The sequence below is a fragment of the Balaenoptera acutorostrata genome, chromosome 1, assembly GCF_949987535.1.
Source record: "Balaenoptera acutorostrata chromosome 1, mBalAcu1.1, whole genome shotgun sequence".
Classification (NCBI taxonomy): Eukaryota; Metazoa; Chordata; class Mammalia; order Artiodactyla; family Balaenopteridae; genus Balaenoptera; species Balaenoptera acutorostrata.
In genome coordinates, this window is record NC_080064.1 from 127,508,783 (window position 1) to 127,580,871 (window position 72,089).

Here is a 72,089-nt window from a genome sequence, read left to right on the forward strand (position 1 = left end):
CTTCTGGGGCCAAAAGTTCTAGGGGAAGAAGTAGAGGAAATGTGTCTTCAGATCTCAAAGGTACTTCCAAATCTTCATATATACCTCTGCTTATGCTGGGTTAGGGTCTTCAGGAATTTTTGACCTCTCCGGAAATAGGCCTGATTGCCAAGTTATAGTTCAGACAGTCTTTAAAATATTAAGACTCTGCATATGTGGTAATTCTCCTGTCACTAAAAAGCCTGAGTATTTAATGTCTTTACTGTCACCAAGTTGTTGTCTTGCCTCTTTTTTTTAAAAATAATTTAACCATTGAGGAATAATTTTCTATTAAAGTTTTATTTTTTCCATTATAAACGTAAGCATCAAGGGAGAATTTCCTATTAAAATTTTATGTTTCCATCATAAAAATAATATAATCACATTGTAAAATTTTTATGCATGTGAGAAAAATCTCACACATAATCTTACCACTCTAACTCAAAATTACTAGCATTTTGGTGTTTTTATTTCAGTCTTTTTTCTTACACATTTTTAACCTCGCCATAACCAAGGGATACATGGAGTTTTGCATTCTGCTTTTTTCTTAACATCATGTCTAAGCATTTTTTCACATGATCACATAACCCACTTAACCATTCCTTTAAATGACAGCATTATCATGACAGTTAATTTTATGTGTCAACTTGGAAATGCTATGGTGCCTAGTTGTTTGGTCGAACACTTGTCTAGAGTTGCTGTGAAGGTATTTTTTTTTTATTGTGATTAACATTTACAATTGGTGGATTTAAATAAAGAAGTTTACTTTCCATAATGTGGGTTGGTCTCACCCAATCAGTTGAAGGCCTTAAGAATAAAGACTGAGATTTCCCAAAAGGAAGAAATACTGCTTCAAGACTGCAAGATAGAAATCCTGTCTGAGTTTCCAGCCTACTGGCCTGCCCTATAGATTTTGAATTCAAGACTGCAGCATCATCAACTCTTACTTGAATTTCCAGCCTGCCCTACAGATTTCAGAGTTGCCAGCTGCCACAACTGCATTAGCCAATTCCTTAAATAAATTTCTCTCTCTTTCTCTCTCTCTCTATCCTCTCTCTATATCTTAAACAAGATATATATACTATAACTATCTCCTGTTTGTTCTTTTTATGTGGAGAATCCTGACTGAAACAATTGTATTCTACTGAGTTGTTAAATTTACTTAACTGTTATGCTATTTTGGATATTTTAGTTTTTTCCAAATTGTGCTACTATAAAAAACGTGTCAATAAACATATTTATGCACTTCTTCATATTTTGGATTACTCTATCTTAAAAAAGATTCCTAGAAGTTGAATTATGTATCTTAATAGTATGCTTACATACTTCTGCCAACAATATAATCTTCAACCCATTGATTATTACCTTTTTAAAAATGTGGGCCACTTCAGTGAGCACTCCAAACCCCTTACCATAGGTTACACATTCAGGGTTTACTACATGCAGGCTTTGTCTAGGTACAAGGAGCTTGCAAAAGTAAACAGAAAATTAAAAAGAAAGAAAATCTCCCCCACGCATGCCAGGCAGAGAGAACAGGAAGTGCAAGGCTAAGATCCTTCAGCAGAAATGAAGTTTGGCTTGATGAAAGAAGGCCTGTGAGGCTGGTGCAGAGTGAGCAATGGAGAGAGTGGCAGGAGATTGCCTGGACTGAAGGGTGTGAGGGTTATATCCCAGGGGTTTTACAAGCCATTGGAGAATTTCAAGCTTGCCATGCTGGCATGATCTGACTTATGTTTTTAAGGATGACTCTGGCTCCTAATTGAAGAAGCAAGAGTAGAAGCAGGTGGCCAGTTAGAATGCTATTTCAGTAGGCAGGTGAGGGATGATAGTGTTTTAACTGGAGAGGGAGAGATGAAGAAGGCAAAAAGTGTTTGGATTGGGAAACAAATTTGAAGGTAGAGCAGAAAGAACTGGCTGTTGGATTGTGTGGAAGTGATGGTGAAGGAAAGATAGGAGGTATAGTCTGTACATTTGTAACCTTTATCCACCACTGGACGCTAGAAAGCCTGTAAGACAATCAGCAAGAGAAGAATACCACCTCCCCACCCCCATACACACCCACTGGAGATAAGGACCAGCTTACATTTTCCTGAATCAAACACACACTTACGAGGCCCTGATGAAGTTTCAAACAGTTTTTTAATAAAGAGTTACCATAGTTGTTTCCAAGTTGTACAGAGGTGGAAAAAGGAAAGACCTTATATCCATTAGAGTGACTGCTCCTTTATTAAATGACCACTGCCAAGGTCATTTGCCTTGGATTCTGGTGAGTAATAAAGGCTGGGTTTCATGGTTATGCCTTTGTTCCCTGCCTCCTCATCCTTTCCTCCCTGCAGCTTTCTCTCTTTAGTACTTTCCTCCAACTTATGTTTTCCTCCAAGATCTGCTGCCCCTCATCCTAGAATCAATTCTCAACCTCAACAAGCCCTTCCTTACATCTTGATAATTTAACCATATTAGGCACAGACTAACTATTGATATCAGTGACTTTTCTTCTCTGCCCAATTACTGCTATTTCACAAAGGGAAGATGATTGTATTTGTGAGCTACTAATTTACGGATGAGTGAAGACTCAGTTTTGGTCCTTTGTATGAGACTAGACGGTGAACGTAGAAATGATGGTGGAGACTGTAGTGGTAGTGTGTTATTAAAGTGTGTGTTATTAAAGGCAGTTTTCTCCTAGAGGTTTCCAAAACACTTTTCACAAACCACAATGATGAATTTCCTTTTCACCTAATCTCATCTGACCCTTATAAGAGGTATGTATTCCCCTTATTAACATAACATTGAACCATTGTTTTAATGAACTAGTGACCTTGCCTTTTAATATTGAGAGTCTCTTTCCTTCTTATTTTGAGCTATATTGCTAAGCTTTCTGAATTAATTGACAGTGAATGGTACCATTCACTTCTTTTTTTTGTCTTCTTTCCAGTTACTTCTTTTTAATTAACAATTTTCTCCAAGCTAAGAGGAAAGGTGGACAATGAAAATTTTGGATATCTTACTGTGTATGGCCTAGAAATTCTCACCTCTGTGGAGATCACAAAATTCTGTCTGCATACTGCAAACAAGAGAAACACCATGAGGGTTATTTGGTGTTCCAAAGTTCTGCTTACTAAAGTGAGCAAAAGTTTGCATGGCATGCACCTAGAGAAAGAAGGAAACTGAATACAGCCTCCGCCTGTTCTTGGTGCAAGAGCCAAGCAAAGAGAAAGCCAGAACTTATGAGGAGTAACTTCTTGAACATCACAGAGAAGAAATGATGAGGAGACAAAGCTGGGACTTTCCAATTCCGGTTCTCTTCCCACTCCAACTCAGACGAAGGATCACTGAAGTGATTGTGTTTTTTTTTTTTTTAATGTATTCTTTATCCTTCTTTCTTGGTCTGTTTTGTAAGAATTCAGATATTCTCCCTTCAAAATCTTAGACAGGGACATCCTTGGTGACGCAGTGGTTAAGAATCTGCCTGCCAGTGCAGGGGACACGGGTTCGAGCCCTGGTCCGGTAAGATCCCACATGCTTCAGAACAACTAAGCCCATGCACCACAACTACTGAGCATGCGCTCTAGAGACCACAAACCACAACTACTGAGCCTGTGTGTTGCAACTACTGAAGCTCACGTGCCTAGAACCCATGCTCTGCAATAAGAGAAGCCACCACAGTGAGAAGCCTGCACACTGCAACCAAGAGTAGTCCCTGCTTGCTGCAACTAGACAAAGCTCACCCTCAGCAATGAAGACTCAATGCAGCCAAAAATAAATAAATAATAAATAAAAAGAAAAGAAAAAAACAGAAAAATCCACAAAATCCACCCCCTCAGACCAAAAGCTAGTTCTTTGAAAAGCACAATGAACTTGATAAACTCTAGACTGACAAAGAAAAAAAAAAAAAATCTTAGGCAGAAGACATGTCTACCTAATTATAATCCAATACTTGGTGTGGCAGAGATATGTAGTTATTAATCAAAATCCATTTACTGGTTCATCTTTCAATATTATTCCCAAGTTTTAGATGGGTAAATGATTACCTAACCAAAGATTCCATTTCCCAGCCTCCCTTGCAGCTAGATATAGCCATGAGATTAAGTTCTGTCCAATAGGATGTCAGTGAAAGTGATGGGTGTATCCTTCCTGGCTGTATCCTTAAAGAGAATGAGCAAATTGGCCTCAATTCCTCCCTTCTTACCAGCTGAGATGCAGATAAGTTTATGAGAGCTATACAAAATACCCTAGAGCCAAAGACGAAATCTGTGTGTTGAGGATGGTAGAGGTGCCCTACCATGGATTGCCTGCTTCTTCACTGTTGTATGAAAGAGATAAAATTCTACCTACTTAAGCCATCCTATTTTGGAGTCTCATTTTCAAAGCAGATTAAATTGAACTTTAATTAATATATAAGGTAGGCACTACAATTGCAAACACCTAAAATTTGAAGGCATTGTCTAGGTGATTGGGCAGGGAGCAGTGAAAACATAGATATTGTGGCTGAAAAGCATATGACCCTTATTATACAAATAAGAGCAAAATATTTGTTAGAAGTATCATCTATGATACCTTAGAAGGATGATCATGTTCGTACTCAGCCTTTAGTTCTAGAAAAAGTCATTGGAAAATATAGGAGTTTACTGGATATTTTTTGGCCTTTATGTTAAAAATTCTTCAACAGAGAACTCAGGCAAGAATTAGCTATTTTTCAAGCAAAGGGAAAAGATATACAGCTCTGTTAAGGGAGGCTCATTCTTCCTTGAACCAGAAATTTAAATACCCTGGGATGACAGCTTTGAAAAAAAAAATTTTTTCTCTCCCACCAACTTAGGGCAAAAGACTGTGTCTTTCTCAAGTGCCTCGTTCTAGTCTTCTCTGTAAGACAAAGGGAACCAGCCCAGGAGCAGTATCAAACTAAGGGTGTTGTCTTCCCACCCAAGCCTGTTGTTTCAGGTGACTTCAAGATAGGCACCACTGAACTCAGTGAAAGAGAGATGGGTAAGGCACAAAGACCAATGAATAAGAGGAGAGTCAACAGGTTTAAGAATGTTGTCTATGGAAGCACTTTGATTTTGGTTATTTATATTTTTCTGGACATAAAACAAGCCAGGAGCTAATAACCTAAAATCCTAGGAAGTCTTTGAAGAGATTATAACACTGAAGGAAACACAAACATTGTTTTCAAAGGTTTGTGACTATTCAACTCTAAAGCATCACCTGGGCTCCCAAACCTGTACCATCAGAAAGTGAGTTGAGAAATCTGAGAAGCCCCTACAGAAGGCATATTATTCCATGTCTACACCAGATGTAGCTGTGGAGTAAAGAAGAGAGCTCCACAGATTGTAGAAGCATGGTCTAAGCAAGACCCTTTTTCCAAAGCTCCATCTAACTCATTGTAGCAAAGAGGGTCTACTCCAGGTGCAAAAAGCCCAGGACACTGGAGCTCTGATTGTTTCCATTCCCAGCTCCTGCTTGTAGGGCAGAGTTTCCATGCCATAAGGGGAAATACCGAAAAATAGGGCTGCCACCCTCTTACATCTCCAATTGGTAGGGTGTGGTATTACTCTACAAAAGGTAGGTCACCCCATTACCCTTGTCTCCACCTCCAATGGAATATCACAGCATATGCCCAAGAGCTGGCATGCTGCAACTAAAAGATCCTTCATGCTGCAACTAAAGATCCCGCACGTGGCAATGAAGATCCTGAGTGCCGCAAGTAAGACTTGGTGCAGCCAAATAAATAAATAAATAATTTAAAATATATATATAAAAGAAGGGGAAAAAATCTGAGCAGTGACATCAGAGGTTACACACCACAGGGAAAATATACTTCACAGAATTTGTCCATGCAAGCCACCAAGCAAATAAACTAACAAAACCCCCCAGCAACATTAAAAAGCCCCGGAATGGGAGAGGGGAACTAATCAGAATCCAGACTTACTACAATAACTTAAATGTCAAGTTTTCAACAAGAAATCATGAGACATTTCGGGAAACAAGATAGTGTGATCTTTGTATGGGAAAAAAAAATAGCAGGCAATAAAACTACCTTTGAGGGGACCCAGATGTTAGACATAGCAGACAAAGACTTCAGTGCAGCAATGATAAATGCATTCAAAGAACTAAATGAAACCATATTTAAAGAATTAAAAGTAAGTATGATGACAATGACTCATCAAATAAAAAATATCATTGAGACAGAAATTATAAAAATGAACGAAATAATAATTCTGTAGTTGAAAGTACAATACCTGAAGTGAAAAATTCACTAGAGGGCTCAATAGTATATTTGGGCTGGCTGAATACAGAACTTGTGAACTTGAAGAGAGATCACTAGAAACTATATAACCTAAAGGACAGAATGAAAAAAATAAAGGAAAATAAACAAAGCCTCAGAGACCTCATTTAGTGCACCAACATATGTGTAATGAAAGTATCAAAAGGAATGGAGAATGAGAAGGGGACAGAAAAAATATTTTAATAAATGGTTGAAAACTTACCAAATATTGTGAAAACATATTAATCTACACTGCCACGAAGCTCAACAAATTCTAAGTAAGATAAACACAAAGAGGCCCATGCATAGACACATTATTATTAAAATGTTGAAAGTGAAAGCCAAAGAGAAAATGTTGAAAGCAGCAGAGGAAGACTGACTTATCGCAACAAGAGAACACCAATAAGATTACTAGCTTAGTTTTCATCAGAAATAATCAAGTGTGGAGGCAGTGAGATAATATATTCAAAGTGCTTAAATTAAAAAAAAACAAAAAACTGTCCACCAAGAATCCTATGTTCAGTAAAACTATGTTTCAGAAGAGAAGGTGAAATAAAGACATTCTCAAACAAGGGCTGAGAAAATTGCTAGCTGGAAAATCACCTTACAAGAAATACTAAAGGAATTTCTTCAAACTGAAAGGAAGGGACACCAGATAGTATTTTGAATCTACATGAAAAAACAAAGACTGCCTCTATAGGAAATTATGTAAAAATAATAAAAGACCATATATTTAAAAATTGGAGAGAATAACACTATAGTAGAGCAATGAAGTGACATCAATAATAACGTGAATCCACACAAAAAATAAAGAGAACTGGAAATGATAAATAAGAAAATCAATATAAAAACTTTATAAAGATATTTTTTCTTAGTTTCTTCAAAGACATATGATTATATAAAACAACAATTATAACATTGTATTGTTGGGTTTGGAATACATATAGACATACTATATATGACAGTAAGAACACAAAGAAGGAGACAAGGAATGGAGCTATAGTAGGACATATTTTCTATATCTCACTGGAATTAAGTAAGTATAAAATATGAAGTAGCCTCTAATAAGTTTTTTATTGTAAACTTATAGCACCCATTAAGGAAATAACTCAAAAATATAGTTAATAAACAAAAAATGAGTTCAAATGTGTATTAGAAAATATCCACTTACTAGGAAAGAAGTCAGTAAAGGAGGAACAGAGGAACATTAAATGAGACATATAGAAGACAAAAAGTAAAATGACAAACATAAAATCACCTATAGCAAAATAACATTAAATGTGTATGAATTAAAGAATTTGATCAAAAGAAAGAGGTTGTCAGAATTGATTTTAAAAAAAAACAAGATTCAACTATGTGCTGTCTATAAGAGGCACACTTTATATTAAAAAATACAATTGTCTAAAAGATGAAAAAATGTATAAGATATACCACGAAAATAACAACCATAAGAAAGCTAGAGTAGACATACTGATATCATATCAAACAAAATAGAATTTAAGATGAAAATGTTAATAGAGATAAAAGGGACTATTTTTAATGATAAAGGGGTCTATTTATCAGGATGATATAACAATTATAAATATATATGTATCTAACAACAGGTCCTCAAGATATATTAAGCAAAAACTGACAGAACTGAAGGGAGAACTAGAAAATTCAACAATAATAGTTGCAGACATCAATATACCATTTAGAATAGACTAGAGTAGAAAAGAATAGAGTAGAACAGAACAACTAGAGAGTAAATCAGCAAGGATATAGAAGACTTCAACAACACTATTAAGAAATCAGACATAACTGATACCTATAGAACCCTCCACTCAACAACAGAACATATAATCTCAAGAACACAAGGAATGTTCTTCAGTATAGACCATAAGCTGGCCATAAAAGAAGTCGCAACAGTTTTAAAATAATTGAAATCATTCAAAGTATGTTTTCAGACCACAATGTAATTAAATTAGAAATCAACAACAAACAGAAATTTGGGAAATTCATAAACATGTGGAAATTTAAAAACACATTCTTAAATAACCAATGGATCAAAGAAGAAATCAGAAAATATTTTGAGATGAATGAAATTGAAAATATAACATTCTAAAATGTTTGGGATATACATTGTGATAAACATTGGAAAAGCAATGTTTAAAGGAAAATTTATAGCCATAAAGTCCATGGTAGAAATAAAGAAATTAAATAATCTAACCTCCCAACTTAAGAAATTAGAAAAAGAAGGGCAAAGTAAACTCAAAGAAAGCAGAAGTATGGGAATAATAAAGATTAGAGTAGAAACAAATGTAATAGAAAATTTTTAAAAATAGAGAAAATCAACAAAGCCAAAAGTTGGTTTTTTGAAAAGATCAACATAATTAACATACCTTTAGGTAGACTTAGAAAAAACGAGCAAAGATTCAAATTAGTAAAATCAGGAATGAAAGAGGGAACATTACTACCAACCTCACAGGATTTTTAAAATATTTATAAAAGAATACTATAAGCAACTGTATACAAATTTGATAACTATATGAAACGGAAAAATTCCCAGAAAAAAATAAATTACCAAAATTGACTCAAGAAAAAATTGAAAATCTTAATAGAACTATAACACACAAAAAGATGAAATTAGCAATAAAAATCGTTCCATAAAGATAATCCCAGGCCCAGATGGCTTCACTGGCTAATACCAAACATTTAAAGAAGAATTAATAGTAATTATTAGCAAACTCTTGCAGAAAATAGGAAGACTTCTAATTCATTCACCATTCATTCACTACCCTAATATCAAAAACAAAGACATCATAATGAAACTACAGACTAATGTCTCTTATGAATATAGACAAAAATCCTCAACAAAATACTAGAAAATTGAATCCAACAACATATTTTTAAAAAATTATACATCTTGAGCAAGTGGAATTTTTCATAGGCATGAAAGTTTGTTTTAATTTCTCAAAATGAATGTAATCCATTGTATTAGTAGAATTATGGACAGAACTACATAATATTTATTGATGCAGAAAAATCATTTAACAAAATCCAACACCCCATGAGAAAACCTTATAAGACTATAAGTAAAATTCTTCAACCTGATAAAGGTCTTCTATGAAAAATCTACAATCAACATCATCATACTTAATGCAGAAAAACCGAATGTTTTTCCTCTAAGATAAGGAACAAGATAAGAATGTCTGCTCTCACCACTTACTCAACACTGTACTGGAGGATATAGTTGGGTCAATTAGACAAGAAAAATAAATAAAAGACATTAAAACTACTAGAATTAATTAAAAATTTGGTGAGATTGTAGAAAATAAGATCAACATACAAAGTTTAATTATATTTTTATACACTAGGAAAAAATATACTGAAAATGAGATTAAGAAAACAACTCTATTAACAATTGCATTAAGAAAAAGAAAATACTTAGGAACAAATTTAATGAAGGAAGTGCAAGACTTGTACATTGAAAACCATAAAGCATTGCTGAAAGAAATTAAAGAAGACATAAATAAATGAAAAACATCCCATGTTTGAATGAACTTAATTGGATTAGAAGACTTAATATTTTCAAGATAGCTATATTCCCTAAATTATTGTAAAGATTCAACATAATCCCAGTCAAAATCCCTGGTGGCTCTTTTGCAGAAATTGCTAAAATTCATATAGATAGGCAAGGGATCCAGAATTACCAAAACAATCTTGAAAAAGAAAAACGTTGGAGGACTTACACTTCCCAATTTCAAAGCTTACAACAAAGCTACAGTAATGAAGTCAGTATCAGTGTCTTGCTAGCATAGGTAAGAACATATAAATTGATGGAATAAAAATGAAAGTCTAGAAATAAGCCCTTACATTTATAGTCGACTGATTTTCAACAAAGTTGCCAAGATCATTCAATGAAAAAGAAATAGTCTTTTCAACAAAAAACTATGGGACAATTGGATACTCACATGCAAAAATATGAATTTCAGTCCCTACTTCATACCATACACAACAATTAATTCGAAATGCATCACAGACCTAAAATTACAACTCTTAAAAAAATATAGGAATGAATATTCATATCGTGAGTTGGGCAGTAATTTCTTAGATATAATACCAAAAGCACTTACAATAAAGGAAAAAATTAGTAAGTTAAACTTTGCATTTCAAAAGGCAAAGTCAAGAAAGTAAAAAGGAAATCTATACTGAGATGTATACTAATCAGGAATGAATGCTTATCCTCACTATAGGTATATATAAGCATAGTTATGCCATCATTATTCATAGAAGTTGCAAACTGGAAACTCCTCAAACAGTAGAATGTATAAACAAATTGTGGCATACTCATATATTGAAACACTATACAGAAGTGAAAAGGAATACACCATAGATTCATATCTCAACACATAATATTGAGTGAAAGAAGCCCCACATAAAATAATGCATATCATTTAATTTCATTTATTATTAGACCATAGTTGTAGAGACTAAGATATGGTCGTTGTTGGGGGAAAAGGTGGGTAGTGATTGAGAGGTCATGAAAGGAGCTTCTGCTATCTGGAAATATTTTATTCCTTGACCTAGATAGTGATTATACGGGTATTTGCTTTGGGATAATTCATTCTGCTGTAATATGTATACTTTCAGCACTCTTCTGTGTGGGTATTATTTCATTTAAAACAAAACTAATTTCAAAACGTATATTAGCAGAAATAAAGAACAAAAGAACAGGGAAATCATGGTACAGATGAATTAATAGCAAATAGTAAAACAATTCAAATGTTCCAGTCTTTTTTTTTTTTAAATTTTATTTATTTATTTATTTATTTATTTATTTATTTATTTATTTATTGGCTGTGTTGGGTCTTCGTTTCTGTGGGAGGGCTTCCTCTAGCAGCAGCAAGCGGGGGCCACTCCTCATCGCGGTGCGCGGGGCCTCTCACCATCGCGGCCTCTCCTGTTGCGGAGCACAGGTTCCAGATGCGGAGGCTCAGTAGTTGTGGCTCACGGGCCTAGTTGCTCTGCGGCATGTGGGATCTTCCCAGACCAGGGCTCGAACCCGTGTCCCCTGCATTGGCAGGCAGACTCTCAACCACTGCGCCACCAGGGAAGCCCCAAATGTTCCAGTCTTAATAATTGTTCTCAGTACAGTCCCCCAAAACATGAAAATGGCATTAAGAATTCTTTTATGCAGAATAATTCCTTTTCTAAAGGAATTATAATTTGTTTAAAAAACTAGTCCAAAAATTTTAAAACTCCAAACAAGTACTGGGAGAAGCAGGGGAAGGTTCAAAAAAGTGAAGTTATGCTGAATAGACTCATCCTGCCTAGTCGGGAAGGTCAATAAAGAATTATAGATTATATTTTATTTTGCTTTGCTTTTGAGGTTTTTAAAAACAATATACTTAAAAAAACATCTAGCTGTATATTGCTTACAAGAGATATACCATAATAAAATGACTCAGGAAAGGTATAAATAAAGACTTGGACAAAATATATGAACAAATATAAACAAAATGAATTTCATAGGAATGTAAATTGAGACAGCCACTATGGCGAACGGTATGGAGGTTCCTTAAAAAACTAAAGGTAGAACTACCATATGACTCAGCAATCCCACTACTAGGCATATATTCTGAGAAAACCATAATTCAAAAAGACACATGTACCCCAATGTTCACTGCAGCATTATTTACAATACCCAGGACATGGAAGCAAACTAAATGTCCATCAACAGAGGAATGGATAGAGAAGATGTGGTACATACATACACTGGAATATTACTCAGCCATAAAAAGGAACGAAATTGAGTCATTTGTAAAGATGTGGATGGACCTAGAGTCTTTCATACAGAGTGAAGTAAGTCAGAAAGAGAAAAACAAATATCGTATATTAATGCATATGTGTGGAATCTAGGAAAGCGATACAGATGAACCAATTTGCATGGCAGGAATAGAGATGCAGATGTAGAAAACAGATGTGAGGACACGGGGGGAAGAGGAGGTGGGATGAATTGGGAGATTAGGATTGACATATATACACTACCATGTGTCAAATAAGTAGCTCGTGAGAACATGCTGTATCGCACAGGGAGCTCAGCTCGGTGCTCTGTGGTGATCTAGATGGGTGGAATGGGAGGGAGGGAGTGGGAGGGAGGTCCAAGAGGGAGAGGATATATGTATACATATAGTTGATTCACTTCGTTGTACAGCAGAAGCTAACACAACATTGTAAAGCAACTATACCTCAATAAAAAAAAAGAATTTCAAAATAATAAGCAAAGTAAAATGCATGAAATAGTATAAAGGATTCACAAGTCATTTTATACACAATAATATATAAAAAGAGCTTGATCCACAATGGATATATATCAGAATTGTGTGCTAAATAACAGAATCAAAATATGTGAGGCAAAATCTCTGAATAAAAATATACTGATAACACTCCAATAATGATTTTATTTCTTAACAGATAATCAAGATAATTTAAATAAGGACACTAAAGATGATAAATTTATACTGAACTCCATACCCTAGAAAAAACTACCTTCTCTTCCAGAGCTTATAGGTACATAAAATGTATAATATGTTATGTATCAAAGAAAGTATCAATAAATATCTGTCAATTGTAATCATTTAGGCAATATTTTTCAACAATCGACAATCGCACAAGTACAATTTGAAATTAAGAGCAAAAGTACAACGTAAAATGAAACAAAATTTCAAAAAAGATCTGGCAAATAATTCAAGTTAAAGGAGAGAAATTTGACCATAATTATAGAACATTTTAGAAAATAATGAGCATAAGAATACTACATCTTAAAAACTTAAGAGGGGACATGGCCAAAATAGTAATTGAAGGAACATTTATAACCATACAGAAGATTAAAAGATAATAAAATACATAAATAAATAGGTAAATAAAAAAGAAGTCAGAAAACAAGAAATCAAACCTAAGGAAAGCATAAGAAAATAAATAAAAATAAAAGCATAAATTCATGAATTAATAAAGTAAAATCTGTAGACTTCATGGGTAAACTGAAAAACTGATTTTTTAAGGAGTGCAAAGTAAAATAAAATAAACAAGGCTCCAGCTCTAGCTCAGTGTGGTTGTATTCTCAAATTGACTGTAATTTATCTACTATGAGACAAGGGGTTTGTGCAAAAACGTAAATTGACTAAATCACTAAAGACACTGCTGATGCTAACTAACTTTTTGGTGTCATTGCTAGCTTCTCTTGAAGCTGTGCATTGATTTACATCCTGATACAAGCCTCTTATCTCACTGTGAACTGATTGGACAAGCTCTGCTATTAGTCCAAATAAAATTAAGATAATGCACAATATACAAAATTAATAAAGAACATAGAGACAGTTACAAATCAATAGAAATCTAAAAGTCATAAGATTATACATAATAGCAGATGAAACTTTTGAAACTCATATAAATGAATAATCTTCAATGAAAAGAGTAATTAACTGAACGGATACATGAAAAAATATAAAACCTATAAAATGAAGAGTTTAAAGAAGTAAAAGAAAATCACTGGGCTCATACAGTTACCCAGGAAAATGGGTATTAGCCTTCAATATATAGATGATTACCATACCATGTAAACTGTGCAAAGTATAAAGCAACTATGAAAGCTTTTTTGTAACCCTGGTAACAAAGATAACATAGCCTTGACAAAGACAGCACAAAAAAGTAGCAACAGACCAATCTTAGGTATAATTTTAAATGCAAAAACTCTTAACAAAGGTCTAAGAAATAGAATACAACATTTTTGAATACTAGTATATCAATACCAAGTAAGATTTAATGTAGAGATGAAAATATGAATCAAATGATGAAATCTATTAATATAATCCATTACAGCAACAGATGAAAATGAAAAAAACTATATGATTTTCAATAGATTCAGGTATACATTCAATAAAATCAATATTGTTTCCTGATCAGACACACATGGGTGCACACATGCACCCACAAACAGAGTTACCTAGAAAAAGAAAAAATATTTCCTTAATATGATATAGAGTATGTTCCTCAGACCAAGAGCCAGCATCATACTTAAGGGTGAAACACACAAGGGAACATATTCAGTAAGCACATTTGTTGGAAATTGTTCTGAAAATTCTAGACAACTCAGTAAATGAGAGGGAAAACATAGGGATACTTATCAGAAATGGAGAAAATAAATTATATTATTATTTTGATTCTTTGATTTTTTTTAATGTGGACTGACATGAGAATCTATGAAATACTTAGAATGAATGAGTTTGAAATAATTGAAATTATATGTCTGTGTATGAACTATTAAAAGATAACATAAGTATAGTTTTCTGTATAATATATAAGTAAATGATATATGTATATAACTATTAACTAATATGCCAGCAGTAAGTTTAAAAAATACAATGGAAAAATTAACATTGCCAATAATAATCAGATATGCAACTAGAAATCAACAACAAAATTTGTGAGCCCATGTAAAAAAATGTTTACAATAGGATACAAAAAATGTGAATAAACAGAGAAGTTCCATGTTATAAAGATGTCAATTATCCCATAATTAGCTGATAAATTTAATAAAATTTTTCTGTTGGAGCTATGAAAAATTAATCCAAGTTTCACTGAGAAAAATAAACAATAGAAAAGTCAAGGAAATATCGAAGAAGAGTAACAATCGGAGACTGCACAGGGCAATATCATAAATCCTTTAAAGCAACAATAGCTAGTGTGGTTTTGATATCTGAATGTAAAGAAGCATTCGTAGGGCAGGAAATAAAGATTTACAATAAAACCAAAAGTATAAATATTGAATATATTATAAAGTTGTCATTTCCAGTATGGTAGGGAAAGGATGATTTGTTCAATGAAATGGTCAGAGGCACCCGAAGAACTATTGAAAAACAGGATCAAGTTGAAGTATTGACTTACACCATATGTCAAAACTGAACTCTAGAAATACCAAAGAGTTAAATAAAAACATAAAACCATAAGAAGAAAACTAATATACATGAATAATTTCACAATCTTGAGATAGAGAAGACTACAAGTATGATACAATAGCCATTAACTATAAAGGAAAAAATATATATCACTTGATCAAAATGGAAGAAAAATCTGTAATTTTTAAAAACTAATGACAAAATGAGAGAAAATATTTGAAAAATGTATGAGAGGAAAAATGGTATCTATTAATAACATTAAAAGATTCCTTTAAACAAAAAGAACAGAAACATGTAGAAGTGATATTCATCAAATTCACCAAAGAAGAAATACAAATGGACAAAAATATATGTACAGAGCTTAGACTTATTGGTATTCAAAGAATTGCAGATTCCATTAAGAAAATTGAATATTTTGTAATTAGCAAGGAGAAGGAAAAGGTATATTCAAATGTTTTAAATCATAATGAAACTGCTTTAATCTTTATGGGAGATGATGTATTGAAGATCTGAAAAATTGTTCCTCAAATGCCTTTTGACTCAGCCATTGCAGTTGTAGGAATTTACCATAAAGAAATAGAAATATACAAAATGTTGTGTACAGGATGTTTTTGGTCAATTCCTCCTGTTCCCTATTCTAGCTTTGGTGATAATGCTCTATCAATTGCAATGCATTTACATTCATTTTTATCACCCCAGAAGATAAAATGTTACCCCATATTTTCCGAGTTTCACTATAGATCAATTCCCTAGCTGTGCCCTCTGGGCTTCATCATACCTTTGATGTAATTAGACTTTGTGAGATCAACACAATTACTGTTTAGAAAAATTTGATAACATGCCAGTTTCTTTACCTGGACCCCAATTTTAAAAGCTAGGTGAAAAGGAGGGAGACATGGGGAGGAGTTTTGCAAAACAGCCATCTTATAAAACACCTGGGGGGCTACCTCATCACAGAAAAGAGCAAAGAAGAAACCAGTGGTCTCCTTAGAAGACAAGCATTCTGGAGCCCATTTCTTACCACAACGCCTGGAGACTTCAAGAGCAAATCTGCTTTTATTTTTCTTCTTGCTACAGATTAGTTCTATGACCTTTATTTCCTCGAAGAACTTGGAGCTTAACAGGTACTTCAAAATTTTTATTTTATGGCATATAATTGCATAATTAGAAAAATATCTTTGTGTTCTATATAGGCAATAGAAAGAAAAAGGCTAATTAGTATGGAATATTCACAAGGGAAGGAAAAAATAGACCAAGAATTCATCAAAAGAGCAACTTATTACCATTTCCCGCAGGGTATAAGAAGGGTTGGGAATAGCATCTGCTGCATGTATGGAGAGGGATTTGGCCTGCTGAGAATTTATTTGGGCTTGTTTCGGATGAGAGGATAAATGGACAGACATGATCAGAAACTAGAGTTTAAGGGGAGCTGCCGGAGTGCTGAGGGGATATAAATGATCAAGGACACACCTATAATATACTAAACACAAATCATATGTGCTAATAGCTTTTCATTTCAACAGCCAAGGAATCTAAATACCCTGGAAAAAAAGTATTTGACTAGACATTTTTGACATTTGAAAGGTGATTTTTCAAACAAATTTATATATCTTAGTGGAAATGTAATAGCCTTGGCGTTTAAAAATGGACAGTGAGTATTTGGGTCGACTTTTGAAATTAATAAATGCAATGTTCTTTATCCATGTATTTCTGTGATTCATTTTCCTTGTTAATATAGGCTCATTCTGCTATTGTGTGGTCCAGCGTGCGGCTGACATTATAATTCTACTAAATACTTGGAATACCTATGCTATGCATTAACTGGTGTACTCAGGGGGGATTATTTAGGTGCTTGCTGTTGTCATTGGCTAAACTCATTGCTTATAGTCTCTGGATACATTTTCAAGTAGTAATAAAACATCAGTGGTACAGGGTAATGTTAATAAGCCTTAAATGAAAAGAACTTACCAAGGAATCTAGATTGAAAAATAGTCATGTTTTAATAGCTGCTCTAATCCACTATAATAAAAACTTATTGAAATGCAGTACAGAGTACCATTCCATTTCTCCGTCAATTCAGAGTGGAGAGCAAAGATACAGAGAGAAAATCACCACATCATAAGTTAAGGAAACATCCCTTAAGAAAATTCTATTACTTTGTGGTTCAGTTAAGTGGTAGAGGTCGTCCAGACCAAAGGGAAGCAGGAATCCTATGTCTTTGATAGGATTATGGTGTGTAGTGGCCTTGAAACCGATCCCTTCATGCCACTCCATAACTTTCCAGGTATGTCCTACCGAATGCTAAGGCACTGGTGTTATGGAGTTTTATCATAGTGGCTATTGTTATTTTAGCAGAAAGTTTATAATTCTGAAAGTCATCTTAGTTTCAAAATAAATATGATATTTTCTGATTATAAAGAAATGCATGTTCTTTCAAGTTCCATTCAAATAATACATATTATAAAATTGAAAATAAAAATTACTAATACAACCACCAGTTCTGGGCTATTTTAAGAGGAAAGTGCTACATTTTACCACAGTTGGAAGGCAAAATGTGGGAATTGTTTTGTGTTGGTAATAGTTTGGAGTAAATAGTAAGATCAAAGATACAGAAATATGTATTAATAATTAGCTTTATTCCTGAATGTGTATCTATATGCATAGCATGATGAATATAAATAGCTCTGTGCTAGTGTCACTATACATCTTAGAAAAGACTGCAGTGCTATTGTTTACTATTTGGAAGCTTAAGCACCCTGAATATAAGGAATGGTATAGGAATGATTTACCTGCACGAGATCTCCTTCTTTATCTCTAGAAGCAGGATATATACTTGGTCTTTTCAAAGAGGGCTGGACCTGAGACTCCATTGGGGTCTAAGGAGATGCTAGACTCCCTCCACTTCCATTGCTCTGAATGTCTGTTTCCCAGTGCATGAGATGATAAAGTTAAAATTGGTCAAAACACCATACACAAAAATAAACTCAAGATGGATTAAAGACCTAAATGTTAAGCCAGACACTATCAAACTCTTAGAGGAAAACATAGGCAGAACACTCTATGACATAAATCGCAGCAAGATCCTTTTTGACCCAGCTCCTAGAGAAATGGAAATAAAAACACAAATAAACAAATGGGACCTAATGAAACTTAAAAGCTTTTGCACAGCAAAGGAAACCATAAACAAGACCAAAAGACAACCCTCAGAATGGGAGAAAATATTTGCAAATGAAGCAACTGACAAAGGATTAATCTCCAAGATTTACAAGCAGCTCATGCAGCTCAATAACAAAAAAACAAACAACCCAATCCAAAAATGGGCAGAAGACCTAAACAGACATTTCTCCAAAGAAGATATACAGATGGCCAACAGACACATGAAAGAATGCTCAACATCCTTAATCATTAGAGAAATGCAAATCAAAACTACAATGAGGTATCATCTCACACCGGTCAGAATGGCCATCATCAAAAAATCTAGAAACAATAAATGCTGGAGAGGGTGTGGAGAAAAGGGAACACTCTTGCACTGTTGTTGGGAATGTAAATTGATACAGCCACTATGGAGAACAGTATGGAGTTTCCTTAAAAAACTAAAAATAGAACTACTATACAACCCAGCAATCCCACTACTGGGCATATACCCTGAGAAAACCATAATTCAAAAAGAGTCATGTACCAAAATGTTCATTGCAGCTCTATTTACAATAGGCAGGACATGGAAGCAACCTAAATGTCCATCGACAGATGAATGGATAAAGAAGATGTGGCACATATATACAATGGAATATTACTCAGCCATAAAAAGAAATGAAATGGAGGTATTTGTAATGAGGTGGATGGAGTTAGAGTCTGTCATACAGAGTGAAGTAAGTCAGAAAGAGAAAAACAAATACAGTATGCTAACACATATATATGGAATCTAAGGAAAAAAAAAAAAAAAGACCATGAAGAACCTAGTGGCAAGATGGGAATAAAGACACAGACCTACTAAAGAATGGACTTGAGGATATGGGGAGGGGGAGGGGTGAGATGTGACAGGGTGAGAGAGTGTCATGGACATATATACACTACCAAACGTAAAATAGATAGCTAGTGGGAAGCAGCCGCATAACACAGGGAGATCAACTCGGTGCTTTGTGACCACCTAGAGGGGTGGGATAGGGAGGGTGGGAGGGAGGGAGATGCAAGAGGGAAGAGATATGGGAACATATGTATATGTATAACTGATTCACTTTGTTTTAAAGCAGAAACTAACACACCATTGTAAAGCAATTATACTTCAATAAAGATGTTAAAAAAAATTGGTCAAAAGAGGTCTATTAGTTAGTTAGTTATTAGCTTATTAGATGTTTAAATATTCCTGTATTCATTCATTCAGCATTCATTCAAGAAATATCTACTGAGCACCAACTGTGTACCAGAGACTCAGCAGAGAATAAAACAGAAAAAATCTCTGTCCCCAAGGAGTGTACATAGCAGTAGATGGAGAGAGACACAGAAAGAAATAAATACGTGGAAGGTGATGACTGTGAAGAGAAACAATTGCCAGGGGATGGCAAAGGGGTGGGTGGTTGGGGAGAAGGGCTTGTGATGCAAGATTAGATAAGATGGCCAGGCAAGACTTCAGTGAGAAAGGGGCATTTGAACAAATACCCCAAGGAGTTGAGGAAGTGATGCAGATATATGAGGAAAGCAGATCGTACAGAAGGAAGAAAAAAGTGCAAAGGACTTGAGGTGGGTGTGTACCTGACAGGTCCAGTGTGGCGGAAGTAGAAGAAAGAGTAGAAGGAGATGATGTCAGAGAGTGAATGGTATGCCAGATCAAGAAGGACCTTAAAGGCCATTGTTTGGACTGTGGCTTATGTTTGTTTGATTTGATTTGTTTGATTGATTTCAAGGTCTCCTCCCATGTTGAGCCACAGGGCAAAGGGTTCATTTTGGAATAGAAGAGAAACATTTTATCTTGGGGAAAGGAGACAGAGGAAGAATAGATGAAAACATAGTAACTTTTAGGTGTTGAGGGACGCACTTCAGATTTTTATTGTTTCATAACAAAGGAGAAGAAAAGGTTATCTTCAGAGAGTGAGAGGAATTTCAGTAGGGTCAAGGGGAGGAGAAATAATTGAAAGAGCTGCAGTCAGAAATTGAATGGAAAATTGAACTTGACAATGATTAAGTTCAGAAACATTTAGATCTGTGCCAGGAGTTCACTAGGTGATCAAAGAACTGCTTCCAGGGGAAAGCTGATGTTTGGGAGCATATTCTCTAGGAAAAAAGGAACAGGGCAAGGAATGAACCACAATTAGGATGGAGTAGGGCTGTTCAATGTCACAGGAGGAGCAATGAAGGCCACATGTGCATGCCCCAATATTGTTTAAAAGATGAAAGGCTAAAAAATCAACCAGCTATTATGGCTTTGCCATATGAGGTTTTTGTTTAAGTCAGAGCATATTTTTAAACAAAAACAATAAGTTCTTATGTCCTCTCAGCTTCAGAGTCTGTGAGCACTTGTCCCTAGTAGGAGAGCAGAGTGAACACTGCTAGTGTTAGAAGGAAGGGTGTACTGGGCTTAGAAAGAGATGGAAACAAGCTAGACAGGGATGAAGCATGGTTTGGGAAAGCAAGACAAGGAATTGGGTCAGAGCAGTATTTGTAAATAACAAAGATGATGGATAAAGAAGATATATTACTTAATGAGGAGCCAAGCTCTTCTTTGAAGTCTTGGCAGGGTACAGGTAAGTAAAAAGGAGGCAGAAATAAAATATCTGAGTTCCTAGTAAACCTGAGATCATAAAATTTTTGGTCCAGAACAAAACTGTAGGAGAATTAATTCTGTCTGATAGTGTTCGGCAAGCACAGTTCACAGACCAGGAACAGTAGACCAGAAAATGAGAGGTTTAAAGAGCATAGCATTTGAGTTTAGCAATAAGCTTTAGAATAGGCCAGCAGTTAAAAAATAAAATAAAATAATGGTCAATACTTGAGCAATTCAGGAATCACAAGTTTCAAAGGTCAGTGTGTCCACAGTTGGGAATACAAGAGTCCAGAGAAATTTCACGGCAAGAAAATCATTGTGATCGGCATTGGAAATTCTGGAGGTGATTTGGCGATTGAGCTCAGTCATGTAGCTGCACAGGTTTGGTGCCTAAATTCTCCTTCCTGAGATGCAACCTGCCTACTGCCTTCTGAGATGTGATCATTGCATGAAATATGTGTAGTGTGTATTCATACACTGCTTCAATACTGATTAATTACCTTCTCACACCAGTTTCCTCAATAGACATCTTGTTAATCCATTCCAAAAAAAATAGAGAATGGAATACAAATAAATATTTCAAACTTTAGTGACTTCCATAATGTTTATTTTTAACAGAGTGTGGAGGATTTACCAGCTCAGCTAAGAGTTACAAAAATGAACTTACCAGAAAACCATTTTTTAAATCCCTTAATATTTTTCAGTGACGTGACACTTGACACCGTCTTCCAACTCCAATTCCTTCAACAGGGATACAGAATAACTAAGTGTTCTAGATACTACAGTACAGTAATTAACAGATGGATGGGATATTTTGTGTCAATTTGTTGATCTCTAGTCTTTTTGCATCATTGTGTTTTTCCAGAATTTGGAATTTAAGAGATTGCAGGCATCAAAGACTGCCTTGGAGAAGGTTCAAAAGGGCTAGTGGGTGAGGTCCAGAGGAAAGCTTGATGAGATCTCTGGAGCTATAAGCAACAAGTTAGATGTTTCCGCATGTAGGAATGTGTGTGACTATCTATTGGTCTTCCTGTCTTGAGAAAGAAGAACTCTTCAAGCTAAAATGACAAGAGAGTTCTTATCCATTTCTTCTCATGAGCCAATGAGACATATCTGAAGAAGTGAGAAAATGATCCTATGAAAGTAAACTGCTATATTGGGAAGCATCTATTGTGCATTTATTTGCATTCTCTCCTAGGTATTTCTCAGCACAAGGTGTGGTGCATGGATTTGGAACTGGGTCTGGGATTATGGGATGCCCATGGACACTGTTCTCTTCACTCATTTTAACTCTGTTGTCAACCAAGTTTACCCTACATTCTTAATCAACAGATGGGCAGAGAATAAATTAAATGCTCGCTTTAACCATGACATTTATGGTTTGCTGCCTCAACACAGGTATGTTCTAGGATTTTTTAAGAATAGTTTTGCTCCTGCCTTTTGGAGTCAGCAGGTCAAACTTGGAACATAAGGAAGATTTAGAGTTCAGTTTTACCACCTTGAAAATAGACTTCAACTATCTTAGGAGAACGTTAATCATTTCTTTTCTCATGTTTCTTTGGACCTTTCTATTTACTAACCTTAGAAGAAAAAAATTGAATTTCAGGACATGGTAGCAGCTTCATCTGTCCCCACCCTTCATGTTTTCAGGCTAATATGCACGTCTTTAGGCTCTGAGACCTTAGATGGTGGACAAGCAAATGGTATATTATGTCATAAAAATTAACTCCATTTTTCCAAGCCAAAAGAAAGAATCAGGAATCTGGTAAGATTCCAGCAATAAGATGGGAAACTTTGGGGAGAGTCCTTTGAAATTCAACACATTCTTTCTTTGTCTTGAATAGAACTCTGAATCCAGACAGCTGTGGTTTGGATCCTGGCTTCACCACTTTCTAGCTGTGTGATATTGATCAGATTTAGTTAACTATTTGTGCCTCACCTTCCTTATATATAAAATGGCAATAACATTAGCACCAATTCAGAGGGTTGTTCTGCACATTAAAGAGGAAAATACATGTATAATTTATACTAGTCCCCAGCACATAGTAAATGCTCAACAATTTTCTGTTGTTTTATTATATTATTAATTTTCTAACTATATTAAAATTATACTCATGGGATTTTAGTTTTTGGAGATGATTGAGCGACAACACGGAGAGGTCAATGCCATTGAAGGAAGAATGTATTACTTACATTTCCTAAGAGAAAGAGACATGCCAGGCCATGCAGGGCCACATGGGAGCACTGGGTTTGTTCAGACAGAAACAGGAACAAGAGAAAAGCTGAGGCCAGAGCCTCTATTGGGGTTTCTGTGGGACAAGGAAAGCAGGGCATGGTAAACAGTTTAGGATTGGCTAGTTTGAATAATTCCCATGGGCTTTAATCTATAGAGATCTGCCTGGTTCCTAGCCCTGGGATGATTTAGGGCAGGAGAAATATTGGGTTGGGGTATGAGAGTTAGGTAAGTACTTGGTTGGGGCTACAGACTTGGGCTTGCCTGGTTCGCATATGAAAGACATGCTCCTGGCAGAGCTCTTCGTTATCTTTAAAACAGGCTAGCCCTCTCCCTGGCCAACAAGCTTTTTAAGATGTCAAAACATCATAAAATATAGAAAATAAAAGCACGATTATACGCTGACATCCAGTTTCTAGCTTGAATGATTGAGTAGAGAGTGTACCACCCTACAAAGGTAAGTAATTCAGGAGGAAAGCAACTTTGGAAGATCATAGGAGGCTTGCTGATGACTTAAGGTTTAGAAAACTGTTTGGGATACTTGTGAGGTATCCCAACAGAGATACATGGCAAGCATTAGGATAGATGATTCTGAAAATCAAAGTAGAGATTAGGCTTGGAGTTATCAGCCCTGAAGATGTATATCAGAGTTTCAGTGATGGAGTATGTGATTGTCAGGATTAGGAAGAAGGAGACTGGCAAAATTTGAATAGGTACTTCTGTTATTCTCTTTTGCGTGCACGCACACACATGCCCTTCTTCTCATGCTGCCTTAAGAAACAATAATCTGGATTGAGTGTGGTTCTGTGGGAGAGGTTCTAGGCCAGAAGCTAAGGAATCCCAAATATTAAAGAGGAATCTGAAGAAGAGTAGCCATTAAAAGCACTGAGAAAGAAATTACAAGTGAAGAAGTAGGAGAATCAGTAGTAAGGACAGGGAATAAGAAGGAGAAATTTTCAAGAAGAGAATGGTCAACAATGTCAAGAGTAATGAGTCAACAAATATTTTCTGAACCCCTTCTGTGTGTTCATTATTATATAGGTAGCAAGTATGTGAATTAAAAGAGTGGAACTATCAACTCCCAGGAATAAGTCATGCTCATTCCTGCCTTTGGACTTGGTATTTCTTCTGCCTGGAATGTTATTCTCTCAAGTTCAAAATATAAAAAAGACAAGCAGAGTCACAGAATTATGAACTGTGAATTATGAAAATTGTGGCAGAGTCATAAAGTAACTGGAATAGCACTACAGCACAATTAAAAGAGCAAGAGCTTTGTAATCAAATGAACTCGGGATTAAAACCCAGTTCCTCCATTTACGGACTGCATGGCCTTGACATATTACTTGACCCCACAATTCCCTCACTTATAAAAATGGGAATACTTATATGCACTTTGCAGAGTGGTGAGAATTAACAATTAAGCACCTGACTTTTGTAGGCATTCAATAAATATTGATTGAATGAATGAAGATTAGCCATTGTGGTTGAAATTCTTTATTATTATTCTTTATTATATCATTAATTCTAAGGCTGAGAATAAAGTGATGAAGACAGATTCAAACCTACTTTAATGAAATGATGTCAATCACGTTATAATAATTCTGCTCATTTGTTTGTTTCTCCTTTAAAACGTCTCACATATTTTCCTAGAATATTCTGTTTCTCAAAATGTAGGATGTCATCCATCAAAAAAATGAAGATATAGGAAAGTGTCTTCCATGAGTTAAGATGGAAAATTAAGAAGAAATCTCTATCCAATGAAAACAATCAGGAGATACTGACACCATTAGTAGCTATAATAAAATATGTATTAGAAAACTAAGGGATAACATAACTGAACAAGTGTAACTCACTATTTAAAGGAGAGCCAGAGTGAATACTCTGGTAATGGGACTACACACACATTACCTTGTGTCTTGTCATGGGATGCAACTCCCTTCAGTCCATCCTTCTTCGTGAGCTTTGAGGTCTGCTAGTGAACTCATTAAACACACGTCTTTGCATCTGTAAGGCACGTGCACCTGATAAAACAATGAATGGAGGGCATTGCAAAGCAACTCCTGAATCCATCTCCCCCCACTCCTGTGTTACCTCACTCATGATGTTCTCTACCAAATTGACTCTCATAGTACCCATTTCTTCCTGAAACCACGTCTTTTCAATAAGAAAACCATGTTCACATTTGAAATTTCTTTCCTAGGATTGAACAAATTATCCTCAGGGAGTGGCATGATGGCTGACATAAGAAAGAAGAGAAAAAAAATTTTGAAAAAGAGTAAGAAGCTGGCTTCTTGATGAAAGTCAATTGGAAGTGTTTAGGTGGAGCTGTTTGTCTTTCAAGTATTCGTTATATTTTTCTCATGATAGAATCTGCGTCTATTTGCCTGGATGAGATCTCAAATTATCAACTTTTTAATTTCCTCTTAACCAAGCATAAATATCACATATGGAATATTTATGGAATGGAATGGATAGAGAATGGTCTAACCTGGAAAATTCAGAATTTTGTTTAAAGTTCATGGAACACTAAATACAACATACAATTATAAATTTATGTCTTACCATAGCCTTAGAGATGTAAAGCATGTGAATATATGTGTGATGAAATGGAAGGATTGTTTCACCCTTTTAAGGTGTTGAGAAGATAAACCAATGTGAGAAATGAAATAGCAAATCATTACAGAATCCAATTAAAATTCTGATGTGAGGTCAGAAGCTTGTGGGTTGCACCAAATCTTCTTAATGGAAAATTCTTCTCAACCACTGGGTCTGGGAATGTAATTTATTTCTATTCAGCATACATCTATTGAGAATCTACAATGTGAAGGTCACAGCGTGTTCTCTATGAGCCAAAGCCTTTATCCTAAGAACAGTCAATTATCCAGTAACTTTGGTTTCAGAAGCTGGGCCAAGAATTGCATTTCATTAATATTTAAAATCAAATTAATGTCACACGTATCTAAATAACTTGCCTGTACAATTCACATAGCATATTCCTCACCACCGATTTACCAAAATGAGACTAGATCCTAATTGAGAATTAATTTCATGGCCAAAGTGCAGGATTTAGGAAAAGACAAAAATCTTCCAAAACCCACCTATTACTATCCAAGATCCTTGGAAGGATTTAATGGGGAAAAATACACTGCATGAATATTTTGTTAGAAACCACTGAGACCATAGTCAGTGAAAACAAGAAAACTCATTTTATCTCTCAGATTTTGGAGAAATCATCAACCAATGTTTAGAGGAAATTGTGCTTGGAGAGATGGAGGTTCTGATACCTTCCCCTTCTGGTTTCAGATTCCTGAATAATCCCTGTGATACACGCAGAGTGCAGTGTAAGGATTACGTGGCTGAAATTGCCTCTGAAATAGGAGTGAAACCCAACCTGTTCTCACTTTTCCTGTGGGATCCAAAGCTGGCTCTGGAAATTTTCTTTGGGCCATGCACACCTTACCAGTACCACCTACAAGGGCCAGGGAAGTGGGCTGGGGCCCGGGGAGCCATCCTGACTCAGAGAGAGCAGATCATCAAGCCCCTGAGGGCTCGCATCCTCACCGGGGACCAGGCTGCATACTCTGTGCCATTTTGGCTTAAAAGTGTCTGTGTAGCCCTTCGCCTCTTTGTTCTCACTTCAGTCATTATTAAAGGGTAATCCTCCTACAATCATTACGATATTAGAGATTAACAGTGACACACACTAATTAAGAAACTGGGCATGTGCAAGTGTTTATCCCTCAGTTCAGATTAGATCAGTGCAGTGAATTGTCCAATAATTCCAAAATTACTCATGTATGAGTATTTGGCAAAATTGGAAATTTCAGAAGTCCAAAGGGACAGAGTAACAACTTGAGCTAAAGCCGACCTGAAAATTGGCGATTTCTAATGAAATGGTTTATATGAAATCTTGCCCTGGAAAAGTATACTTAATTTCTATAATATGACAAATGTTCTAAGTTACCAAGTTCTCCTAGCCTCCTTTTATATGAATTGGCAAGTTCTTTGTTGTATATGTAAAACACAGGCTAGGAAAAAGTATCTCTTCAATGATTTAGAAAAGTTAACAATGAACAAACGTCTTCACCAGAAACTCTTTCCACTAGGGTCACATTCATAGAATCATGGATATTGAGGTAGCAGGTTATTTCAGGTATTATCGAGGGTATTTTCAGGATATGGGGTGTGCAAAGGAGAGCAAAAGAGGGACTAAAGGAAGTCAGGGAAAGAAGAAACAGGGAGAAAGAGCAACTATTTACAACATTTACAGAAACTTTTACAATTAATCAAAGAGATGAAATATTTCAGTCTCTGGGTCAGTCACTTATATTACAGGCTATGTCTGAGCTTAGTCCTGATATTCTGTAAAACAGATTTCTCCCCCAAATTTCTTAAGATATGATTGATAATAAAAAATTGTATATTTTTAAAGTGTACAGAGGGTCACCCCATTTAAAAACTCTTTACCAGGCTACTCGACATTAAGGTCTACCCTCATTGCCCCACCAGTCCAGAAATCTACTCCAGGTTGCCTCAGAAAAGCAAAGGTGTGGAGGAGAGAAGATGGCGGAAGAGTAAGACGCGGAGAGCACCTTCCTTCCCACAGATACAGTAGAAATACATCTACACGTGGAACTGCTCCTACAGAACACCCACTGAACGCTGGCAGAAAACGTCCGACCTCCAAAAAGGCAAGAAACTCCCCCCGTACTTGGGTAGGGCAAAAGAAAAAAGAAATAACAGAGACAAAAGAATAGGGACGGCACCTGCACCAGTGGGAGGGAGCCGTGAAGGAGGAAAGGTTTCCACGCACTAGGAAGCCCCTTTGCGGACAGAGACTGTGGGTGGCAGAGGGGGGAAGCTTCGGAGCCACGGAGGAGAGCGCAGCCACAGGGGCGCGGAGGGCAAAGCGGAGAGATTCCCGCACAGAGGCTCGGCGCCGAGTAGCGCTCACCAGCCCGAGAGGCTTGTCTGCTCCCCCGCCGGGGCGGGCGGGGCTGGGAGCTGAGGCTTGGCTTCGGTCGGATCGCAGGGAGAGGACTGGGGCTGGCAGCGTGAACACAGCCGGAAGGGGTTAGCGCACCACAGCTAGCTGGGAGGGAGTCCGGGGAAAAAGTCTGCAGCTGCCGAAGAGGCAAGAGACTTTTTCTTCCCTCTGTGTTTCCTGGTGCGCGAGGAGAGGGGATTCAGAGCACCGCCTAAACGAACTCCAGAGAAGGGTGCGAGCCGCGGCGATCAGCGCGGACCCCAGAGACGGGCGTGAGACGCTGGGGCTGCTGCTGCCGCCTCCAAAAAGCCTGTGTGTGAGCACAGGTCACTCTCCACACCGCCCCTCCCGGTAGCCTGTGCAGCCCGCCACTGCCAGGGTCCCGGGATCCGGGGACAACATCCCCGGGAGAACGCACTGCGCGCCTCGGGCTGGTGCAACGTCACGCCGGCCTCGGCCGCCGCAGGCTCGCCCCGCCTCCTCTGTACCCCTCCCTCCCCACGGCCTGAGTGAGCCAGAGCCCCCGAAGCAGCTGCTCCTTTAACCCCGTCCTGTCTGGGCGGGGAACAGACGCACTCAGGCGACCTACACGCAGAGGCGGGTCCAAATCCAAAGCTGATCTCCAGGAGCTGTGCGAACAGAGAAGGGGAAATCTCTCCCAGCAGCCTCAGAAGCAGCGGATTAAAACTCCACAAACAACTTGATGTACCTGCATCTGTTGAATACCTGAATAGACAACGAATCATCCCAAATTCAGGAGGTGGACTTTGGGAGCAGGATATATTAATTTTTCCCCTTTCCCTTTTTTTGTGAGTGTATATGTATATGCTTCTGGGTGAGATTTTGTCTGTATAGCTTTGCTTTATAATAGCTTTATTTTACTTCACTATATTATAGCCTCTTTCTTTCTTTCTATTTTTTCTCCCTTTTACTCTGAGCCGTGTGGACGAAAGGCTCTTGGTGCTCCAGCCAGGCATCAGGGCCGTGCCTCTGAGGTGGGAGAGCCAACTTCAGGACACTGGTCCACAAGAGACCTCCCAGCTCCACGTAATACCAAACGGCAAATATCTCTCAGAGATCTCCATCTCAACATCAAGACCCAGCATCACTCAATGACCAGCAAGCTACAGTGCTGAACACCCTATGCCAAACAACTAGCAAGAGAGGAACACAGCCCCATCCATTAGCAGAGAGGCTGCCTAAAATCATAATAAGGCCACAGACACCCCAAAATACACCACCAGACGTGGACGTGCCCACCAGAAAGACAAGACCCAGCCTCATCCACCAGAACTCAGGCACTAGTTCCCTCCACCAGGAAGCCTACACAACCCACTGAACCAACCTTAGCCACTGGGGACAGACACCAAAAACAACGGGAACTACGAACCTGCAGCCTGTGAAAAGGAGACCCCAAACACAGTAAGATAAGCAAAATGAAATGACAGAAAAACACACAGCAGATGAAGGAGCAGGGTCAAAACACACCAGACTTAACAAATGAAGAGGAAATAGGTAGTCTACCTGAAAAAGAATTCAGAATAATGATAGTAAGGATGATCCAAAATCTTGGAAATAGAATAGACAAAATGCAAGAAACATTTAACAAGGACGTAGAAGAACTAAAGAGGAACCAAGCAATGATGAAAAACACAATAAATGAAATTAAAAATACTCTAGATGGGATCAATAGCAGAATAACTGTGGCAGAAGAAAGGATAAGTGACCTGGAAGATAAAATGGTGGAAATAACTACTACAGAGCAGGATAAAGAAAAAAGAATGAAAAGAACTGAGGACAGTCTCAGAGACCTCTGGGACAACATTAAACGCACCGACATTCGAATTATAGGGGTCCCAGAAGAAGAAGAGAAAAAGAAAGGGACTGAGAAAATATTTGAAGAGATTATAGTTGAAAACTTCTCTAATATGGGAAAGAAAATAGTTAATCAAGTCCTGGAAGCACAGAGAGTCCCATACAGGATAAACCCAAGGAGAAACACGCCAAGACACATATTAATCAAACTGTCAAAAATTAAATATAAGGAAAACATATTAAAGGCAGCAAGGGAAAAACAACAAATAACACACAAGGGAATCCCCATAAGGTTAACATCTGATCTTTCAGCAGAAACTCTGCAAGCCAGAAGAGAGTGGCAGGATATACTTAAAGTGATGAAGGAGAAAAACCTACAACCAAGATTACTCTACCCAGCAAGGATCTCATTCAGATTCGATGGAGAAATTAAAACCTTTACAGACAAGCAAAAGCTGAGAGAGTTCAGCACCACCAAACCAGCTTTACAACATATGCTAAAGGAACTTCTCTAGGCAAGAAACACAAGAGAAGGAAAACACCTACAATAACAAACCCAAAACATTTAAGAAATGGGAATAGGAACATACATATCGATAATTACCTTGAATGTAAATGGATTAAATGCTCCCACCAAAAGACACAGGCTGGCTGAATGGATACAAAAACAAGACCCATATATATGCTGTCTACAAGAGACCCACTTCAGACCTAGAGACACATACAGACTGAAAGTGAGGGGATAGAAAAAGATATTCCATGCAAATGGAAATCAAAAGAAAGCTGGAGTAGCAATTCTCATATCAGACAAAATAGACTTTAAAATAAAGACTATTACAAGAGACAAAGAAGGACACTATATAATGATCAAGGGATCGATCCAAGAGGAAGGTATAACAATTGTAAATATTTATGCACCCAACATAGGAGCACCTCAATACATAAGGCAAATACTAACAGCCATAAAAGGGGAAATCGACAGCAACACAATCATAGTAGGGGACTTTAACACCCCACTCTCACCAATGGACAGATCATCCAAAATGAAAATAAATAAGGAGACACAAGCTTTAAATGATACATTAAACAAGATGGACTTAATTGATATTTATAGGACATTCCACCCAAAAACAACAGAATACACATTTTTCTCAAGTGCTCATGGAACATTCTCCAGGATAGATCATATCTTGGGTCACAAATCAAGCCTTGGTAAATTTAAGAAAATTGAAATCGTATCAAGTATCTTTTCCGACCACAACGCTATGAGACTAGATATCAATTACAGGAAAAGACCTGTAAAAAATACAAACACATGGAGGCTACACAATACACTACTTAATAACGAAGTGATCACTGAAGAAATCAAAGGGGAAATCACAAAATACTTAGAAACAGGGCTTCCCTGGTGGCACAGTGGTTGAGGGTCTGCCTGCCAATGCAGGGGACACGAGTTCAAACCCTGGTCTGGGAAGATCCCACATGCCGCAGAGCAACTAGGCCCATGAGCCACAACTACTGAACCTGCACGTCTGGAGCTTGTGCTCCGCAACAAGAGAGGCCTGCGCACCGCAATGAAGAGTGGCCCCGCTCGCCACAACTAGAGAAAGCCCTCGCACAGAAACGAAGACCCAACACAGCCAAAAATAAAAATAAATTAATTAATTAATTTTAAAAAAATACCTAGAAACAAATGACAATGGAGATATGACGACCCAAAACCTATGGGACACAGCAAAAGCAGTGCTAAGAGGGAAGTTTATAGCAATACAAGCCTACCTCAAGAAACAGGAAACATCTCGAATAAACAACCTAACCTTGCACCTAAAGCAATTAGAGAAAGAAGAACAAAAAATCCCCAAAGCCAGCAGAAGAAAAGAAATTATAAAGATCAGGTCAGAAATAAATGAAAAAGAAATGAAGGAAACAATAGCAAAAATCAATGAAACTAAAAGCTGGTTCTTTGAGAAGATAAACAAAATTGATAAACCATTAGCCAGACTCATCAAGAGAAAAAGGGAGAAGACTCAAATTAATAGAATTAGAAATGAAAAAGGAGAAGTAACCACTGACACTGCAGAAATACAAAAGATCATGAGAGATTACTACAAGCAACTCTATGCCAATAAAATGGACAACCTGGAAGAAATGGACAGATTCTTAGAAATGCACAAACTGCCGAGACTGAACCAGGAAGAAATAGAAAATATGAACAGACCAATCACAAGCACTGAAATTGAAACTGTGATTAAAAACCTTCCAACAAACAAAAGCCCAGGACCAGATGGCTTCACAGGTGAATTCTATCAAACATTTAGAGAAGAGCTAACACCTATCCTTCTCAAACTCTTCCAAAATATTGCAGAGGGAGGAACACTCCCCAGCTCATTCTACGAGGCCACCATCACCCTGATACCAAAACCAGACAAAGATATCACAAAGAAAGAAAACTACAGGCCAATATCACTGATGAACATAGATGCAAAAATCCTCAACAAAATACTAGCAAACAGAATCCAACAGCACATTAAAAGGATCATACACCATGATCAAGTGGGGTTTATCCCAGGAATGCAAGGATTCTTCAATATACGCAAATCAATCAATGTGATACACCATATTAACAAATTGAAGGAGAAAAACCATATGATCATCTCAATAGATGCAGAGAAAGCTTTCGACAAAATTCAACACCCATTTATGATAAAAGCCCTGCAGAAAGTAGGCATAGAGGGAACTTTCCTCAACATAATAAAGGCCATATATGACAAACCCACAACCAACATTGTCCTCAATGGTGAAAAACTGAAACCATTTCCACTAAGATCAGGAACAAGACAAGGTTGCCCACTCTCACCACTATTATTCAACATAGATTTGGAAGTGTTAGCCACAGCAATCAGAGAAGACAAAGAAATAAAAGGAATCCAAATCGGAAAAGAAGAAGTAAAGCTGTCACTATTTGCAGATGACATGATACTATACATAGAGAATCCTAAAGATGCTACCAGAAAACTCCTAGAGCTAATCAATGAATTTGGTAAAGTAGCAGGATACAAAATTAATGCACAGAAATCTCTCGCATTTCTATACACTAATGATGAAAAATCTGAAAGTGAAATTAAGAAAACACTCCCGTTTACCATTGCAACAAAAAGAATAAAATATCTAGGAATAAATCTACCTAAGGAGACAAAAGACCTGTGTGCAGAAAACTGTAAGACACTGATGAAAGAAATTAAAGATGATACAAATAGATGGAGAGATATACCATGTTCCTGGATTGGAAGAATCAACATTGTGAAAATGACTCTACTACCCAAAGCAATCTACAGATTCAATGCAATCCCTATCAAACTACCACTGGCATTTTTCACAGAACTAGAACAAAAAATTTCACAATTTGTATGGAAAAACAAAAGACCCCGAATAGCCAAAGCAATCTTGAGAACGAAAAATGGAGCTGGGGGAATCAGGCTCCCTGACTTCAGACTATACTACAAAGCTACAGTAATCAAGACAGTTTGGTACTGGCACAAAAACAGAAATATAGATCAATGGAACAGGATAGAAAGCCCAGAGATAAACCCACACACATATGGTCATCTTATCTTTGATAAAGGAGGCAAGCATATACAGTGGAGAAAAGACAGCCTCTTCAATAAGTGGTGCTGGGAAAATTGGACAGATACATGTAAAAGTATGAAATTAGAACACTCCCTGACACCATGCACAAAAATAAACTCAAAATGGATTAAAGACCTAAGTGTAAGGCCAAACACTATCAAACTCTTAGAGGAAAACATAGGCAGAACACTCTATGACATACAACACAGCAAGATTCTTTTTGACCCAGCTCCCAGAGAAATGGAAATAAGAACACAAATAAACAAATGGGACCTAATGAAACTTAAAAGCTTTTGCACAGCAAAGAAAACCATAAACAAGACCAAAAGACAACCCTCAGAATGGGAGAAAATATTTGCAAATGAAGCAACTGACAAAGGATTAATCTCCAAGATTTACAAGCAGCTCATGCAGCTCAATAACAAAAAAACAAAAAACCCAATCCAAAAATGGGCAGAAGACCTAAATAGACATTTCTCCAAAGAAGATATACAGATTGCCAACAGACACATGAAAGAATGCTCAACATCATTAATCATTAGAGAAATGCAAATCAAAACTACAATGAGATATCATCTCACACTGATCAGAGTGGCCATCATCAAAAAATCTAGAAACAATAAATGCTGGAGAGGGTGTGGAGGAAAGGGAACACTCTTGCACTGTTGGTGGGAATGTAAATTGATACAGCCACTATGGAGAACAGTATGGAGGTTCCTTAAAAAACTACAAATAGAACTACCATACGACCCAGCAATCCCACTACTGGGCATATACCCTGAGAAAACCATAGTTCAAAAAGAGTCATGTACCAAAATGTTCATTGCAGCTCTATTTACAATAGCCAGGACATGGAAGCAACCTAAATGTCCATCGACAGATGAATGGATAAAGAAGATGTGGCACATATATACAATGGAATATTACTCAGCCATAAAAAGAAATGAAATGGAGGTATTTGTAATGAGGTGGATAGAGTTAGAGTCTGTCATACAGAGTGAAGTAAGTCAGAAAGAGAAAAACAAATACAGTATGCTAACACATATATACGGAATCTAAGGGAAAAAAAAAAGGCCATGAGGAACCTAGTGGCAAGACGGGAATAAAGACACAGACCTACTAGAGAATGGACTTGAGGATATGGGGAGGGAGTGGGGTGAGATGTGACAGGGTAAGAGAGTGGCATGGACATATATACACTACCAAATGTAAAATAGATAGCTAGTGGGAAGCAGCCACATAGCACAGTGAGATCAGCTCGGTGCTTTGTGACCATCTAGAGGGGTGGGATGGGGAGGGTGGGAGGGAGGGAGATGCAAGAGGGAAGAGATATGGGAACATATTGTATGTGTATAACTGATTCACTTTGTTATAAAGCAGAAGCTAACACACCATTGTAAGGCAATTATACTTCAATAAAGATGTTTAAAAAAAAAAGATGAAAAATCTGAAAGAGAAATTAAGGAATCACTCTCATTTACTATTTCAAGAAAAAGAATTAAATACCTAGGAATAAACCTACCTAAGGAGACAAAAGACCTGTGTGCAGAAAACTGTAAGACACTGATGAAAGAAATTAAAGATGATTCAAACAGGTGGAGAGATATACCATGTTCTTGGGTTAGAAGAATCAATATTGTGAAAATGACTCTGCTACCCAAAGCAATCTACAGATTCGCTGCAATCCCTATCAAACTACCACTGGCATTTTTCACAGAACTAGAACAAAAAATTTCACAATTTGTATGGAAAAACAAAAGACCCCGAATAGCCAAAGCAATCTTGAGAATGAAAAACAGAGCTGGAGGAATCAGGCTCCCAGACTTCAGAGTATACTACAAAGCTACAGTAATCAAGACAGTATGGTACTGGCACAAAAACAGAAATATAGATCAATGGAAAAGGATAGAAAGCCCAGAGATTAACCCAAACACATATGGTCACCTTATTTTTGATAAAGGAGGCAAGAATATACAATGCAGAAAAGACAGCCCCTTCAATAAGTGGTACTGGGAAAACTGGACAGCTACATGTAAAAGAATGAAATTAGAACACTCCTTAACACCATACACAAAAATAAACTCAAAATGCATTAAAGACTTAAATGTAAGGCCAGACACTATAAACCTCTTAGAGGAAAACATAGGCAGAACACTCTATGACATAAATCACAGCAAGATCCTTTTTGACCCACCTCCTAGAGAAAAGGAAATAAAAACAAAAATAAACAAATGGGACTTAATGAAACTTAAAAGCTTTTGCACGGCACAGGAAACCATAAACAAGACAAAAAGACAACCCTCAGAATGGGAGAAAATATTTGCAAATGAAGCAACTGACAGAGGATTAATCTCCAACATTTACAAGCAGCTCCTGCAGCTCAATATCAAAAAAAACAAATAACCCAATCCAAAAATGGGCAGAAGACCTAAAAAGAAATTTCTCCAAAGAAGATATACAGATTGCCAACAAACATATGAAAGGATGCTCAACATCACTAATCATTAGAGAAATGCAAATCAAAACTACAATGAGGTATCACCTCACACCAGTCAGAATAGCCATCATCAAAAAATCTACAAACAATAAGTGCTGGAGAGGGTGTGGAGAAAAGGGAACCCTCTTGTACTGTTGGTGGGAATGTAAATTGATACAGCCACTATGGAGAACAGTATGGAGGTTCCTTAAAAAACTAAAAATAGAACTGCCACATGACCCAGCAATCCCACTATTGGACATATACCCTGAGAAAACCAAAATTCAAAAGGAGTCATGTACCACAATATTCATTGCAGCTCTATTTACAATAGCCAGGACATGGAAGCAACCTAAGTGTCAATCGACAGATGAATGGATGAAGAAGATGTGTCACATATATACTATGGAATATTAGCCATAAAAAGAAATGAAATTGAGTTATTTGTAGTGAGGTGGATAGACCTAGAGTCTGTCATACAGAGTGAAGTAAGTCAGAAAGAGAAAAACAAATACCATATGCTGACACATATACATGGAATCTAAAAAAAAAAAAAAAATTGTTCTGATGAACTTAGGGGCAGGACAGGAATAAAGATGCAGGCATAGAGAATGGACTTGAGGACATGAGGAGGGGTAAGGGTAAGCTGGGACAAAGTGAGAGAGTAGCATTGACATATATACAGTACGAAATGTGAAATAGATAGCTAGTGGGAAGCAGCTGCATGGCACAGGGAGATCAGCTCGGTGCTTTGTGACCAACTAGATGGGTGTGATAGGGAATGTGGGAGGGAGACACAAGAGGGAGGAGATATGAGGATATATGTATACATACAGCTGAATCACTTTGTTATACAGCAGAAACTAACACAACAGTGTAAAACAATTATACTCCAATACAGATGTTAAAAAAATGCTCACAGATACAGAGAACAGATTGCTGCTGGCCAGAGGCAGGGGATAGGAGGTGAGTGAAATGGGTGCAGGGGACGAAAAGGTACAAAATTCCAGTTATAAAATAATTAAGTCCTGTGGATATAGTGTAGAGCATGGTGACTATAGTTAATAATACTGCATGGCATATTTGAACGTTAAGAGAGTAGATCTTAAATGTCTTCATCACAAGAAAAATATTTTATAACTATGTATGGTGACAATTGTTAACTAGACATTGTGGTGATCATTTTGCAATATATACAAATATTTAACCATTACATTGTACACCTGAAATTAATATAATGTTATATGTCAATTATAATGCAATTTTTAACAAAGAGTTAAATCTAAAAAAACTGAAGTTACAATAATTAGTTTTTTCCAAGGATCATGCTAGTGAAAGATCTTTTTAGAGGATAGTCCCAGTACATTTTTTTCCTTGGCAAGATAAATAGAATTTATTTATACTTCTTAATGAAGGAAATAAAAATTTAAAGAAAGATTGCTGGAACAGAAATGCTGGGAGCACCTACTTTTATGAGTATTTCTTCCCCAATGCAAATTCTTCAAACACTGGGATTATATCTTCTGCTTTTATTTTCTTTCTTGTTCTTTTATTTTCTTCATTTGTTATTGTATCCTTTTTGGTACTTAGCAGATTGTCATACTTAGAAGGCACTCCATAAGCTTGAACGAAGGGGTTTCAGAAACAAGGAGAGAGAGGTACTCTGAGAAGAAAACAAAGCTGAGTGGAACAAACCTTTCCAGCTTCACTGGACAGATGACTGGATACAGGTGACTGTGGCGATGTCAACTTCACCTGTTTCCATGTTTACCAGTGAGAGCAGAATGACTCCTAAAGAATGGTCTTAAACATATCGTACATATAACTAAAATCAAGCAAATAGTGAGAAGCAGAAGAGTAGCTTAGCTGGTAGGTCAGCTATTATTATTGATATGATGCTTCAACAGGATGTTGTGAAAAACATTACCTATTTCCATTTAATCTTACTGGAAAACTATTGACCTGTGCCCAGGGTCCAACTTAGAGGATTATGTGCATTATCTGCCAAGGAGTTTCCTCAAGCATCTTTACAATTGAGTTTCCATTTCTGGAAGTAAGTGTTCCAAGGAGTAGAATATTTTATCTGTATTTCTTCTTTTTTCCCAGCAACTCAGAGGAACACATAAGTCTTATAGTCCAATAATTCATTTTGTGTACTATCCCATAACTTGATTCAGAAAATACTTAAAGTAAATTATTGGTCCTGTATTTTCAAAAGAAGTTTGGAGGGGAAAATGATAATAAATTACTAAGTTTAGGGAAACAAATTAAAGAATAAGGCACCCCTACCCCCTATTCCACCAGCTATATTCTCAATCCTCTCTACCTTTTCTTTTTCCATAACACTTATCATCTTCCAACATGCTCTATATTTTACTTATTTATCATGTTGATTGATTTTTGGCAGTCTACCCCCACAAGAATGTAACTTCCACAAGAGCAGGCACCTTCGTTTTCTTCACTGATGTATTCCAAGCAACTAGAACAATGTCTGCCACTTACTCATGAAGTTAATTTCATGTAATAATCCTGAATGCAAGTTTTAAAAAATTTATATTGAGATTTTTATTTTACATATCATATGAGTTCTACAATCTGTGTATACAATCCAAAAGGTGTCAAACTTTTTCTACAAAGAACCAGATAATAAATATTTTAGGCTTTGCAAGTCATATAGTCTCTGTTGCAACTATTCAACTCTGCTGTTGTAGTGCAAAAGCAGCCATAGATAATAGGTAAAATGATAATAATAACAATAATAATAATAAGCGTGGTTGTTTATTTTATCTGTGGATAAAACACAACACAAGTTTATCTATGGATATTGAAATTTGAATTTCATATAATTTTCACATCTCATAAAATATTCTTTTTCCCCCAACTATTTAAAATGTAAAGACCGTTCTGTGGGCTGGATTTGGCCCATGGGCCATAGTTTGACAATCCCTGTTATAAATCACCCTTCACAAATCAAATCATATTGTAAATGAAAAAGGAGAGTCACTAACGGATTTTAGGAGAAGTCTGTTAACGGTAGGGAATTCTAGTACATGGTACTCGAGTGCTTTTCTACACTGACCTAACAAAAGATGTTGACAAATCTGATGGTGTCATCATTATTTTTTACCTCTAATGGAGTAGATAAAGAGCTCATACTTGGAATAAAAGAAGTGTCAGCTCAGACTTTCTTGTTAATTGATTATTAACAATTATTATTACATTAATAACATTATTAATATTACCTTCAATCAAGGTTTCTTGGCAGTAACCCTTTTTAAGCCACATGTTCTTTTGCAGAGGTTAGTTTGGTTGAACTTGATTGATATAATCTATAAACCCACATAACCCAGCTCAGGCCACAAGACACTGAGAGCAAAAGACCAAGTGGGGGCACGATTGCCATCCCCTCCGCGTCCCTCAGGGTCACCGCAGATGGCATGTGCCTCCACCTTTTGACGCAGATATATGTCAGCATCAACACATATGTTAAATACAATAAGGCTTAATGTAGTGCTTATATTTAGAACAAAAATACAGTAAAAGTCTAATATTTTCTTCTTGCTCCCCATTGGATGGTTTCACTCACTGACTTCTCTTTGAAGATCACTAAACTGGCATATGATTTGCTAACCAAGCCTACATAAAATCACACTATACATATATGTGTTAATGTACGACATTTGTTTTTCTCTTTCTGGGAAAATGGTATAGATGATCTTATTTGCAAAGCAGAAATAGAGACACAGATATAGAGAACAAATGAATGGATACCAAAGGGGAAAGGGAGGGTTGGGAGGAATTAGGAGCTTGGGATTGACACATATACACTATTGATACTATGTATAAAATAGACAACTAATGAGAACATACCGTATAGGACAGGGATCTCTACTTAATGCACGGCGGTGACCTAAATGGTCATTTAGGAAATCCTAAAAAGAGGGGATATATGTCTATGTATAGCTGATTCTTTTTGCTGTATAGTAGAAACTAATACAACATTGTAAAGCAACTATACTCCAATAAAAATTAATTTTGAAAAAATCACATAAAGCCAGAGACAATTCTCCATTTCAAACTACCCTAATTACTTGAACATGCAATTTCCTGCCTCTTGTCTCCCTTTCCTGTTCAGTGGTAGTCATTAAAAACCTTCATCTCATTGTGCAGCCTTTCCCAGGTCCTCAGTCAACCTTGACAGGATGAAGTGCATTAAGCCCAAGTGCCATCAGTGGGTGGTGTCTGGAATGTTTTGTTTGTGCATCTTGAACTGAGTTGAACTTCAGACATCTGCAGGCTTCCCAGTCCCATTTATACCCATAGGCTACCTAAGACAAATTATCTCATAAACACTTTTACACCCTTGCATCCTGCTCTCCTGCAACATCTGTAACTCCAATCATTCCAGAGCACAGTTTTAAATCCATATATCTCACTGCTTGCTTTCCCCAACTGCCAAAGCTACTGCTCTCCATGATCCCTCCCTCTCTGCAGGGCACCTTCCTATACCCTTATCACAGCATATTATTTGTTTGTAAATCTGTATTTGCCACTAATAGCAAGACGCTTGAAGGTAAGGAGTGTTGTTTTATTCATGATTCTACCCCAAGTCTAATTCAATGCCTGCCTAACCCAATCAACTTATGCCTCAAAACTGACTACCAAACTGAATGCAATGAGGATGCCTTGACTTTCTGCTCAGTGCCCCGTAAGAGGTAGAAGCTCATCTAAATTTCATTCCACCTTACTGGAGTCAACATTCTGTCTCAGCACAATGCCAGGGGCTGGTGTCTTCTCTCTACTTCAGTATTGTTCCAAATGCATGTTTTTTCATCTAGAGCTATTTTATCACATCCCATCAGAATTTGAATCTTGGCAGTCTGGAACCATTAATTTTATGCCCTACTCATTGGACATAACCTCTAGAATGTAAGTGTGACTTTTATTATTAAATGTATTTTGCCTTTTTCTGACTAAATATTTGCTTGAAACCAGAAAGCAATAATATTTTGAATCCATAGGAGACTTCTTTAAGAAACCTTATAAGTGTAAGCTAGTCTTTATTGATTTGACCACCTGTATGTTAGTAGGCAAAACTGGCCACTGTAAGGTGGTTTTATTTTGAGACCCAGAAAAGCTCACAGAGAATTTAATTTCTGTTGAGACCTCTTGTTTTTTAATGACCCGTTTGTACAAATATTTGGGTTAGCACAAAACAAGTTGTGATACCCTGATACTACATACTGGTATGCAAAGTATGGGTAATTAACATAAGAAAGATGTCTGTTCTATTTTATGTCTTACTATCTTCAATTTCCCAAATTGCTTTCCTAAAAGTCATAACTTATTAAGATGTCTTTAGTTATTATGTTATATATGATAATTATGAAGGTTAACAAATTACTCTTAAAAATCTGAAACAAATCCTGACCATCTCATAGTATTGTGTATTAATGATTCTTACTAAAGCCCCAACTTTCAACAAAAGCTCTTTTAGGAAAAGAAATGTAGGAATTCATCCATGGTTCTGCACTATACTTTCATCTGTTATATGGAATACTATGCACTGAGAACAACATCTTATGAAGAGCCTTAACAAACTGGAGCAAGTCAAGAAGTAAACAACTAGGATGGTAATCTGATTTAAAATCATTAAAAAGAGGAATATTTCACCAAAAAATTGATAATGGTTTTTTTCAAATATTTGAGAATCATTATATAAAGAACATGCACTCATTCTATGTCACCTGAGAAGGCAAAACTAGAATTAATGAATAGACACTAGAGAGGAATAGATTTCAGCTCAAAGTAAAGAAGATTGTTCTAATAACCAGAGCTGTTTGAAAATGAACAGGCTAACTTGGGCAGTGACACAATCCCCATTTCTAGAAACGTTTAAGGAAAGAATGGGTGTTCCTTACTCAAGGATGTAATAGTAGACGGTAAGATATGTGATGAGAGCTGATTGATGACATGAACAGACATGAAATTCTATGATTCTCTAACAAAAAGAGATTTCAGAGCCTTCATAAGGGTTAATTCTCTCATTTTCCCCAGAGTCTGGATTGTCTGTGATCTCCAAGAAATCAGTCTGATCTTATGCACAACAGCCAGGAAGCAGCTCAGACTTGATCAATGAAATAGGTAACACAGATGCTGTCCATGTAGTGAGCCAACACACACACACATTATTTCATGGGATTGAATTTTTAATAAAATCAGGTATATTCACGTGTTAATACATATATGAATACATCTGAATTTATATGTATATATAATATGAATATATATGAATATACCTGATATATATCTTAATTAATAGTGCATAATAAAAGAGGATTCTGTAGAAATTATTAAAATTCTCTGGGTTCTAAGATTAACAGGATTGAGAGACTTCTGGTTCTAACAATCTGGTAGCTTGAGCTAACATTGACAACTATTCACCTCTTCCCACTACAGATAAATATAACAATAATGATATAAAGTGGATTCAAAATAAGTAATAGGAAATTCTTGGACTCAGAAATGAAAAGGGAACTTAAAGCCAGAGCAGTACGTACATGAGCTGATATCAAGATAGCCAGAGGAAATATTGGGCTAAAGAGACCCTATGAGTTATGGTCTAGAATTTTAAAACCCAGCTAAGCATAGGGAACACATGACATGTAGATTTCAAAGTATGACTCCTGCATATAGTAGGGAGCTTAGAGAGCTACCCTCTGAATGAAATGGAGTCTAGAAAAACTTTTACCTTTATCACAGGAAAACATTAAGATTTATTTTGTATGGGTTTCTGGACTGGGAAAATAGATTCCCATGAGAAATAGAAACTTCAGGCCTAAGACATACACAGGTGTGGTGTCCAAATGTACAAGATATCTAAATTCCTAAAGCAAGAAATTGATAGATCATAATATAGTTAGAGTACACAGCAAAAGCAATTGTGGAATTGCTCTTACATCAAGCTGCAAGGAAGTCCCAGAAGAAAAAAAATCTCTACTGAAGGTGAGATCAAAAATTTCAAATGACATAAGTCAGAATTGTCCACGATGATACAGTATCAACACACAAAAATAGTATAATTCGTTCCTGAAATATTTAAGATAATAGGACATTTGAGATAAGACAATTTCAAATGGAAGACAGTAGAGCAATCTCAGAACAATAGCACAATGTCAAAAATATATGAGTTTTAAATTATTAAGGAAACAAAAGAATGAATATAATTCATAAAAGGGGTTTCTTCTTACCATTAGTTCTCTTCCTTCAACACTTGGAAACCTGACAGACTCTGAATTGTCTATTCTAGGACTAGGCCAATTACCCTCGGTGAAGAACATGATGGCAGATTTTGCCCAGAGGGAAAGAGCTATGGAAAAACGGTAAATAAATAATTAGTAACAACTAGTTGGGAACCATCATAGGGATCATGGAATCCCTAATCTGGGATCAAAATCCATGCTCATCTCACTCAATTCTGTGGGGTTTTTCCTCCATATCCTAAGTAATTATGCAACACAAAATGAAGTATGAATCTTAGTCCCCTAACTCAGTTCTGCAACAAATAATCGTATTTATTCTCTTTAAGTCATATTAAATCTGAATTTCAGTCTTTAAACTCAGTCATTATTGGTTATGTCTTCCAGGGTCTCACCAGAATCCAGGAAACATATGTGATTCCCCAAAACATGGGCACAGTCTCTGATTTTCACCACATCATATTCCATACTGGCATCCTCATTGCTTAGGTCTAAAGTACACTTTTAAAGTCTGGAGGCTTTTGACTTTCCTGCCATAATTAGGGTAAAGGGATCTTTGCTGAGGATGGGGTCTCCAGCTGAGATGGGCTCAGAGTCCAGTCTCCCCAGGGACCCAACACAGCTATTCCCTCTGAAATCTTGCCATGGGTTCCTAGACTATTTCACACCACTCTTCTATTTCACACACTGTGTGAAATCTCCCCCTCTCCCTTCTTGTTGCCTTCAAAGATATTACATTTTCTTCCTGAGCCTAGTATTTAAGCAAACAAAAGCTAGAAGTGGAAATATTCTGCAAGGAAGCTATCTCTTTGACCATGTAACAAAAAATGTTTGAGAAAAGGAAATACAAAAAGCTCAACTACTTTGATACAATGGTGGAGAACAGTAATATACACAGAAAATATACAAATTAATATCTTAATTACCTTGCCACATCATTTTAGGATTTTAAAGACTGTAATGTGGTTGTATATGTGTCCATATAAGGAAACAAAATTCATTCTCATTAACCCACTCCACTTTTTTTTTTAAACATCTTTATTGAAGTATAATTGCCTTACAATAGTGTGTTAGCTTCTGCTTTACAACAAAGTGAATCAGTTATACATATACAATATGTTCCCATATCTCTTCCCTCTTGCATCTCCCTCCCTCCCCCCCTCCCCATCCCACCCCTCTAGGTGGTCACAAAGCACCGAGCTGATGTCCCTGTGCTATGCGGCTGCTTCCCACTAGTTATCTATTTTACATTTGGTAGTGTATATATGTCCATGACACTCTCTTACCCTGTCACATCTCACCCCACCCCCTCCCCATATCCTCAAGTCCATTCTCTAGTAGGTCTGTGTCTTTATTCCCGTCTTGCCACTAGGTTCTTCATGGCCTTTTTTTTTTTTCCCTTAGATTCCGTATATATGTGTTAGCATACTGTATTTGTTTTTCTCTTTCTGACTTACTTCACTCTGTATGACAGACTCTAACTCCACTCCACTTTATACTCAGTTTTACAAAAGTTGCAACACAAAGAACACCATTGGTTGAAGTATTCAAGTACCATTCTTATCAATATTTGGAAGAAGAGGTGAAATGTCTCTAATTCATTCAAAGAAAATCTATTTTGTGCATATTACGGCAGGCATATTGCTAAACATTTCCGATATGACAATGGAGAGTGGTGTAAAATGGAGACATTGTGGTTTCTTCTTATGTAACAGTACCTAAAACAAGTCTTCTGTTCTCAGATGTGAAGGCCACAAACTTTATGCTATGGTGAAGGTCCCACACCATGGAACAAATGTTCAGTTCATGCAAGAGAGGTACCAACTCTCACACATCTCTAATATGACACTTTGTGTTTTCTTGCACCAGGAAATATACTGTACCCTTGCCACATTGTACAGGTGTGCACAGGGCTGCTGATATTCCATAAAACACATTTATACATATTAGAAAAGATCACTCCTTCCTCAAGACTCTTTACTTCTAGATGTGAGAAGTAAAACTGTATAATGAAAATCAAACCTGCAATATGAGGGGGCCTCTAGTGTTTTGCAGTCCTTGGATATGCATCATGCTGGATCAAGCAGCTGCATCAAGGCAGAGCCGCAAAAACAGCTGCCATTTCCCAGCAGTGCTGCAGTCATTGTGCTCCGCAAAGCAGCTACAACCACTGCATCCCTATCCCATTGCAGCCACCAAGCACCTGGGGCCATGTTCTCAGTGACTGATTGACTATCCATCCCCTAGTTGATTGCACACACACAGGGGGCTATAAGTTAAGAGTTTTCCATCCCACCTACACAACACACAGAGAAGTACTTAACTGGATTGCAGTCCTTCATTTACAAAATGAATATCTTAGAGGGTACGGATCCCTGCCAAAACTAACCTGCAGTGCAGTCTCCCTGGAGCGGTGAAAAATGAAGAGACAAGAGCATGGGAACTTGAGCTCTGTGAACACTCTGCCATTCAGTGGCTGAGGGGAGCAGGGTTTGTCATTTAGCTTTCTAGTTCTCAGTTTTTCCACCTCTAAGGTGAGTAGAAGTAAACTGGTAGCTTTCAGATGATGCAAAGCTCTGTCCTCCCACTTGTTTCAGGTATGTGAAGACACCCCGCCACACCATCCAAGTGGATCACATTGAGTACATGGATGAGATCGCCGCCTGGGTGGGAGTGAAGCCCAACCTGCTATTCCTGTTTCTCTCAGATCCAAAGCTGGCCATGGAGGTTCTCTTTGGCCCGTGCACACCATACCAGTACCGCCTCCAGGGGCCAGGGAAGTGGGCTGGGGCCCAGAGAGCCATCCTGACCCAGAGAGAGTGGATCATCAAGATCCTGAGGACTCGGATTACTAGCCAGGACAGTCACTCATCCTCACCGCTCTCTTGGATAAAGATGGCATCCTTTGGCCTTGCATTTCTGGCTGCTGGCTTAGCATACTTTAGATATATTCATCATTGTAAATGGAAATAAATGAATGAACATTGAGTAGAAAAAACATGTAATAGTTTCTACTCATCCTGGATCATTATGTTTAAGTCAGTAACACATGTACAATATTATTTAGTACTACTATAACTGCTCTAAAATGTATTACCTAGATACACTTTACAAATAGATTTATTTCTTAAAAATAGGTATACATCATACTTCTAGAAGTTATATGAACGCCCAAAGAAAGTTTATCATTAAAAGGAATCCTATTTAAGCCTTAAGAATGTTTTGCAACATAAAGTGTACCCAAATTGGTTTTACAAACCTCAATTCTCCTTTTAGGAATTTATAAATAAAATTTTACTTTATCATTTTATTTTCAATGTTATTCTTTTCTTCCCTCCAAGTAAATTCTATCACATTCTCATTCAGAATGAAAGTTGAAACTTTTATTAAGCTTTTCTTTTATGCTTATGTTTACAGCATAGAAACTAAAAGTCAAAAGGAAAAATATTCTAGGTTTTAGTTTATTAGAAACTAAAAATACTTTTGAGTGCATTTGCAAACAACCTTTTTATTTTGAAGAAACAACTACAGAAAAAAGTGCAATGTATTTCAGACATTTTCATAAATTACTCTAAACTTTCAGTATTTGGACATAAGCACCTACATTGTATCAAGACAAAGGCTGTACTGATACTTAAGTACCAAACAAAACTACAAGCTGGCTGACCTCATCCTTTAGCTCAGTTTTCAGAGCAACCCTCTCCATATGTTGGGTAGGTGACTTCCACACTGATGTCCTTTCGGGGGTGCCAGAAGGGTTCTCTGTCCACAAATGCTTTCTCATCCTCCTGACTGACTGACCATGTGAAATCTTCCCAAGACTCAGCCTCTGTTATTTAGCTAAAGGGTACTCTACCTGTCTCCTTGTTAAAATCTAAAACCACCATGGAATAAGAGTATGAAAGTTGAGTGGGATGAGGGATGGGGATTGAGCAGCCTGTGTGACTGTAGACGTAAGAAGGAACATCCGTATATATACTAAAAGCATCACAAAGCAGTATAAATATTTACTAAAGTCTCTTAAAGACAAACTGAATTTTAATGACAGCAAAGTTTAAGCTCTTCCTATATTTCTCACAGTAGCTTACATAGCATGGCTGCTCTTTTGTTCCACTATACATACACAACCACCTTAGAACACCACGAGTAGGACTAACCTCATAATTACGGACCACTGTTTAAAAAACTGATCCTCGGAGCCTGTGAATGTATTACCTCCCATGGAAAAAGGGACTGTGCAGGTGTGGTTAAGATAAGGCTCTTAAGAAGAAGAGAGTGTCCTGGATCACCCAAGTGGTCCCAGTGTAATCAAAAGGGAAAGAGGGAGGTATGAGAATCAGAGGACTTGTGATGAGACAGCAGAGGTCAATAATGCAACGGCTGGCTTTGAAGAGGTAAGAAGGCAAGGAATGTAGGCAGCCCTTGGAAGCCGGAAAAAGCAAGGAAAAGGATTCTCCCCTAGAAACTCCAGAAAGAATACTGACCTGTCCACACCTTGGTTTTAGCCGAGTAAGACTTCTAACCTCCAGAGGCACAAGGTAGCAAATCTGTATTAGTTAGGTAACCGAATCTGTGGTAATTTGTTACAGCAGTGATAGGAAACTAATACCTTCTAAGTATAGAAAGACATTAGTATTAATAAAAAAGAAAAAATATATTAAGGCAGTTGATTTTTTAAGTTATGTTTAAAGTTATTGTATTTTAGTGACTAAAGAATAAGCCTTAATTTAAAAAATAAAAAGCCTTAATTCTTTAGTTTTGTGGGTTTTCCTTTACCCTTTCTTAGCTACTTTTCTTTCCACTGGACTTTATAATCATCTCAGTGGTCAGTAAAGCTCACGTTAAAGTAATAGGTGTAATAATTTTTCTCCAGAATTAAAAGTAGATAGCTGAGTTTAGTATAGCAAATTACAAAGCATTTTTAACTTGTTATCTGGCTTGATCATATAGTAAGAGGATAAAGAGTAGTTTTTTTGGTTTTTTTTTTTTTTTTTTGGTGTTCATCTACCTTTTGAATAAACAAATGAACAACAACTTTGCAGGGAAAAGACAGAGACTTAGAGATGGTTAGAAAGCATAGCTAAAGGTGGAAACTTGGACCTTCCCTGCTGAACCCTGTCTCTCCAGGTATGTTTCATCACACAGTACCCCCACCACACTGCCCTGGTATGATTTGGTACCTTCTGCAGGATTTTCATTTGTGTGTTCTCCCACAGTCTTTTAAGCAGCTCTGAAAATGTCATCCAAATTACTGAGTACTCTTATTTTTTAATTTATAATTTTTTCATCGTAGCTTAGTTACTTTTTAATCGTTGCTTCCTTTACTGTACAAAACATGTGGGTTTATGCAATTCTCACTCAACAGTGCACATGTTTAAAGATAAGTTATACAAAAGCAACTTATGAATGTTGACCACTTTTATAAAGAGTATGTTTCAAGAACAAGGTGTAGTCAGAAGAATCTTGACGCATGAATGCTAATTTATTTTGTGGTAGTACATGTGTTTCAAGAACGAGCTGTTTTCAGATGAATCCTAATTAATTAATTAATTTTTAATAGTATAAGCCCTACAAGAATAGGGTGTACCCTGATGAGTTCTCTCGGGTGAGCGAACCTTTTCCTCACACCCACCCATCTCCTAAAGATTGATGTTCCAAGGTTCCCTTGTTGACTCCTCTCTCTTATCACGCTACACCCCCTCCACAGAGGATGTCACTCAGGCTCGATCTTTAGCTACAACCTGGTGACTTCCAAATCTTTATCTTCCAGCGCAGCCTTCTCTCTTGGGATACAGTTTCATGTTTATACCTGCCTTCTGGACAGCTCCATAGGCACATCACACTCCCATTCCTATTTTTTAGTTTTATTTTTTTGGCTGCGTTGGGTCTTCATTGCTGCGTGTGGGTTTTCTCTAGTTACCGCGAGCTGGGGCTACTCTTCGTTGTGGTGCGTGAGCTTCTCATTGCAGTGGCTTCTCTTTGTTGTGGAGCTCAGGCTCTAGGTGGGCGGGCTTCAGTAGTTGTACCACGCGGGCTCAGTAGTTGTGGCTCGGGGCTTTAGAGTGCAGGCTCAGTACTTGTGGCGCACGGGCTTAGTTGCTCCGCGTCATGTGGGATCTTCCTGGACCAGGGCTCGAACCTGTGTCTCCTGCATTGGCAGACAGATTCTTAGCCACTGCACCACCAGGGAAGTCCCCACACTCCCATTTCTAAAACTGAACTCAGTTTATTTCCATTAAAACAATTCCCCAAGTACTGTTTCCTGATCCTTACTTCCCTAACCCAAGTAGAATTAGGTACTTAGTATGAAATTTTGAAAAAGCAAAAATAAAAAAGATAAAAAGCCTTGCTATTTACTGTTGTATTTTGGGTAAATGAGAATGGGCTAAAAACAGTGATTCATTGTCTTACCTCTGGAAAAAAATAGACAATGAATTCCTTGAACCAGCAGCAACAGTCCCTCCAAATCTCTCTCATTCTGTTAATGGCTCTGTTCCCATTACTGCTGTAATAAATTACCACAAACTTAGTAGCTTAAAACAATTTGAATTTATTATCTTACAGTTTGGGAGTTCAAAAGTTCAAAATCAGTTGCACTGGGATAAAATCAGTGTCAGCAGGGCTGCATTCCTTCTGGAGACTCTAGGGGACAATCTGTTCCTTGCCTTTTTCAGCTTCTAGAGACCTCTTACATTCCTTGGTTCATGACCCCTTCTACCATCTTCACAGACAGCAGCAAAGCATCTCTTTCCTCTCTGATCTTTGCTTCCATTCTCACATCTCTCTCTGATTCTAATCTTCTTGCCTCCTTCTTATAAGAACCCATGTGATTAGATTGAGCCCCACTGGATAATCCAGGCTACTCTCCCCATATCAATATCTTTAACTCAATCTCACCTACAAAGTCATTTTTGCCATATAAGTTAATATATTCATAGGTTCTTATGATTGCGACATGGACATCTTTCTAGTTGAAAATTCTGCAATAAAAGATTCTCTGCTGATCTCAAAGGTTCAATAAGATTTCTGAACATGCCTATAGAGAGTAGACCTTATACTTTTGTCAGTGTTTCCTGTGATCTTGCCATATACTGTAACTAAAGCCTACATAGAATTGAAAACTGACGAGAATTTACTCCTTGGACTCATTTCTGCTATGCTATAGACCCCACTGTGATTAGTGAGAATTTGGCAGAAGTGTTTTTATACACCAGAACAACTCATTAATGAGACCACTGTTTTAGAAGAGAACGTCCAAAGGTACGGAGAAGATAAATAAGAGCTAGTTCCATCTGCAGGACCAGCAGCCCAAAAGGAAAATCTTCTCTTATTCTTGGTGAAATATCCTACTGGAAAATTTCAAGATTATGCCCCACTTGGCTTTGGATTTCTCATTAATTTTTTTTCATGAACTAATACTAAAATAATTCAGCTTACCATGAGCTATTCCTTGGTTAATTACTGGTACTTAGTTTTATAGAATCTTCCCAGTTTCCAAATTGGGTCAGATTAGATTAGGAAAGAACTGCAAAGGGGAAGCACAATAACCTGTGTCAGCTCTTAGGTGATACTATATATCTTTCTCCACAGCTGGGTCCCATCTACTGGCTCTCCACAGTGTCCAGGAACAACTCTGACTGAAATTGGGAGATATCTAATATAGAGTAGAGTAGAGTTCTGTGTGCTATACAGCAGGCTCTCATTAGTTATCCATTTTATACATAGTATCAATAGTGTATATATGTCAGTCTCAATCTCCCAATTCATCCCACCCCTTTCCCCCTTGGTATTACGTTTGTTCTCTATGTCTGTGTCTCTATTTCTGCTGTGTAAATAAGATATACCAATTTTTTCAGATTCCACATATATGCATTAATACATGATATTTGTTTTTCTCTTTCTGACTTAACTTCACTCTGTATGACAGTTTCTAGGTCCATCCATGTCTCTACAAATGACCCAATTTCATTCCTTTTTATGGCTGAGTAATATTTCACTGTATATATATACCACATCTTCTTTATCCATTCCTCTGTTGATGAACATTTAGGTTGTTTCCATGTCCTGGCTATTGTAAATAGTGCTGCAATGAACATTGGGGTGCATGTGTCTTTTTGAATTATCGTTTTCTCTGGGTATATGCCGGTTAGTGGGATTTCTGGGTCATATGGTATTTCTATTTTTAGTTTTTTAAGGAACCTCTATACTGTTCTCCATAGTGCCTGTATCAATTTACATTCCCACCAACAATGCGTGAGTGTTCCCTTTTATCCACACCCTCTCCAGCATTTATTGTTTGTAGATTTTTTTAATGATGGCCATTCTGACAGGTGTGAGGTGATACCTCATTGTAGTTTTGATTTGCATTTCACTAATAATTAGTGATGCTGAGCATCTTTTCATGTGCCTCTTGGCCATCTGTAAGACAGTATGAGTTTTGTTTTATTCTAAGATTAATGACTTATGAACTCCCTTTTGAAATAAGGATAGAATTTTTACATTAAAAAAGAAAACTTCCTTGAAGGAAATTAGTATATAACTGTTATGAATTTGGAGGTGCTAGCAATAGACAAATATATTTCTTCCTATTGGTTCTAAGTGAGTGAGAAAAAGACATAGAAGAAAAATGTGGATTAATATAGCATTGCCTTCCTCACCCAAAATACAAGGTCTTCCTGTTCAAGCTGGATTAGAAAATTTCGCTTAACCCACAATCAGAATCAGAATCCTATTTCTTCTCTCCCAGATCTAGACTTTGGAAAGTGCCTTGGACAGTGGGTTCTTCAAAGAGCTCATCTCTACCCAGATGCATGGAGGACCACAGTCTGCTTCCCATCCTTGAAGAGCAGAAGAAACAGCCTAAGTAAGACAGGCAGGGCTCCAGGTCTTCTTCAGGTCAACCAAACGACAGTCTGCCATTTCACCCATCAGAAAAGCCATTTCCCCTCCCACCAAGAGAAGTGAATGAGGATGCAGAGGGAGGAAAAATCAGAAGTAACACCCTGAAAATGCTCTCCTCCTGGGCGATAAATCAGGGCTTCCCCCATTAAGACAAGGTTGAGATACAAATGGCTTGACCTTAAGAGTATTGAACACATTTCTTCCTTCATGAATCCCTATGCTGTCCTTCAGTTCTATGATGGGGACTCAAAGAGAATGGTCATGTACTATCCTCACAACCTCACTATCTAGTAGAAGGGGAATAAGAAACAGATGAAATAATGGGCAGTAACAGAAAACTAGAAAATTACATGGTTATGTCTTAAATTGTGTTTTACCACTATAGGTATAGAAAAAAGGTCAAAGAGAATTAAAGTAGTCAAGAAAGACCTGAAAGGGGAGACAAAATCTGAGTTTTAATTACATTTTTCTCAATTAACAGAACTGAGTCTTAATGAATAGATAAAACTGGGTACGTATAGAAAAGAGAAGACTTTTTGGACAAAAGGAATAACAGTAATATTATATATTAAAATCAGAAGGTCACAATGTGCTGTGTAATGTAATGGTGACATGTAAGAACAAGGGCTGGTGTCAAAGCTGTAGCTTTTTTGTAGTCTCTGTTAAATAACTCAGGTAGAATTGTAAAACTTTTCTCAGAATGTATCCTTTATTTTTCATGGACTTTGTACTTAAATTTTCCATTTGTAAATATTTAAGATTTCTTAATGTGAATTTCCACATTGTATTTTTGTTGTTTTCCCAGACTTCATATCCAGTATACAGGCTGATAGTTCTCTAACAGTTTGAATTGTAGAATGACAGAGCTAGGAGAGAACTAACTTGTAGCTCCCAACATAATAACTTATTTGAGTTAATGTTTGTTTGTTTGTTTTTCAGATTCTGAGACCTAAGCACACCTAACACAGCTATAGTAAACACTGAGATAGAAATAGGTCATGAGAAACAATAGGTAAATTCAAAACTTTAAGTGACAGGACCTGAGAAATGGATCAGACATTGTAGGTAAGGTGATGTGAGAAGTTAATCCCCTGCTCTTAACAATTTATAAAAAACACATCTAAGGCTCTGAGATAAGTAGGATAAGAAGTAAAATGATTTGGCATAACTCCTCTCTTATAGATTTTGCTCAGCACAAGACAAGGTGCATGGATATGGAACTAGGTTTGGGATAATGGGAATCCCCTTGATACTCTTTACCTGTTGTAATAAAACAGTCCAAAAATTCTCTCCCACATTGATGATCAACACATAGGCAGAGAATACATTAAATGCAAGGTTTAACCTGACAATGATAGAAAGGAAAATACCTTTCTTTGGAATATTTGATAAAGGGCTTTGGTTATGAGTTCCATAAAGATATGATTTTTTAAATTTCTTAATTTCAGGTGTTTTACATATTTTTTCTTGTGATGAGAACTTTTAAGATCTACTTTCTTAGTGACTTTCAAATATACAATACAGTAGTATTTTTTTTAATTAATTTATTTATTTATATTTATTTTTGGCTGTGTTGGGTCTTCGTTTCTGTGCGAGGGCCTTCTCTGGCTGCGGCGAGCGGGGGCCACTCTTCATCGCGGTGCGCGGGCCTCTCACTATCGCGGCCTCTCTTGTTGCGGAGCACAGGCTCCAGACGCGCAGGCTCAGTAATTGTGGCTCACGGGCCCAGTTGCTCCGCGGCACGTGGGATCTTCCCAGACCGGGGCTCGAACCCGTGTCCCCTGCATTGGCAGGCGGACTCTCAACCACTGCGCCACCAGGGAAGCCCTGGATCTTGATCTTTGACAAATGGCACACACAAGGCTATTGAGACAGCGTGGACAACAGAAGCCCCCCCCCCCCCCCGCACTCATGTAATGTGCCTTAAAGTTTATCCAAGCCAAGTCTGGGAATTCCCCAAAGAAAATACTTTCAACCTCTTTAAACTCTTCATACTTCCACTTCTTAGAGGAGCTACAAACATAGTTTTCTGAATCCAAGTGCTTCCCAATAGTTATAGTTCTTTACCACGATGCAGATGCCTATCAATAATGTTAATTTTGATGAGAAGTTGTTTTATGAAAGTTAAAAAACAAAAATTTGTTGAACTGACCCTAGACATAAAAGTTTTACTGGAAATGAGGATGTGGATCAAAATCTTCAAAAACCTTTTTTTTTTTTTTAACATCTTTATTGGAGTATAACTGCTTTACAACGGTGTGTTAGTTTCTGCTTTATAACAAAGTGAATCAGTTATACATATGCATATATCCCCATATCTCTTCCCTCTTGCGTCTCCCTCCCTCCCACCCTCCCTATCCCACCCCTCTAGGTGGTCACAAAGCACTGAGCTGATCTCCCTGTGCTATGCAGCTGCTTCCCACTAGCTATCTATTTTACGTTTGGTAGTGTATATATGTCCATGCCACTCTCTTACTTTGTCCCAACTTACCCTTCTCCCTCCCCGTATCCTTTTCTGTTCCCAACATACTTGGGCATGGTGGCAGCAGCAATGTGAATGCAAGGACCAGCTAAGGAATATTCTGCTGTCCTTGGTTCTCTAAACTTCTCAGACTCTATAGGCTGAGGAGATTACCCAAGGTATTTGAAGAGTTGGGACTAGATATGAACTCCAGAACCTTTCCTTTCAGGGTGAATGAACTATCAGATCCATTAGGAAACCATGAACAAATATACATAATCAGAAATATGCGTTACTAAGAATGGTTCAGTCCACTTCAGAGAGACCCCTTCAAACAAATGGATCCTTCTGTAGGGCATGAAAAAGCCTCCACCCTCTCTCCCTTGTATCAGATAATACCCAACAAGGAACTGCCTCCAGTGAAAGCTCAACAAACACTTCTGACTAAATAACTCCCACTGGGCAAGCCCATTCCCAAGGGGAGTAAATGAGTAAGAAGACATGTTATAAGCTTAGTATTTTTGACATGTAGTTTTCTCTGACTCTTTCAAGGAGTCTATTTCAAAATAATGATACTTATAAATGTGAAACAATTTGAAATATGAACTAATTACTTTACATAATGTTCTTTAGATGCCAGGAAGCATTAATAGCCCTGCATGTTTGAAATGATGAAACAGATCTGTACAGTTGGCTGGCCTAAGGCACTGCAGTGAGTAGATTAAGAACCAGGAACGCCCAAAGTAGATCCTGTGGTTTAAATCACACAGCTGGCTGTCACTGTTTCCAAAGCCTTGAAGGAAATCCTAGCCAATTAGTAAATCAGCGACTCCAGTGCTGCAGGAGGTGGAGGCACCAGCTGCCTTGTACTGTACACCACGACAGCATCACACTCCTGCAATGACACCTCGATGACAGGGAATCACAGGTCCCGGTTTTCCCGGCTTATTGGAATTCAAGTGAGTATCACAGTCGATGGCTCATAGCTTGGTGCCCCAGCTGGTTACAATTCAAAGCATGACTAGGTCCTTATAGTCTCAGAAAATCCTTCCCTTAGCTAGCTTAAGCATCCTGTTTAATTAGCAGACAAAACCAGTTGAAGCATGATCCTACTCTGAACCTAAAGGAAGCACCATTGTTCTAACACTGTGCTAGCAGTATTTTCCATTTATGCAGTTTCATTCATTCATTCATATTCAGTCATCCGTACAACAAACATTTCAGAGCTCCAGACACTGTTCTAGGCACTAGGGATACAGCAGAAAACAAGAAAAACAAGGTCCCTTGGTAGTATGGAGCTACATAGTGTAGGGGGAGACAAATACTAAACAGATAGATAAGCATAATGTCAAGGAGGGAAAAGGACCAGGAAGAAAAATAAAAATTTGTTATATAGAATGGTCCAGGAAGGACTCTCTGGGGAAGAACATTGCAGCAAAGACCTGAATGTAGTGAAAGAGGCAACTATTGTGAGCAACTTGGTATCTAGTCTTTCTCATTCTTTTTGATGTATATAAATATAAGTTTTTCTGCAAAAATTGAAACACACCTACTTTGTTTTAAACTTACATAATTTATTTCAGTAACCCACCAATTGTTGCAATTTAGTTTGTTTCAACATATTGGAATTTATAAAAATAATTGACTGAAAACTAATTATTAATTAATTATAAAATAGTGGATAATGAAGACTGTAAGTAACTAAAAGACTAAAGGCTGGAAAATGTGCCGATGGTATATCCAAAGATCATTTTCATGTTGACCAGTTTGCTCTTAGCCAATTACTACACTTCACCCAGAACACTCCTTTACTATTTCACCATCACCTTCATAATCAATCATTACCCTGGAGAGCCTATGAGCCACTCCAACACACAAGTAATTCAAGAGCTACCATCCATGGCATCGAGAACCAAGAAAGAACATCTGAGCAGGAAACATCATCTGGCTCCCCTCCTTAAACAGACAAGTCCCTTACTGATAACAAAATACACCTGGAACCTTCCTAATGCTGTGGAAATTCTACCTCAGCCTAACCTCTGCTTTCATGTGGATCTACCCCACTAGCCATCCACTCTCTGCCATACCCTGCACTGCTTCTCTGTACCCCAGCTTTGAAAACTTGAGGAGGTGACCTAGATACATGACATAAGAAGTACTGAATTCCCACAGGATGCAATCCATTCTGTCACTTAGTACAAGGGAGGGTATGAACTGAAAGAAGGGTCATGGGAGCTTAGCCACTGTTCCTCCCTTAGTAAGTTAGGTCTTTTCAAGGACCCTGGGGCCCTGCTGCACCTGTGATACAAAGCCTAAGGAAGAGGAGACTTCCTGTTCATCTCTTTAAGTGGGCCAACTCACTAGGCTGTCACCCGAACCCCTCCACCCTCATTTGTTCCCCACTTACCAGTCCTTACTACTGTACTTATTCCTTGGCCATTATTTATAGCCCCAGCCCATCTCTGTGGTTGCCTTTTATGCCCTCTTATCTGGGCAGCCTTCAAAATTCCCTTAGTTATTTTCCACCTTAGCTTCCTAGCAAAGTTTGATTTTATTCACTCCTCCCCCCATCAAAAAAAAAAAAGCAAAACCTCATAAAATATAGCTATCTGGAGTCTTTTTAGACAAAGATGGACAGCCCCAAGTTCAACTAAACATACAAACCTTTTCAAAGTTGAAAACAAATGTATAAATAATATAAACTAGAGTATAAATATTTGACTTAAAGTATCTGAGAAACTATCTCTGTAGGTGTGCTAAATATGAATTGTCACATTCAAGTAATTTGGATAAAAGCCTTTTCCCTTTCTACAGAATGGGGATGTCTGTGAATTGTGAAACTGCAGAATTTGTTCCAAATTGGAAAGAGAGTTGGAAAGAGAAAAATAGGGAGGCAGCAGGTGGGTGGTAGAAGCATTGTTGTACCAATCTTTCTGGAAACTTGTTTCCATTGCTAAGATGAGCACACCACTTCCACCTAGTTGGCAGGTGGAACTCACAGAGGCAGTTTTACAATATTACAAAGTGCCATTTGTAGCTGTATTTACAAAATTAAGATTATGGAACGTGCCCTATTAATGTCATCTAATTTGATCTTTCAAGACACATCTAGGACAGATGCGTAACAACAAAATATATGGACAAAAATTGGAAAAACAGAGTGCAGACTTAGAACTTTGTGATATGATGGAATGTTATAAACACATTCTCCAGATTATGAACTTCTGCCTTTTCCATTGTGTTCAGTTCAATGCAAAGGCAGACCTCTAAGGAAGCCCCAGTGGATGACCCAATGCAATATCAGGACTAAAGCAATGCACCAGGCAAAGCAAATTTCCCTGTGGGTATTTCCAATAAAATCCTAGTGACAGCTGATTACATGGATTTTATTTAAATAAATAAATTACATAATTTCCAAGGAATGCCGATTAATGCTTACCAGCTATTCTTGGTCTCATGTTTCTGTATGAACAAACTGGAGTCAGGAACTAGAGATTGACCAGATGGGACTTGGGCCAAGACCCCCTGCCAGGACTTGACTGGCTCAACACAAGTAACTTCTGGAGATCCTGCCAGGTCAAAATGGTGGTGTAGTATCAGATATTGGGTTTCCCCACCTCAAGTTGGGGGTAACATATAGGACTTGCAGAGAGCAACAGGTCTTTGTGCAAACAGGAGCTCTGTAAAGGACAAAGTCAGAGGCACAGAAGTCAGGCTGGGAGCCATGGGGGTCTGGAGGCCAATAGCATTGATACCTCTGGTTTTGCTGGTTGTCACAACCTGGTATTACTGTGATCAAAAAGCAATGTTGAGGAAAGTACTTGCTCAAGGACATATTAAAGGGCTTACATGGGCACTGACATTATTCTCACCACACAATCCATTAGTCAGTGCTTCTCTAAAAGAATGTATGCTATTTCTCCAAAAGAATTTACAAGTTACTCTTTTTAAAATTAATATAACCATATTTGGGATCATCTGGATGACCAGTGACCAAAGTCGTTTATGTTCATGACTGCATTGGTGCCAAAAAGGAACAAGTTTTTAATTGTCTCAGAACAACTCTAGAGAATGTAATATGTAAATGATAAACAACTAAGTGAAGGCTAAGCAAGTTTTCTGTGGTAAAGAGAGAAAAGTAAAAAAAAATTTTTTTAACATCTTTATTGGAGTATAATTGCTTTACAATGGTGTGTTAGTTTCTGCTTTATAACAAAGTGAATCAGTTATACATATACATATGTCCCCATGTCTCTTCCCTCTTGCATCTCCCTCCCTCCCACCCTGCCTATCCCACCCCTCTAAGTGTTCACAAAAGACAGAGCTGATCTCCCTGTGCTATGCGGCTGCTTCCCACTAGCTATCTATTTTACGTTTGGTAGTGTATATATGTCCATGACACTCTCTCACTTTGTCACAGCTTACCCTTCCCCCTCCCTGTATCCTCAAGTCCATTCTCTAGTAGGTCTGTGTCTTTATTCCCATCTTGCCCCTACGTTCTTCATGACCTTTTTTTTTTTTCTTCTTAGATTCCATATATATGTGTTAGCATACGGTATTTGTTTATCTCTTTCTGACTTACTTCACTCTGTATGACAGACTCCAAGTCCATCCACCTCACTACAAATAACTCCATTTCATTTCTTTTTATGGCTGAGTAATATTCCATTGTATATATGTGCCACATCTTCTTTATCTATTCATCTGTTGATGGACACTTAGGTTGCTTCCATGTCCTGGCTATTGTAAATAGAGCTGCAATGAACATTTTGGTACATGACTCTTTTTGAATTATGGTTTTCTCAGGGTATATGCCCAGTAGTGGGATTGCTGGGTCGTATGGTAGTTCTATTTTTAGTTTTTAAAGGAACCTCCATACTGTTCTCCATAGTGGCTGTATCAATTTACATTCCCACCAACAGTGCAAGAGTGTTCCCTTTTCTCCACACCCTCTCCAGCATTTATTGTTTCTAGATTTTTTGATGATGGCCATTCTGACCGGTGTGAGATGATATCTCGTTGTAGTTTTGATTTGCATTTCTCTAATGATTAATGATGTTGAGCATTCTTTCATGTGTTTGTTGGCAATCTGTATATCTTCTTTGGAGAAATGTCTATTTAGGTCTTCTGCCCATTTTTGGATTGGGTTGTTTGTTTTTTTGATATTGAGCTGCATGAGCTGCTTGTAAATTTTGGAGATCAATCCTTTGTCAGTTGCTTCATTTGCAAACATTTTCTCCCATTCTGAGGGTTGTCTTTTGGTCTTGTTTATGGTTTCCTTCTAATTTCATTCTTTTACGTGTAGCTGTCCAGTTTTCCCAGCACCACTTATTGAAGAGGCTGTCTTTTCTCCACTGTATATTCTTGCCTCCTTTATCAAAGATAAGGTGACCATATGTGCATGGGTTTATCTCTGGGCTTTCTATCCTGTTCCATTGATCTATATTTCTGTTTTTGTGCCAGTACCATACTGTCTTGATTACTGTAGCTTTGTAGTATACTCTGAAATCTGGGAGCCTGATTCTTCCAGCTCTGTTTTTCATTCTCAAGATTGCTTTGGCTATTCGGGGTCTTTTGTGTTTCCATACAAATTGTGAAATTTTTTGTTCTAGTTCTGTGAAAAATGCCAGTGGTAGTTTGATAGGGATTGTATAGAATCTGTAGATTGCTTTGGGTAGTAGAGTCATTTTCACAATCTTGATTCTTCCAATCCAAGAACATGGTATATCTCTCCATCTACTTGTATCATCTTTAATTTCTTTCTTCAGTGTCTTATAATTTTCTGCATACAGGTCTTTTGTCTCCTTAGGTAGGTTTATTCCTAAGTATTTTACTCTTTTTGTTGCAATAGTAAATGGGAGTGTTTCCTTAATTTCTCTTTCAGATTTTTCATCATTAGTGTATAGGAATGCAAGAAATTTCTGTGCATTAATTTTGTATCCTGCTACTTTACCAAATTCATTGATTAGCTCTAGTAGTTTTCTGGTAGCATCTTTAGGATTCTCTATGTATAGTATCATGTCATCTGCAAACAGTGACAGCTTTACTTCTTCTTTTCCAATTTGGATTCCTTTTATTTCTTTTTCTTCTCTGATTGCTGGGACTAAGTAAAAATTTTTAAAAAGAGAGAGAGAGGAAGAAGAACTCAACTTGTCACATAGCACATAGTGATGTAGCCATACCAATACCAGAAGAACTGCAATAGGTTATACCAGGTTCATACTGAAACCTTTGGAATAAGAACTAATTTGTGGTATACTGTAGAGTTAAATTAATTATGAATGCCACACATTTCAGGTCCTCTGTAGTACAAGGCTAAATTAAGCAAAAGAGAGGACATTTTGATAAATGTGTAAGACTACTTATCATAGGACAGACACACAGCCTGGCCTCAAGAAGAACTGACTCCAGAAGCTGGAAAACTGCTCAAAACTCAGACAGGATCCTCTCTCTCAGGTCTCTACTCTGACCACTGACTCCTTCTCCCCTCTCTCCACAGAGCATCTTCCTCTGCTCCCAGCCTGCAATGCAGAATATGGCTGTCCATAACTCCCCAGCTTGAGTCAACAGGCCCAGCAATATGAGGGGAATGTGTTTCTCAATTCCTGTTCTAAATTTCCAGCAAATTTCCAGCTAGGTCAACTTGGGTCAAGTTCTCACACCTAAACCAAGCAACCATGGGCAGAGGGCAGAGTTATTTTATACCCACACGGCTGCTGGGAGCCGCCCCCAAACCCCATGTGCATGAATTGAGAGGGGCCAGTTAAGAAAGTCACTGAAAGCTGGACAGATCTCTCCAAAAATGTTAACAGTAAATAATATATAAGGGTTCTGATTTTTGTGCAGTGCACAAAGACAAAATCTTGGAAACACTACTTCTTTATGACAGGATTGCAGTAAATTCTCAGCCTGTTTTCATTTGCTCAAAGGTTAAGTGTGAGGCCTCTTTGATATATTTCTCTCTTCCTCTATAGTTTTTTGCTAGATCTCTGCCATGCAGTTCCTTAGGAATAGCTTCTCTCTTCACCGGAATGGTCCTGAAGCTGCCCCTAGCTCCTCTGAGCTCTGTCTCCGGTACCTCTGTGTTCTCCAGAAGCCACTGTGTTCTCTCTTCTGCCCCTGGCTCCCAGGGTAGCTTCCTGACTGGACCTGGCCTGAAAGAGAGTCCAGTACACTTCCTCTGTAACACCTACACAATGTACAGTTAATCCACTCCTCACTCGGCAACCTGTGGGTACCACAGATGATGCAAATATAGGAAGTCTTGATCTCATCTTCAAATCTGCTCAACCTCTTTCATATTGGATTGAGAGTAAACCCCATAAAGAACATGATGCTGGAAGCATGTTCTTTCTATGCCATAGATTAAAGAAACTTAAAAACTAGAAAAGGGGGCAGTGTGAGGTTTTATACAGACAGCAGTTTCAGAATATTTTACTAAATTTTCCAGTGGGAATTGTGATAGAAGTTATTGGTTCTGCCCAAGTAGCAGTGATTGACTTTATATAAGATGACTAGATGGGCAATCTCCCCTACTTAGAACAGAGTAGAGGTAGTGCCCCTCAATTCTGCACTACCTTTGTATAATATTTCGCAGTGTCTTGTCAGGCTGTTTTCTGCTATCCAAAGAGAGGAGACCATGTCTTTTCCTCTTTTTATCCCCCCCACCTAGAAAAGTAAGCAGCACATAGCAGATGCTGTATAAACATTTATTGGTTCATTCACAATACTCCGTGAATGAAAAAAAAAAAAAAAAACAACTACAAAAGGGTTTTATTTGAAGCAGGATTACAATCACTAAACAGATGAAAGTAAAGTAAACTCCACTGAGTATAGTCATGTTTGGGACACATTTTTTAAAAATGCACTCTCAGCCATGTATAATTTGTGAATTTTGAGTGCTCTCTGGCAGGTAGGAAAGACCATGCAACTGCTTTGAATATAGATGTTTTTATAACGGGACAAGGATATTTCTTTTCACTGCTGACAACCATTTACATTTTTCCACTTGAGGTTAACCTAATCTTGTACCTTGTCATTTTGTGTCTCCTGCAGAAGTAAATCTTCTGTCTATAAATGTATACAACCGTAATCCTATGAGCTTCACAAAGACAGTTTGACAGTTTTGACTGGGTAACAATATTTAATAGCTCAAGGGGTAGCTGACAAAGAAGTAATTAAGAGAGAAAAGATTTTCACAAGCAGATAAAAATTCTTCCTGTAGCAAGCACAGTTTGCTAACTACAAAGGTAGGACTTAAATCCAGAGATAAATATTAGAGATAAGTAGTTACTGGGTCCTTTCCAAAAAAGCTAAAAATAAATTTGAGTTTAAACCCACTGAATGTAATTAATGTCAGTTACACCTCAGTAGCCTTATTTCTATGTTTTTGTAATTTTTTTAAAAGTTGGCATTAAAAGATGATCAGAAACGCTAGAGTATGTTTATCTTTTTTTTTTTTTTATTGCAGTGTAGTTGGTTTACAATGTTGTATTAGTTTCAGGTGTACAGCAAAGTGATTCAGTTTTACATATTATATATAAATAAATATATATATATTCTTTTTCAGAATTTTTTCTTTATAAATCATTACAAGACATTGAGTATAGTTCCCTGTGCTATACAATAGGTCCTTGTTGGTTATTCTATTTTATATTTAGTAGTGTGTATATGTTAATCCCAAACTCCCAGTTCATCCCTCCCCCCACTTTCCCCTTTGGTAACCGTAAGCCTGCCCTCTCTGTCTGTGAGTCTATTTCTGTTTTGTAAATAAGTTCATTTGTATCATTTTTTAGATTCTATATATAAGTGATACTGTATGATATTTGGCTTTCTCTGTATGGCTTACTTCACTTAGTATGATAATCTCAAGGTCCATCCATGTTTCTGCAAATGGAGTTATTTCATTCTGTTTTATGGCTGAGTAATATTCCGTTGTGTGTGTGTAGGATAGATAGATAGATGATAGATAGATAGATAGATAGATAGATAGATAGATAGATCTCACATTTTCTTTATCCATTCATCTGTTAATGGACATTTAGGTTGCTTCCATGTCTTGGTTATTGTAAATAGTGCTACAGTGAACATTGGGGTGCATGTGTCTTTTCGAATTATAGGCTTCTCCAAATATATGCCCAGGAGTGGGATTGCTGAATCATATGGTAACTCTATTTTTAGTTTTTTAAGGAACCTCCATACTATTTTCCATAGTGGCTACATCAATTTACATTCCCACCAACAGTGTAAGAGGGTTCCCCTTTCCTCCACACCCTCTCCAGCATTTATTATTTGTAGCCTTTTTGATCATGGCCATTCTGACTGGTGTGAAGGGGTTCTTCATTGTAGTTTTGATTTGCATTTCTCTAATAATTAATGATGTTGAGCATCTTTTGTTATTGAATTTATGAGTGGTTTGTATATTTTGAATTAATCCCTTGTTGGTAGCATTTGCAAATATTTTCTCCCATTCTGTGGGTTGTCTTTTCATTTTGTTTAGGTTTCCTTTGTTTTGCAAAAGCTTATAAGTTTGATTAGGTCTCATTTGTTTATTTTTGCTTTTATTTCTATTGCCTTGGGATACTGACTTATGAAAACATTGGTACGATTTAGGTCAGAGAATGTTTTGCCTATGTTCTCTTCTGGGAGTTGTATGGTATCATGTCTTATGTTGAAGTCTTTAATCCATTTTGAGCTTTTGTGTATGGTTTGAGGGAGTGTTCTAACTTCATTGATTTCCATGCAGCTGTCCAACTTTCCCAACACCACTTGCTGAAGGGACTGTCTTTTCTCCATTTTATATTCTTGCCTCCTTTGTTGAAGATTAATTGACCATAAGTGTGTGGGTTTATTTCTGGGCTCTCTATTCTGTTCCATTGATCCATATGTCTGTTTTTGTGCCAATACCATGCTGTTTTGATTACTGTAGCTTTGTAGTATTGTTTGAAGTCTGTGAGGGTTATGCCTCCAGCTTTGTTCTTTTTCCTCATATTTGCTTTGGCAATTCTTGGTCTTTTGTGATTCCATATAAATTTTAGGATTATTTGTTCTAGTTCTGTGAAAAATGTCATGGGTAATTTGATAGGGATCACATTAAATCTATAGATTGCTTTGGATAGTATGGCCATTTTAACAATATTAATTCTTATAATCCAAGAGCATGGGATATATTTCCATTTCTTTGAATCATCTTCAATTTCCTTTATCAGTGTTTTATAGTCCTCAGTGTATAAGTCTTTCACCTTCTTGGTTAGGTTTATTCCTAAGTATTTTTTTTAGATTGCATCTAACTTGGGATTTGGGGTTTTTTGGTTTTTTTTTTAAATCCTAGTTTGGGATTTTTTTTTTTTTTTTTTTTTACTTTCCCTTTCTGCTATTTCATGGTTAATGTAAAAAAAATGCAACATATTTCTGTATGTTGATCATGTATCCTGCTACCTTGCTGAGTGTCATCCACATATAATGAAGAATGTCTCGTCTCTAATGAAGAATGTCTTGCCTTTTTAAGTATGGAAGTTAAATTTTGCATCATAAATGTTTTAGTATTTTATGGTTTCACAGTACTGAAGAAAGAATAAAAACTTCCTGACATCTATAATTATTACACAATGACCAGCAAGGACAATGACAAAGGTATCTGGACCACTGGAAAAGGGGCCCTGAAAGCTCCAGTTTTAGCTGCTACTCACTTTAATAAATCTACAACTTGAACTCCAGAGTTTTACACTTCAGTTGCAAACAATTTGACAAATTCAAACTGCCTGCGATACCCTACAGTGTGAATATTTACAATGAGAAACTGTTTAATTCCTTCTCAATTTCTGCAACAATTATGATCAGTGAAAGTATTCATGTTAATCTAAAATTTATTTAGATGAGAAGAGAGGCTTATTTTTGTACTAAAGACAATCCATCTTAGAATTTCCTTCTTTATAATCATCTAAGTTCAAGTTTCTGCCCTTGGGAATTTGGTAATGGATGTTCTATATCTATTTGACTTCTTTTTTAATTTAAAAGATTACTTCTTTTCCCCTAGCCTTGATTTGTCTTGTTGTGTAGTTATTTGCTATTAATATTTAAACATATCCTTAACAAGTGATCCCTAATGAGTAATACTTTTACAAAACAAATTATCGTTTAGCTATTTTTTGCATAAGGAAAATTTAAATTGTGTAAATTATCTAGAATGATGTGAAAAATCTGAACCTTTAGCCATCTAGAAAATATTTCCACCCTTTTCTCAATAATGTTAGTGGTTCTCAACCCCCTTTATATCCTTAAAACCATTGAAAACTCCAAAAGAATTATTTGTGTGAGTTACATCTATTGACATTTACCATATTAGAAATTAAAGCTGAGACATTTAAAAAATATTTACCTGTTTATTTAAGAATGACAATAATAAACCCAATGCCTTTTAAAATAGACATATTTAATGAAAAATAACTCTTTTTCAGAAGAAAGAAATTTAAGTGTAAAGAGTGGCATTATTTTTTCATTTTGCAAAGCTCTTCAATGTCTGACTTGACAGAAGACAGCTAGATTCTGATATCTGCTTCTGTATTCAATCTCTTCTAATATGTTGTTTTCATTGAAGGTTATGAAGGAAAGTCAGCCTAATTCAGATATAGTTGGGAAAAGGAAGCATATTTTACTAGCCTTTGCACATAATTGAGGCTATTCCTCTTAGACATTAAAACAAAACTCTACAAGTGATAGCTTCTTACAGATTATTTGCAGTATGAAATCTGAAACTGCCCCAATGAACTGTTTGTAGTCTTATTACATTAAAATCCTTTGGTCTATCTTGCACTTTGAACACATCTTTTAACCATGCATAATTTTGTATCATCATACTTTGGTTATTAGAAAATACTGGTTTCCTGAGTTGTGCAGATTTTCCAAATGTTGACATTATGTCATACAGTATCAAAGAATCACATTTCTCATCAAAAAATCCTTTAAGTATTAGGAAGCTATCAAGCTTATAGTAGCAAATAAAAGTTTCCCAATATTTGAATCTTTGCTTGAATGCTCTAATTTTATCATTGACAACAAACGCAGTCAGTTGTTTTCCTTGAAGTGACAGGTTTACTTCATCCATTTTATTTTTAGAAAATGTCTGCCAAATACCCAACCATAGTTTATATGTCAATTATTCTTTCAAATAAAAATGGTGTTTAATGAGAAAAGTCAGTAGTTCAGCTCACAACTTAAACAACTGCAAAGTTTTTTTCCCCCAGAAATAACCATCGTATTTTAGAATGCAGCAGAAATGTTTTATGCATTTCCCATTCTATTACACAGAACGTTACAAACACTCGAGGATTGATATTTAATAAAATTCATAATTCACCAAGGATGTTGTTAGGTGAAACTGGCTTTTTTGTTTTTAACTGCAAATGTGTGGCAAGGAAGAATGCAATGACTACTACTATGGTTTTGTGCCACTGCTTTGATTTGTTCTGAGGTACCAGCCCTTTTACTCTTCATTGCTTTTGTGTCATCAGTGCAAATGTCAACACAGTGAAAAAGGTAAATAAAGTCGATATAATTATGAAGTTTCCCCACCCCACCCCCCCAAAGACTCTGAAAGGATCTCAGGGACCTGCAGGGGTGGAGGGACTAGACTTTGAGAACTGCTACTCTACGTAATGTTCAGTTTAGTCTTCACTTCTAAGGCTCAGGTTTGAAAAGTGCTAAAACTTCAGCAACATGGTCTAGTGAAGACAGAGAAGCCAAAACTGGGTTAAAAGGGACAAGAAGAATTGCCCCAATTGGAGGACTATCCCTTCAAATAAGTGAATTCCGGTGCCAAGTGAAATTCAAAGTCAGACTGGTGGTAAGAGTTGCAGCACTGTCATATGAAGAATCAACCTGTTTATTTGTAAAAGAATCACAGCCACTAGTTATAGAGCTAGAAGTGATTTCCCCCAGAGATGCCATCTGACAAGATTTAAGCAGGATATTAAGTCTCTGACTAGGTAGGTTGAAGTCAAACACAGTGTTCACTCCTAGCGGTAGATGAATAATGTGCTGGTTAGTAAACTGAGGCAGATACCTAGCCATTACAGATAGAACCAACTGAGGAGAGAGGTTAATTCATGGGAAGAGAGAAGAGGGTAAGCAAATGCAAATCCTATAGTATATAGATTCCAAAGGCACACAACCAAGCTCATCAGGTCTTAGATCTATACAAGCAGGATTAATCCTAGACCACACCAGCTGGCATCTGAGTGAGGTTAATAATAAACCTCATTCTTTGGTGAGTCTTGGTCCTGAAACTAGGAATGGTAGAGTTTACAGATTTAAAGCTTGAATGACTTCATCTACAGGGTTCTCAAGAAGGCAAAGATAGACATAATTTCCCAAACCAATTGAAATGATTTTATTTTAATGATCTTAACAATTTGACCAATTATTATTATTATTAGAATGGAGCTATATGAAGAAATAATTTTAAACCATAATCTTCAGGGTCCCGGGACTCGGCGTGGGGGACTATCTTATGGTATTTATAACATGTGTAGAAGTAAGATGTATGACAACAATAGCACAAAATGTGGGAGGGAAATAAATGGCTTAAACTCTTGTAGGGTTATTGCGTTGTTCGGAAAGTGAAAAAGACCAATTTAAGGTAGACTGTAGTTAGTCAAGGGTGTATATTGTAATCTCTACTGTAATCACTAAACAATAATGCAAAACTGTTTAGCCAAAATGTAGTAGAGGAGATAAAATGTTATATTTTAAAAATCTTGCTTAATGGAAAAAAGTCAGGAAAGTGAGGAAAAAAGAAAAAGTCAGGAGAAAAGAACAAATGAGACAAATGGAAAATAAATCACAAAATGCTAGAACATGTTACCTGAAAGAAAAGACAGAGATATGTTACAATAATAGCATTAATAATTATTGAGGTGCCAGGCCCGGTGCTACACACTTCATGTGAATATTTCATTATCCTCTCAACAATTCAGTAGACAGGTATTACTATCTCCATTTTATTACTGATAAGAAAACTGAGGCTTTTAGTAAGGAGCAGAGTCAGCATTACAATCAGAGTTGCCTGACCACGAAACCCAAGTTTTTAACAATTCTGCTAGTATGCTTCTCTTCAGGTTATAAAGAAGATCCAAGTCTCTAGACAGCCAGACCTGCAAAGTGATGAATTTATCTGTACTATGGTAACATGTTAATAGTATGTTCAGCTTACTAGAATACAATGAAAACTAAAGACTATGATATACATATATGTATTTATATATATACCTATAACTAAATATAAACTAGTTGTAAAAACACAATAAATATATACTAAATATAAATATAATAAAAATTATTATACGTGTTTGTACATAATATACATGTGGATATATATCTATTGATCCATATCCGTCTCTATCTATCTACCTTTTAGACCAGAGCGTGACATTGAAAGGACCTTTATTTTGAAACAATTACATATATATAAATAGTATTGATTTTACTTGAATGATAACAGTTTATTTTTCAAGAGGTTTTGAAATCTAGTGACAGAAAACAATAAAATTGGTTCAATGTAAAATCAGTTAGTATGTATCCAGACATAAGACTTCTGGGAGTTTAGAAACTTTGAGGAGGAAAAATTTTTGCAAAAGATAACAGAAGTTAAGGAGAAGTGTAGATATATATTATAATTACTGTATTGCTGTTCTTTAGGTTTAGGGATTTATAATGAATTCTGTATAGCTTAATCTGTTCATTATATTTTCATTTTTACTTGTCTGGATGTATATCCAGAGAATGCCATGTACACAATTGTCTGCCTCTTTTCTCTGCAAGTCAGAAGGAAGAGCATTCTTATTTACCCTCACTATCTGGAAAGCGCAAATACCTGTAGTCGTCAGTTAATTGTAAAATTGAGTGGTCCATCAAGTGAATATAGGAGTATCCAGGAGCAGTTTAAACATTCCTGACTCTAAGATCCTGAAGAAATATGTCATAATATTTCATCATCACGACCAACGGTCCATTAGGTGAAAAACTGATGAGATGAGGGAGAAAGGACATGAGAGTCAATGACACAAATATAAACAGCGGGTGATCCAAAACCTGATTATACTTCTTTATGTTCAGCTTTGGCAAATAAGAGAAATGGTCTGTACCACTTCTATGTGTCCATAACCACAGGCGCAATGGAGATTCTGGCTGAAAGAACAGACAACCTAGGATTAAAATTTAGTCAAACTGGCATATCCTAGAAAGGCATAGTCAAAGGCTGGCTGGGTATCTTCTAACAACAAATATTCAAACCAAATTCTTTAAATAAAACATTTTACAGAAGAGACATAAATTTTTCTGGCTGGTCTAAATTATTTCATGCAGACTCTGAGAGATAGTTTATTCTTTACAAAATGTTTATCAATATTATATGTTTCGATTAATATATGCTTGAAGGTCCTTGAAAAAAAATTCAACAAAGCCTGGGGTAAAGAATAATTAAAATTCAGAATAACTAAACTGAACTCTTGGCATGATCTTCTAAACTTCAAATCACTGGCAAATGCTCCTTGGGTGCGTTACCCTTAAAGAGCTGTTAGCCCTTTTTTGGTTCAAATCCCTAACCTAAGTGTTTTGAGTCTTCCACGTGCCTAGCACTATGTTAGATTCATTAGGGGATGCAACTGAAGTCCATGACATAGCTCTGGTCCTAAGGAATTGATCCTTTCCTTAGGAAATCAAAATACCCACTCTGAAATGGAGAAAAAAACAGGATCATAAAATATTAAGACATGATCATTTTGACACAGAGACAGAGAGCTGTGTTTTAAGTGAATCTCAAAGGAAGGATAGAATTTTGAAAGGGAGGATTGAGGAAAGGACATTCATTTTTCCGTTTGTTCCCATTTCATCACCATCTGAAGGTGAGAATGAGAAAACCATATTTGGAGTCAGTGAGAAGACTGGCTTGTCTAGAAGAGAGTTTGATATGAGGAATAAAGGGATGGGGAAGTACATTAATAAATGTTGAGTGCCCCTATCATGGCAGGGCAGTATTATTAGTAGATATGAATATGAATGTGGATATAGACAAAGTTATAGATATCGATTCACACTTAGGTCTTCAGCAGCCCTTGGTGGTAAAATTGGTATTGCCTACATTTTGCAAATAGGAAAATACAACTTGCCCGAAATCATGCAGCTAATAAGTGGTGGGGGGTTAAGAGTCAAATCCAGGTCCTTCTGATGGTAAAATTACCTGTTACATAAGGCTTAGATAGGTACCTAAGGCAAGACCAGACTGAGCCTTAGAAATTACAATTTTATCTCCGTCACAACTCTGGATCAGTGGGCAAGCAAAACCCCAGCTCCTTTTTTGATGTTCAGAGAGGCCTCTCATTTCCCATGAAGCACTCCTTGTGGTCAGAGGGATTCACAGAGCAGCTCAGGGTCCCCTGACCTTCGATATCTTGGCTAAAACAGAAGCCAACCAGAGATTAGCATTTAGTCACAGATTGTTTAATTCAAGATGATGACATAAGAAAGAGCTGAGGTCTAATAACTATATAAACAAACTAGATTCTTGCACTAATCCACTTTACAGAAGAAAAGAAAAACAACCCAGAGTTTCTGATGACTGGAAACATTTGGCTTAATGGACTAGTTGTCTCCTTTGCCTAACAGCTGCTGGTAATATTGACTAGAATTGTTTGGCAAATAGAGAATCTGAATACATTATGTCTAACCACACCATAATGTCACCACCTAGTGATTAAATATAAACTGACTTTCCATATTAATGTCATGAGGGAATAAGATAACACGTCCCTGATGTCCATCTCACCAAAACATTTTTGAGAAATTGAGATCAAATCAGTCTTTTCTCTGTGATGATCAGAAAATACCCCAGGATTTGTAGATGCTATACTGTAAGCTCCACAAAGGAGGAGTATATCTATGCACATATAACAAATATTTGTTGAGCCTTCTTTTTCTTCTCTGAACTTGCTCTTTTCTGAATCACCTTTAAAAGAAGTAGCTTCTCATACGTGTAAAGTAATAATAGGAAAATATCTCCTGAGCGCATCTTCAAGGATCTTGAGCTACCAGATAAAAACTGATGTGGCTAATGATTTTATCATAAAGAGGTTATCAACCCCTTAGTTAAGTATGCTGAGGAAGTAAGATGCTCTCAGCACTGTACTAAAAGTTTTAAGGGAAATGTAATTCCTGGTTCCTATTCTCAAGCTTACCGGGAAGAAAAATAAACCTAAACCAAAGCATAACAAAAACTCTACACAACTAAGGAGAAAATTGTGAGTGGTATAGACAATAGATATCACAGAAAGACTAAAGAAGAGATCGTGATGGGCAGGATTGG

General features: G+C 37.0%; 1 protein-coding gene across 1 annotated transcript; it reads left to right on the forward strand.

Moving 5' to 3' along the window:
- Positions 1-11,817: 11,817 nt before the first annotated feature.
- LOC130709249 (flavin-containing monooxygenase 5-like) lies at positions 11,818-46,344 on the forward strand. Its single transcript, XM_057557176.1, has 7 exons — positions 11,818-11,827; positions 17,390-17,500; positions 21,213-21,355; positions 22,173-22,372; positions 26,511-26,861; positions 43,369-43,494; positions 45,969-46,344. Exons 1-7 carry the CDS (start codon positions 11,818-11,820, stop codon positions 46,342-46,344), a joined length of 1,317 nt encoding a protein of 438 aa, XP_057413159.1.
- The last annotated feature ends 25,745 nt before the right edge of the window (positions 46,345-72,089 follow it).

Coding starts and splice junctions, on each gene's coding strand:
- LOC130709249 (XM_057557176.1), top strand. Junction 17,501..21,212: donor GCCACTCCATAACTTTCCAG/GTATGTCCTACC, acceptor TGAGCAATTCAG/GAATCACAAGTTTCAAAGGT. Junction 21,356..22,172: donor TCAGTCATGTAGCTGCACAG/GTTTGGTGCCTA, acceptor ATTCTCTCCTAG/GTATTTCTCAGCACAAGGTG.